The sequence below is a fragment of the Wolffia australiana genome, chromosome 1 (assembly GCF_029677425.1).
Source record: "Wolffia australiana isolate 7733 chromosome 1, ASM2967742v1".
Lineage (NCBI taxonomy): Eukaryota > Viridiplantae > Streptophyta > Magnoliopsida > Alismatales > Araceae > Wolffia > Wolffia australiana.
Window position 1 is genome coordinate 2,683,412 of NC_135835.1, and position 72,089 is coordinate 2,755,500.

The 72,089-nt window shown below is 40.4% G+C and overlaps 4 protein-coding genes across 8 annotated transcripts; 1 reads left to right on the forward strand and 3 right to left on the reverse strand.

Annotated features, from left to right (window-relative positions):
• Positions 1 to 30,835: 30,835 nt before the first annotated feature.
• Positions 30,836 to 32,049, reverse strand: LOC144701452 (large ribosomal subunit protein uL23). The gene is made up of 4 exons (XM_078573261.1): positions 31,933 to 32,049; positions 31,764 to 31,804; positions 31,223 to 31,583; positions 30,836 to 31,043 (listed from the first exon to the last, which is right to left on the reverse strand). The coding sequence occupies exons 2-4, from the start codon at positions 31,780 to 31,782 to the stop codon at positions 30,959 to 30,961; spliced, it is 465 nt and encodes a 154-aa protein (XP_078429387.1). The 5' UTR covers positions 31,783 to 31,804; positions 31,933 to 32,049; the 3' UTR covers positions 30,836 to 30,958.
• Positions 32,050 to 42,942: 10,893 nt separating this feature from the next.
• On the reverse strand, positions 42,943 to 49,638 carry LOC144701486 (SAND family protein). Of its 2 annotated transcripts, none has more exons than XM_078573298.1 (14): positions 49,131 to 49,638; positions 48,809 to 48,888; positions 48,633 to 48,704; positions 48,504 to 48,543; positions 47,710 to 47,937; positions 47,498 to 47,619; positions 46,696 to 46,828; positions 45,091 to 45,182; positions 44,824 to 44,905; positions 44,685 to 44,749; positions 43,740 to 44,036; positions 43,581 to 43,672; positions 43,244 to 43,308; positions 42,943 to 43,119 (listed from the first exon to the last, which is right to left on the reverse strand). In XM_078573298.1, the coding sequence occupies exons 1-14, from the start codon at positions 49,563 to 49,565 to the stop codon at positions 43,024 to 43,026; spliced, it is 1,899 nt and encodes a 632-aa protein (XP_078429424.1). In that variant the 5' UTR covers positions 49,566 to 49,638; the 3' UTR covers positions 42,943 to 43,023. The 2 variants fall into 2 exon arrangements, with proteins under 2 accessions (XP_078429424.1, XP_078429428.1); XM_078573302.1 differs by having other exon boundaries at positions 47,836 to 47,937; positions 49,131 to 49,637.
• A 1,324-nt stretch (positions 49,639 to 50,962) lies between these two features.
• On the reverse strand, positions 50,963 to 57,781 carry LOC144701458 (ABC transporter B family member 20-like). Of its 4 annotated transcripts, none has more exons than XM_078573281.1 (12): positions 56,911 to 57,781; positions 56,251 to 56,305; positions 55,977 to 56,152; positions 55,678 to 55,878; positions 55,235 to 55,494; positions 54,812 to 55,122; positions 54,510 to 54,730; positions 54,083 to 54,423; positions 53,678 to 54,011; positions 53,260 to 53,587; positions 52,485 to 52,726; positions 50,963 to 52,416 (listed from the first exon to the last, which is right to left on the reverse strand). In XM_078573281.1, exons 1-12 carry the CDS (start codon positions 57,292 to 57,294, stop codon positions 51,187 to 51,189), a joined length of 4,083 nt encoding a protein of 1,360 aa, XP_078429407.1. In that variant the 5' UTR covers positions 57,295 to 57,781; the 3' UTR covers positions 50,963 to 51,186. The 4 variants fall into 4 exon arrangements, with proteins under 4 accessions (XP_078429407.1, XP_078429400.1, XP_078429394.1 ...); XM_078573274.1 differs by having other exon boundaries at positions 53,260 to 53,590; positions 56,911 to 57,779; XM_078573268.1 differs by having other exon boundaries at positions 53,260 to 54,011; positions 56,911 to 57,779.
• Positions 57,782 to 60,631: 2,850 nt separating this feature from the next.
• On the forward strand, positions 60,632 to 63,827 carry PPL1 (PsbP-like protein 1). Its single transcript, XM_078573314.1, has 8 exons — positions 60,632 to 60,792; positions 60,896 to 61,013; positions 61,729 to 61,809; positions 61,918 to 62,000; positions 62,084 to 62,206; positions 62,278 to 62,349; positions 63,025 to 63,121; positions 63,625 to 63,827. Exons 1-8 carry the CDS (start codon positions 60,739 to 60,741, stop codon positions 63,726 to 63,728), a joined length of 732 nt encoding a protein of 243 aa, XP_078429440.1. The 5' UTR covers positions 60,632 to 60,738; the 3' UTR covers positions 63,729 to 63,827.
• Positions 63,828 to 72,089: the final 8,262 nt, after the last annotated feature.

Consider the following 72,089-nt stretch of genomic DNA (forward strand, 5'->3'; position numbering starts at 1 on the left):
TTTTAGTTGGCGTTGTAATTTTAATTTTCCTACAACCAAATAAATTTAAATGTATAAACTTACTCAAATATGTATAAGTGAGAGTAAGGTCGTCTCCACAGGGACTGGCCTTTAGGTGTATATTCAATAGTTGAGCTGTTAGTTAAGAAAATATAGTAATAATACTAAAGATAATAAGAATGAGAATACATAAGTATTTAGTAAGTAGAGAGAATATTAGTTTAATAAAATAAGTATAGAAGAGAGACCATCTGAGATTATATGTATATATACGTATTAGAGATACTAAGAATAATAAAGGATCGAAGAGGTTAGATATTATATTTAGGACTCTGCTACACGGGCAACCGGTTGCCCGTGTAGCAGAGTCCTTATATTTAAGATAATAGTAATATAACTAGGGAACTAGTATAGAGTACTTAATATCTGTAATAATAAGATGGAAGAATATTTGAGGAAGGATTTTGATAGGAAGAATTAGTAATTATCTAATTATAGTATACAAAGTACAAAGTATAAGTATACAAAGTGTAAGTATAATATTTCTTATATATTTAGAATAGAAGTTAGTGTACCTATTCTAGTAGCTTTTATATATTTATATATTTTTTATAGTTAATTTTAGGGTGTAGAATGGATTATTTAGTTGAACACAGTGGAGGTGTTCGACCAAATGCCCTAGACTCGGTCGAGAGAGGATTATCTATAGTTTATATAGTGTTTATATGATTTTTGATATTTTTTATATAGTTTTCGCATTCGATTTAATGAAGTAATGGGTAGATTTAGTTGAATACCCGAGAGGTGTTTGACCAAATGCCCGATTGGAGGTCGAGTACAAATAGATGTATACTATATACTTAGTTATATTATATTTTTTATAAGTATTTATATAGGTTTTGTAGAGGAAATTGAAGATAACAAGGGTATTCTGTTGAACGCCCCTCAGATGTTCGACGAAATGCTCAATAGAATCTGATAAGTGTATTTAAAGATATTTTTTTCTACGTAAAACAAGATAAACGGGATTTTAATGTCGAACGACCACGAGGTGTTTGGCAGAATGCCCGAAAGATATCAGGTAATAGGGATATGTTTATATTTTTATATTTATAATATTGGGAAGTATGAACTTAGTCAAATCAAAATATATTCCTCGAACATGCAAGGTGTTTGACAAAATGCCCAAAAAAATCCGTGAATTAAATCAGAAGTGTACTATGTGGAGAAATGTTTGGTAAAATTTTCTACAAAGATCAAAACGGATGTATAAGGGATCTATCTATGAAGATCAGATCTCACCGAATGCCCTGATTCAGAGAACATGAGTGGCGGCGTCGGTTGCCGTCGCCGAATCTCGGTTTAATGATTCCCCTGCCCTCCTCCTCTGTCTGGGTGCAACTCAATGATGCTCTGACCTTTGTGATCTTCTCGAGAGTCCTTTAAGTCGTCGAGGTGTGTCACGGCACCTCAACCAGCTCCTGGGTCACCTGCGAGAGTCCTCTATTGCCCCTTCTTTTCCTACAACGAGAGATGTGAAATTTGGGGCTCTCGACCCCTTTTAACGGCTTGGGAGAGATCCCAGATGTTGTCCATTGGAGGGGACGGCCCTAGGGATCCTCCCGGGCCATTGGATGGCCGCTGGTCCCCCATCGCCGGCCGACGGCCTGGGGTGAAATTGGACGAAAATGCCCCTGGCCATTCGATCGTCCTTGTAAAAACCCAACACCTGCGATTAAATCGCAGCCGTGGACCCCTCTCGCGGTGCACCCTAGTCACTGCCACGTCGACGCCTAGTCAGCATGCCTAATCAGCTGTTTCATCAATGACACTTTTCTAACTCGTCCATAAATGGGTCCTGCGTCCGGGTCAGCCGCTGTGGACCAATTAGAAGTCCTGAAATAAAATAATAATAATAAAACAAGACAGCTCAATCTCATCGTCCAATCTTCTTAAACAATATTGGATGGTCGAGATCCCATCCGTCTCTTTAAATAATCCCAAAAAGACAGGGGCTTTGGGCTGGGTTGACTTGAAGCCTGGTCTCTTTTTTCATTTGTTTTGTTAAAGAGCGTGTCCCGTTGGGCTGTGATTTCATTGTTGTTTATCAGCCCAACCCGATGCACGGATAGAAGATAGAGTGGGAATCTAATCCCATAGTGAAAAATTCAAAAACCTGCAACATTATATAAATTCAGGCATGAATCTATGTGCGAATCAAATACTTACCCCTTTAGTGCGCGAACGTTGCTTCGTCGTGGGCCTGAGTTTGGGCCTCCATGTATATAATGTGGTTGCCGTTGGGCTTGCCTGCTAAGTGCTGGCCCTTGCCGGCTGTGGGCTGGCTTGAACTGTGTGCTCACTGGCCTGCTGCTTGCTTGGACCCATTCGCTTGGTAGGCACCTTAGCTGACCCAATATAACTCTTTTTTTAATTTTTATTCAATATCATTCCTCTTTCTTCTTCTTCAATAATTTTATCTATTTCTTTCTTCAAATTCAATACAGACTTCACCCCTACACTTTCACACACAACATACTAAATAGAACATTAGAAAATTAAAAGGTCTTAAATGTACAGTTTTACTAACAATTTTTAGATTGTATAACATGCATATAAATGACATCAAAATGCATCATTTTTATCATTTGATCCATTTAATGCATGAAATGCAATATTTCATTAAATTGGGGAAACTACACTAGAAATGATCCCAAAATGCCCTTAAAATATGTATAATTACATGACTCATTTTGGATTTATCAGATGGCCCTTAGTAAGGGCGTAAGTGCCCTTACTAGGAGGGGTGTCTTTACATAGGACCCCCTGAATATAAAATTTAAAGAAATTTGACACAGTTTGACGACACGAACACGAAACAACACAACTGACAACGATACATAAATGGCACGATGAACACATACGCGATGAACACGAACACATGAAAGCGATAAAATAATAAACATAAGAAGCACATGCCGACAAAAATGAAAACGGTCGAATACGTGGACGTGCTATACCCGGGGTACTCGAACCTGGGTGTTAACTCTTCGCCTTGGTGTGCTGGTCGGGCTGGATGTGAACCGGCAGGCTGCCAATGATGATGATGGTGACTATGATGACATCTCCGATGGAGTAAGCTGGCGGGCTCCATCATTGTGTTTTATTTTTCAAATAAGCTTAACTTGAATTGAGGGAAAATTCCATAGGGATGATTGAGTTATCAAGATGGTATTTTTTGTTCACAATATCAGATGATATTAACTCAAGGAAGATGACATGATTATGCCCAAGTCTATGGGAGTCAATATATCAGAGATAAAGTTTTTGATGATTTACACTTGTATTGCCCCAACTAAGATGGCTATTTATGCTTTGATGAGTGACCATGCCTGAAGTCATTTCAGGAGCGTCACACAGATGATAGATTATGTTTACATAGTAAGTGAAGACAAGTAGGTTCTAAGGAAGAGTTGGTGAAGTAAGTAGGTTCTAAGTAAGTGAAGAGCTATTTTATACCTTTCGGAATATAGTGGATCATGACATCTCATGTTTTGACGACTCAATGTATCTATTGAATGAAATAAATCTAGTATTAATTAAATTACATTTGATATGTTAATGAATTAATTAATTTAGCCAATATATTGAGTTATTAGGATTTTTGGGTCGCACACAATGTTATGAATACATGGAATGACTAACTGAACTCTATGAATACATGCAATGACTAAGTGAAGACCATGCAATTACTAAGTGAATACATGAATAGTGTAGTCTAATGAGTCAATACTGCAGTCATGATTAAACTTTGAACTTGAGTTCTAAACACTCCTATGAAAATGAAAGTTGAAAAGGACATCAAAATATCTGGATCAAATAACACTATCTAATCCCACTCATTTGAGGTGTATCGCCATGAGTGTGGAGGAATTTATGACACATAATTGGTGTTCTTCAGGGGAAATAGTTTAATGAATTGATGCGCACAGAGTCCTTGAACGATATTATACCTTGTGTTAGTCAGGCTGATTCATCCCATTTTTGTGTAAGTGATTCACTTTAGATTCCTTATGGATGGAAACTATATATTGTTTATGACCTATGAATCTCTCTTCATGTGATTCCTAATTTTCCTAGCTGAGATGTAGTAACACGTTCACAAAAAGTATTGTGTCCTAAAGATGGGATAGATTCCCCTCAATATTAGAGGAAATTGACTTAAGGGAAATAATGTAGTTAGATCGTAACTAGGGTGGTAGAAGTATTTGAGGTGTTCACCAATATTTTATCATGGTATTTGTTATGCATCAGTGCTAACTATAACAACTCAATAGGATTTCACAATTAGCGATAACCTAAGTCATTCAAGAGTCTCACAAAGATATTAGATTATAGATACATGGTAACCGATGCCTATAAAGGTTCCATAAGAAAGTTGATGTGTTACTTTATATTTATAGGGCATGAGATGTAGCTTGGAACCAACAACCTAACCAATTAACCAACAACCTAACAAACCCCATGGGCCAACAACCTAACCAATCAATTGGCTTAAATAAATCCTTGATTAATTAATCCAAATGTGATGTAGATAATTAATAAGATCAAACTAACAAATTTTTTGGGCCATTACATTTATTAATTAGTCTGATACATAGCAGTTGAGGGTCACATGCACACGGTTATAGGATGCTGGTGGATATACTCTAAGTTTAGGGACTTTAGTTAAATCTTCCCATCTATAAGTCTTTTTATGAAATTTTCTCAAGGACTTCCATAAAAAGTTTCTGATACAGTACAAATATAGGGTCACTCTCATTTGATACGTGATAAGCTAAAAATAGGGGTGAATTTTATGCAATTTTAAAGCCTTGTCGTCGTCGATTTTAGCTTATACAATAAAATTAAAAAAAACTCTACTTAGAATCTGTAGTGGTAAGTACGAGTATCGTCCAAGGGAAGCTAGTAAGGAATCAATTTGATGATCTTCTTGAATAATTTGAAACTAACTGGGGTAAATTTAATCTTCAACATAGATCAAATTACCCTAATTAAAGGAGAAATGTAGAAAGGGGGGCAGAAGAGATGAGATGAGTAGAAGAAATAAGGGGCTCTAATTTGAATTAATTGATCCAATTGAAAGGATCAAATAGTTCAATTGGAGAAATTTAGAAGAAGATTTTGATTTGTTTTGATTAACTGTGTAGATTTGATAAGTCAGGGGAAAAAAACTACTCTACTGAATATTGGAATGGGAAATTCAATCTCCTAGAAAGTTAACCCTTTTATGTTGCTTTTTATAGTTTTCTTGAAATGCACTTGAATAACCAGTTAAATCTCTCAATTACTCCTCTCAATCCTAGTCAGGGCTTGTACATGCCACTCAAGCCAAGCGATTTAGGAGTTCAGACAGAAATTAAGAAGAATGATTAAGAGATTCAAATAATAACATCCAAAATACACCAAAAAAAATCAAATACAATGAAGGAAAAAGTACCAAACAAGTTGATCCAAGCTGGAGTTCCTCTCTTTCTTGCAGCTGTGATAGAGCACCATCAAGAATGAGCTCCCCCTCTCGAAATTTAGCTTTTATACTAAGGTTACGTGGTAAAAATCACCATTTTACCCCCATTTAGTAATTATTTTTTATATATCAATGTCGGCTTGATCTGAATGATACAATGATAAAGATAGAAAGAGGGGATCAAGACGAGAAAATCCATAAAAAAATCATCTCAATCAGACTTCAGGATCAAAAGTTATCAATAAATGAATTTAAACCAATTTTAGCCATTGGATTTAAATCCATTTATTTACTAATTTTCTTTTTAAACACGCAGTGATGTGTCGTTATCTCATTGGCTGAAGAATTTAAACTTTGAATGGTGGGTTTGATCTCATTACACCTTGTACCCCCGGAAAAAAAGTAAAAACAAAGAGAGAAGGTGAGAAAAATAAGCGTGGTTTATTTTGCCAGGCACCTAAGGTGTGTCCATTCAATGCGGTATCCCTTCGCAACGTGCCACATCACCATCCCTGCACGCGTGTTGTATGCGCAGCGTGGGTGGTAAACTTACCTCCCGTGGCGCCCTATCATTAAGCGCCATCGGATTCGCATCCGACGGCTGAAATGAGGCCACGTCGACTCCCGGAAAAAATCAATTGGATATTTTGCACAAAAGGCCTTTTTTAAAATACGAAATTGCCATCTGATGCTGCCCAAAAGTGATTGTGTATATGCCCCTTGCGCATTCTCTCTCCTGTGAAAAAAACTTGTTAGGAAAAGGATTTTGATGATTTAATATAATAGATATTAAATGAAATTAATTAAGTGGTCGAATATAGTAGTAATATATCGACATTTATATATTAAATAGATAAATATGTGATGTAGTATATTAGGGGTAACAATTTTATAATTAAGGTAGAAACCCAAAAAGACAAGGGAAATTGGGCCCAATACGGGTTGAAGGCTATAAATAGCCATTTGTATTGTTTTTTCAATGACTTTTTGAGTGCCTACTCTCTCTCTTTGAAAAAGCTGTGATCTCTCTCCTCAACTGATTAGTTCTTGAAAGTTGTGGCTGGTTGTGAAGAAATTCAAGGCTGGTGAATCTCATCATCTGCATGTTTGGAAATTCTGATTCTTCAAGAAATTCCTGGTCAGATTGTTCCATATTTTTATTGATTCAACAAATCATTGATAAATTTTCAGGCGCCTATTTCGTGATTTTTGAAATTGATTTGAAGGTTCTTGAAATTCATTGATTTTCAGAAGTTAGAATCTCAAATTGAAATTTAATCATTCTTAATTTGAACAATTGATTTTGATCTTGGATTTCTTGAAATCTAAATAACAAATTAATTTCGGTTTCTTGATTGTGTGAAATCAAATCTAAAATCTAATTGAAATCTTGATTGATATAGATTAAAGATTAAATCACTTTTACTACCAAATTAATTGATATAAAATTGAATTCGATTTTGAAGTTTGCTATTATTTGAAATCATATAACAAACTTTCTTTGACTTCTTGATTTTTGAATCTATTGACAGCTTTAAATCGATTTGAATTCATTGATTAATTCAAATCAGTTTTGAATTTGATTTCAAAATATTGGAATAATTTCAGGTGCCCTAATTCTGATTGGTTTTAAATAAATTTCTTGAAAATCAGTGTTGTTCAGATATAACAAATTCAATTCGAAATTTATCCATTCATCTTTTACACTCGAATTTGAATTTAAATTTTGTATTGTATGAAATCTCAATAACTATCCAAATCGATTTCTTGAATATATTAATTTAGATCTTCAAATACAATTGATATAGCTTTATTACAATTGATCAGATTTGATACAAGTGTTTGATTTAAATTGATATCATCTAATTACATTGGATCAGAATTGATATAACTGTTTGATTTGAATCTCCTAAATCACATTCGATCAGATTACTCTAATTGCTTTATTTGAATTGATGTTTGTTAATCACATTTGATTTGAGTTAAGACAATTGATCTTTTAATTTTGATTGATCTGATTGTCTACTTTGAATATTTCTGATATTAGTAAACATCAATTGATCTCATCCGACTATCTTATCACAATTGAGCAGATTTATTACCAGTTGATATTATTTTAGATTTTGACTGCATTTGATTATATCTATTGGTAGTTGACATTGATTGACATTTGATACACTGTTTGTGACTTGAAAGTGGGAAAATAGAATTCAGAAGAAAACTAGGGTTAGGAGAAAAGTTGACCTAAGGTCAACAAAGATATTGTCATCATATTACCTTTCAGGAAAGTGCACTAAGGGGAGGAAGATCACATCCACTTGAACACGTGAAGGAGGCTAGAGACGTGAGGACTTTGTCAGCACAGAGTGGACTGAGGGGGAGGCTCAGAGCACAGCTCGAAGATGAGAAGGCGCTCGATTGAGGTCAAGGGAGACGTCGGCATCGAGCAAGTGTTTTAGTGTGTGATTACTCGAGATCAGTGCGAGCGATTGTACATCGTGAACAGTTTTTCTCACTTTGCATGTGCCAAAGTGATTAATAGAGTCAGGGTGACTCCTCGGGCGAGGCGCGGCTGCAGTAAGGGCACATTAGTGCCCCGAAGCAGGGTAAAAATTTTACTGTCCTTTGAGTGAAGTACGAGAGAGTTAAACAAGGAATTCATATAAATAAAAAGGAAGTGGAACTAATTCACCCCCTCTTAGTTCAACAAAACTAAGTAATTGCAATAAAACCCTGCATACACGACCAAGAGCTGTTTTCGAGGGCATATTTGCAACTAAAATTTACGAAAAGCCCCTGGGAGAGTAAAAATTGTTTTAAGACTCATTTTCTCCTTATACATATATCCTTTTCCCCTTCAAAAATTCATTTCTCACTTAAATAAATCTCGAAAAATCCAATTAAATCTTAAATAAATCCTAGAAAATTGCAGAAAATTGCATAAAATTCTAGACGATTCAGTATTTCATTCACACAATAATTACGCTCAAAATTAACATTTTAAACCTGACATTTTCATTTAAAAATAATTATTTCAAGCGCAAATAAATCTCATAAAATTCATAAAATTAACAGGAAATTAGGGAAAAATCAGAAATCACTTGGGAACATTAAATTTATGTAAATATATGATAACAACCCCATTTTAAGCTCTTTAAATGCATAAAATTGTGCTAATATCATGAAATAAAGACCAAATTCAGGGTGTTATCAATACGCATGCAATTCAGTTTGATTTGCCCTCCCATTTATTCTCTCCCTCCTTCCAAGTGCTGCTTCTAGTAAGGCTATATGGAGAGGAAATTGTACTTCTAGAAACATTGTTTGGGAGAAATAAGGGGAATGCTTTGACGATTGTGTGGGTACTTCTAGTGGGTGGAAGCCTGAACGACTTGAATATGATCATTTGAGGAACTAAGAAATCAAAGATTGAATACATGAAATGGTTTTTCTATGTTTTTGGCTTTCATATGTGTCTTTGATTTGATATTCCAATGTATCATTGACTTCAAATCATGCCAATCAAGGCCTAAAAATTCTAGAAGTGACAGCTTCACATACTAGATAGTTACACATTCAAAGTGTGGGTCTGTGGCAGTAAAGGTTCACACCATCCTCTCACAGCCCTGGCCACTCAAACCTAGAGCAAGTAAGTCAATCAATGAGAAAACATCATAAGGGTTGAAGGTTTGAATACAATCATACCTTTAAGTTGAGCTCTAATTCACTAATAAATTCTGCAACATTAGCAATCCTGCTATCTATCATGGGGCTTGAGGGATACCAACAATGCTAAAAAATTGTCTTTCAAAATTTTTAGTTATTTGGTATTAATTAACAATATTAAATAATATTTGATGTAACATACAAGAAAATCAATTTAGAATTGTGCTATAAAATATGGGTCAATCAAATCACCTCTTGTGGAATTGATTTTGTTGGAAGAGTATGTCAAAGTCATTCATGTGTCCATATGGAATGGACCCCTCTACTTTTCAAAAAAGCCTTTATAACTGAAGTATATTCATCATTGTCCATAAATCTTTTGCCCATGACCCTATAGGCCTGTGTATCAATCTAGTTTATAGCTTTAATAGCCAAATAACATCTATTGGGAAACACTATTAATTAACTATAATTTCATATAGATTAATTAATCAAGGATAAATTTAACACGAGCAATAAGATCAATATCTAGTCTGTGGGTTGTACGGCCACACCTATGCTCTAGAAGATGCAAAATAAAAAATGAACTCTCTCATGAAACCTTTACAATCACCAGTTACTATATATGAATACTCCCTCATCCGTGTGAGACTCATGAATGACTTAGGGTATGGTTAAGTTTAGACTTTGACATTTTGGATGGAGTCCGGTCGGACCAGACCGAACGGGGACCACCGGTCCACCATTTTAGGGTGGACCAGTTGGTCGGGCCAGATTCGGTCCAATGGTCAAATCGGACAAGGACAAGATTAAAATATAAATAAATAATATAATATTTTTTATCCCCACCTCACTGACCGCGTCGCCCCCCGTGCTCTCCCTTTGGCTCCCTCGCTTCTCTCTTTCTCTATCTCACGCTTTCTCTCTCTCACACTCTCTCTCGTGCTCTCTTACTTGTTCTCTCTCATGCTCTCTCTCTCTCTTGTTCTTTGTTGCACGAGCTCTTCTCTCTTCCGTTCTCTCTCTCTCTCTCTCTTTTCTCTCCCATTCTCTCTCTCGCATGCTTTATTCTCTCTCTCTCTCTCTCTCTCGCATGCTCTCTTTTCTCTCCAACAATCTCTTTCCTCTCCAACGCTCTCTCCCGTTCTTGCTCTCTCGCACGTTCTCTCTCTCTCCCGTCCTCGCTCTCTCGTATGCTCTCTTTTCTCTCTCATTCACTCCCTCTTCTCTCTCTACTGTTATCTCTCTCTCCCATGATTTATCTCTAGCACGCTCTCTCTCCCGTTCTCGCTCTCTGGCATGCTCTCTTCTCTCTCTCCCGTTCTCTTGCACATTCCTTCTCTCTCTCTCCCACTCTGTGCATCTTCTCCTTTTCTTATCTTCTTTTACCTTCTCTTCTTCTTCCTCTTTCTCCTGATTTTCTTATTTCTAATTATGTTTCTTTAACTTCTTCAGTTTCATGTTCCTTTCTTCTTCTTTAAAACTTATTTTATTGTTCCATTATTCATCTTTCAATCTTCTTTTATTTTGCTCTTTTATTTCATTCGTATTTTTCAATTTTCAAGATGGGCTTTATAAGTGACTTTGCAATAAATTTTCCATTTGATGAGAAGTCCATACCATTTTTTCTTGACTTTATGTTCATCGACTTTGACTAGTCAACATGACTGGACCAGGACCGGCCCGGGACCGGACAAGACCAGACCAAAACTGGACCAATCGTTCGGTAATGTTTAGGTCCTTGCTAAAAGTACAGACCGGACTGAGACCGTCAAACCCTAGTTAAGTGTCAAACACTAATTTGCCATTCCAACTACGGTAATGCATAGAGGAGATAATATGAGAACATCGCCTTCAATATCTCCACTACCCTAGACGAAATATAATTCATCTTCTTTCTTGAGTCAATATTCTCTTAATACTTTGGCTGAACAATCCCATCTTGATCACTCACTATTCGCCAATGATCTTCATTATCCTGGCCAATAAATTGAATGCATCTTTGTTGACTAAGAGGGGGGGGGGGTGAATTAGTCTACTATTGTATTTACATTATCTAATTGTCTTTTTACGATTCCATATTTAAAATTGCCTCGCAACTAATTTTTTCCCCTTAACACAATGTTTTACCCTGCTTGGGAACACAAAAGTGTCCTTAATGCAGCTGCGGGAGATCATCTAGATCTCAGGACAGTCACATGATCAAGTGCCCAGTGAAAGTCGTATAAAAAACTACAATTCACTATACGTGGGATGAGCGTCACTCTTGCCTTACAATTACACGTAAGCCAAGAATAAAGAAACTGGTGATGTTTCCTCCACAGCACCACAGAGCTCTTAACGTCCACCCTCCTTGTCCTGACCCAAGCTAATCTTCTCAGCCTCGGTGACCACCTACTTGAAATAGTACAAAGCCCAATCTTTCTTAGTTGACCCTTGGTCAACACACTAACTTCTTAGGTTCACCAAGTTCAGTCCAACTATATTTCCTAACTAAATTGATAAAAAAAACTAGACTATCAACTTCAGAGGAGCAGAACGATAAGTCACTTAATATCAAGTTCAGGTTGATATTATGTAATGTAATATGGATCTAATACAGAATCTTAATAATCAATTTCAATCAAATCATAATCGTAGAATGAAATCTGTTGAAAATTAAAATTCAATTCAATACTACAAGTGAAAGCCGATAGGATCAGAGTGGTCAAATAAATCTATTAACAATCTGGATTTACTTCAATTGTCTTAATCGTATTCAATTAGTTCTGAAAGGTCAAAAGTAAGTGATCCAAGTCAAAATCAAGTCAATTTTACTGATTGATTAAATTTAGACCACAGTGTGATCAAATCAAACTAGATATACCAGATGTGTTGAGTTATGATTAAATTGATGATAACATCATATATGATCAACTGAAATCAATCATTAGAATCAAATATGACCAATTTAGAATAATGGATATAGTCAATTTTGATTTACTTAATGGGAAAAAACTATTGTTGGTCGATTACAATCAAGGATATGATTGAAGTAGATAACCAATGATTAAATTTGGATAATCAGCTCAGTTTCAAGATATTGAATCAAGAATTTAAGAACCGAATTTAAAAAATAAATTTCAACTTTCAATTAGAAGGTTTCAGGGATAAAAATAGAAAATTCAATTTCAAGTTTCAGATTAGTAATCCAAAAAAAATTCAGATACCCAATTCTGAATTACAGACTAAAGAATCAAGAATCAAATTAGAATTGTCAATTTCAGATTTCAAAATAGTAAACTCAGATTGAAGAATCAAGAACTATAAAATTAGTGATGACTAATCTGAATTACTAATGTCCAAATTTTGATTCAAGACACAGTTCTCAGATTGAAACTATTATATTCACAAAATATTATTAAAAATATCAAGAACAGTTATTATGAAACAATCTCATTAATCTATATGAATGCAGATACAAGGAGTGAATGCTGAATCAATCCATCAGAAAGCCCCAATTTCTTGAAGCTTGAAGCTTTCAATCAAGAACAGATAACAGATCCCAACATGAGCACCAAAAATTTGGGAGAGAGAGTGGGTGCCCAAAAAGTGAGTACATTTTCCAGAAAAGGTGCATTTATAGTACCTTTACCTTAATGGTCTGAAAAGGGTATTATATATATATAGATATTCTTTGATTCCAAAAAGTAAAGTAGGAGGAATGGTTAAAGGCCCTCCTTTTTTCAAAAAACCCATGAGGTCTTCGGTTCAAAACCCAAACAACCCTACATATATATTTAATATTTTAAAAATAATTTTATATTAATAAAATATATTATTATTTATAAAATCAAATAATAGTGCTCTTTTAACTACTTTAGTAGCCTGCATCAAGAAGGTTTAATTACTCATTAAATTCAAAATTTTGATGAACCATTAAAACTTACCTAATCAAAGTTTTATTATCGTGAAGATCCAACACTTTTTTCCTCAAGTCAGCCTTTTCTTATATTGAGGGTGAATAATCCAAATTACTTGTGATACCTGGAATAAGACTAGTCTGAATCTTATGATTACTGACTCATAAGTTGTAGACAAAACGTAGCCATCCACACTCTACGTCTTTGGTGTCTTAGGTCTCAGGTCTTAGGACTTAAGACTTTGGTCTTAGGTCTTAGTACCGCATACACGATTGTGATATGAATCAACTTGATTGATTTTTAGGTATAATATCATTCAAGGATTCACACAGTTTAATTTAACAAAATATATTTCTTAAGAGCACCCATTAACTATCGTTACTATCTCTACAATAATGGCCACATCATTAACCAACTTACACTAGAAGTCGGATAAAATAACAATATCCTTTCTATTCAATTTGATGTACATCTTGATAATATTTGAATATGAATATTAATTATACATGTTTATATATTAGATGATGGAGCGAGCAGTCCCACTCCATCGAAGATGTCGTCAAAGCCATTGCCCTTGTCATTGACAGCTTGTCGGTTTGTGTTAAGCATGACTGACACACTAAGGCGAAGGCGAAGACAATCCATTCAAATACCTCTGGTAAAGCTAGCCAGTATGCACGTCTGGGTATGCAGGCATTTTTATTTTACCCCGACACGTGCTTCTTGTATTCCTCGTGTTTTGTCTGCGTGTTCATCTTGTTTGTCGTGTTCATCATGTTAGTTGTGTTTTATTTGTCTTAAAAAGGGGGGGCCCATGTTCAATCGGCCTCCATATTGAACCCACCTTAAGGGGCCTGATGGCACATGCCATCCCAACCCATCGAAGGCGTCATCCGCGCCACCTTCAGCATCGTTGACTACCCGCCATCACATCCAGCCGACCGGCATGCCAAGGCGCCAACGAAGACACCTGGCGTCGACAGCCAGGGTGAATTATGCTCATTTTTTTTTCATGTTTTAATTTTTCTCGTCTTCTTCGTTAGTTGTTTTTTGTGCTTTCGGACTCATCGATTCACCTTCGTCGTCATGCGACGCATTCATTGTTTTGTATGTGTGTCTTTGTCATCATGTCGGGAGGGGGCCTTAGCCATTTGGACCCCCTCCCTTTTTCCCTTTTCTTTTTATGTTTAGTTTTCTTTATTTTTGTAATGGGGTTCCTATTATATAAGGGCCCCCTTAATGGACTTCAACTTCCCCCCCCCCCCACCCCACCCCCACCCCCCTTATGGGTCCTCGTAGGGCCCATTAACCTCCCCTTATAAAGGAAAAGGGGCGCCTTGGAGAGCCTTGATGGATATTATGTAGCCGTCAAGCCAATCACACTACCGTGTTTATTTAAGTTCATTGAATAAAATATTAGCATTCATTATTATTATGTATGATGTTTATAATGAAGTCCATGAATACGTGCAATGATGTAGTGAATTATGATGAGATCATAATACAATGATCACTAGTCTTTAAACATGTATTCTAAATATTCCTATTTTATGGATAATCAAGACGGACATCAAATTATCCTGATAGAATAGCACTAGCTGATCGTACTTATACAATAAGTATAGCTGATCATGTGGCTATTAGTGTGGCGACACTAAGGACAGATAGTGGGTGATCTTTGGAGAAAGAGTTCACTAAATTGATCCGTACGAATCCCTAAATGGTATTATACCTAAACGTCAATCAGGTTGATTCAAGTCACATTTGTATAAGTGATCCACTGACCTGAGACACCAAGGACATCTCGTGAGTGGACGACTACGTTTTAACTGTGACTTACGAGCCTCTAATCATGGGATTCAAATAAGTTATGGATCAGATGTAATAAGAAGCTTACAGAGATGATTGAGTGGTCAAGATGGGATCATCTGCCCTCGGAGATTGACTCGAGGAAGACGATGCAGAAAAATCCTTGGCCAGGGTATTGAGGATATTGGAGAAGGCATTCTCCAATGTCCTCGTTATGCATCAGTACTAATCGAATGATGAATTAGGGTTTGATGATAAACCATACCCTAAGTCGTTCGAGAGTCTCACGCGGATGATAGATTATGCATATACGGTAACCGATGATGGTAAAGCTTCCATGAGAGAGTTTGAAACTACTCAATATCTTCTAAAGCGTGAGGTGTAGCTTGGCACCCCACGGGCTGGAAACTTAACCAATCAATTGGGTTAAATCGGACCTTATTTAATTAATCTATATGTCGATATAGTTAATTAATAAGGTTGTTCAATAAATTTTATTAGGCCATTAAAGTTATTAACTAGAACGATACATGGGCCTAGAGGGTCACACGCACAAGGTCATAAGGGCATTGGTGGATATATTTTACTTTGGAGGATTTTTTGAGAAAAACCTTAAGTGAAATATAAAGAGGGAAAGGGGTCCCATTTTAAGCACCCATGTAAGCCTGATTTGAGAGCCCCTCCTTTCTTCATTCTCTACATCAACCAAGGAGAGAGTATCCAAGAAGAGTTGAAGAGGAAGAGGTGGAGATCCAAGCGTGTGGATACTTCTAGAGGCCAAACGCGTGAACGGCTTGAGAACAATCTCAAAGTGAGCATGTCAAGGTTGGAATAAGTACCCCAAAATGTACACTCAATATTTTGTTTTAAAGATTGATTGTGAATCGATCGACACGCTTCCGCATCCATGCAGCGTGTTTTCCATGGACGAACCAAGGCACAGAACCCAACAAGCCTTAGACCAGGAATTCATATCGTGAGGAGTGTTTTGTTTGTTTTCTTTGTCTCATCCTCTTGAAAGAAAGAAGAGAGAGGGAGGAACGAGGTGAGGAGGGTCCACGGAGGTTAAAGAGGACGGCCACAAGAAAACCAAGCCACCAACAGGGCTGGATGTGACTCTTGCTGACCCTCAGGGTGGCCCCTAAACCCCGCGGTGCACTGGTGGACCGTTCACTCACTAATGACATCCTTGTTTCCATGCCGCGAGCTCGCGGTGCTGCCGGGAAGATCAGGGCTCCCAATTTTGGTAACCCACTGTACGTGCGACCTGCTCACGGTGCACCCTACCCATCGACCAGTCTTTATTCTGCGATCTTCTTGGGGATTGACTTCAACCTAGGTCGAGGTGTCGATCTTGACCGTGCGAAGACTGGTTTCCGCCGTGCCTGATTGAACCACGCGGAGGTCAATTTGTCCCCAGATTGGTGGCCTGGACGGCATCATGAGGGCATTACAATGCCCGATCCATCGTGAGACTTGGTCGTGTGCCTTGACGGGAAGATTGGTTAGCCTACCGTCCTCAGATCGTTGGAGTGCTATCTGGGAACTGTCAATCAGTCACCACCCCGTTGCGCTGACTCAGGTCACGGCACTCCCTCTTGCCACGAGTGCCCGACCAAGCCAACTTTTAACCAAGTTGAGTCACCGTGGGTTGTCCAGAGAACCCATTAGACCTTGGTATTGCCCCCTACGCCAACCGTCAACGGATCTGACCGGGTTGCTTCACGCACCGCCTGCGCACCTATTGATTGTGCGCTCGTCGTGCGCTGCCATCCACGTTGAACTCTTTCGGATGACCCGTGTCTGGTCTGTCTGGGGTTCATGCCGACAGCCCTTGCACTCCTCCCCCTCCTCGCCTCCGCTCTTCTCATTGTTGCTCCTGCGATATGTTGCCAGCCGAGCCGATGATGCTTTCTGGCTTTTCTCCACAGCAACACGCTCCAGCTGCCGCCATTGATGAAGAATCTGCACATGAGCCACGGGTCGATGAGGTACGTTGTCCTCTACTAGGGAACAGCACGTCCGGGACGTGACGCCCCGAAGGTGATGAGACGGATGACAAGCAGTGACGAACGGTGACGTGACAAAATGTTTGTCACGTCACCGTCACGTCATGCGCCCGAGGATTTTCAAAAAAATCCGTCACGTACCCGTCACGCATCTACGCATCCTTGTTCCGTCACGTCACCGTCACAGTGACGGCGTCACCGTCATTGGTGACAGAAATTACAAATTTATGTGAAATAATTATAATTATTATTATTTCTTTTAATATGTTATTATTTCACTTACTATTTAACGTACATTCTCCTCTTCTTCTCTACGTTGATTTCACTTTCTTCTTCTCTGCCGTCGATGGGTCGAAGCCCCCTGGACCTTAGGTTGAAGCCTGGAACAGCAGCTGGAGATGGGGAAGGCAAAAAAGAGGAAAGAGCTTTCTGAAGAAATAGAGATGAAAATTCGACGGTGGACTACACCGATAGGCGGAGTGCAAGGAGGCAAAGATGGCAGAGTCCTTCTCTGGGCCATTGAACGACCATGGATGAATCTCCACTACAGATCTTCTCAAGAGGAACTGACAGTCCTTAGATTGAACGTTCACCGATACGCTGGCAAGATTAGTGTCTACGAGGGCGTGACACCTGAGAAGGTTGGCCAAGCATTCTCATCTCAATTTGAGTATGAAAATAATGAAATTGCTTTTTCATATTCTTTTAGTCATCGGGTTATTTCAAATCGGCTTGATCTTCATCTTAGATCCCCATTTGAGTTTTTTTTATTTTTGGGGGAAAGGGAATAGATGTAAATTTCATTTTTTTTCTTGTTGGGTCTGTCAATTTTGGAATGATTGAGACTGTCTGTCATAGGCCTTCTATGATTGATTAGTTTTAACAGAATTCTATCATGATTCATCCGATATTGGTTTAATTGAAAGTGAACCAAGTATCAGTTTCTATCGTGATTTGTACGATATTGGTTTAATCGAAAGGGAATAGATCTATCGCTATATACCTCATCATTCCCTCTTCACTCTCACACCCTCTTCATTCTCTCCACCTTACTTTCTCTCATTCCCTTTTCACTCTCACACTCTATTCACTCTCTCCTCTCTTACTGTCTTTCATTCTCTCTTCACTCTCACACCCTCTTCATTCTCTCCTGTCTTACTCTCTCTCATTCTCACGCCCTCTTCATTCTCTCCACTCTTACTTTCTCTCATTCCCTCTTCACTCTCACACTCTATTCACTCTCTCCTCTCTTACTGTCTCTCATTCTCTCTTCACTCTCACACTCTCTTCTCTCTCACCATCTCTCTTACCTCTCTTACTCTCTCTCATTCTCTCTTCACTCCCACACTCTCTTTACTCTCACCCTCTCTCTGAACTCTCTTACGCTCTCTCATTCTCTATTCACTCTCTCCTCTCTCTCCTGTCTCTCATTCTCTCTTCTCTCTCACCCTCTCTCTCTGTCTTCTCTATCACCCTCTCTCCTCTTTTACTCTTCCATTCTCACTCTCACACTCTCTTCTCTCTCACTCTCTCTCTCATTCTCTCTTCACTCTCTTCTCTCTCACCCTCTCTCTCACCCTGTCTTCTCTATCACCCTCTCTCCTCTTTTACTCTTCCATTCTCACTCTCACACTCTCTTCTCTCTCACCCTCTCTCTCCTCTTCCTCTCTCTCTCATTCTCTCTTCACTCTCTTCTCTATCACCCTCTCTCCTCTTTTACTCTTCCATTCTCACTCTCACACTCTCTTCTCTCTCACCCTCTCTCTCCTCTTCCTCTCTCTCTCATTCTCTCTCCTCTTCCTCTCTCTCTCATTCTCTCTCCACTCTCTTCTCTCTCACCCTCTTTCTCCTCTTCCTCTCTATCACCCTCTCTCCTCTTTTACTCTTCCATTCTCACTCTCACACCCTCTTCTCTTTCACCCTCTCTCTCATCTTCCTCTCTCTCTCATTCTCTCTTCACTCTCTTCTCTCTCACCCTCTCTCCTATTTTACTCTTCCATTCTCACTCTCACACCCTCTTCATTCTCTCTTTTTCCTCACTCTTCTCTCCCATACACTTTTTCTCATTCTTCTCCTTCTTCTTTTCTTTGTCCCTTATTTTTATTTCTTCTCTCTCTCTCTCTCCTTCTCATCGTTCTATTTTCTCCTTGATCTTGTTTCTCACTCTTATGTCCCACTCTCATTTTCTCATTCTTCTGTCTATCTTCTCTATCTTCTCACGCTAAGCAAAGCACCTTGAATGGTGTAGATTTTTTAGCCGACTGGAATGGCGTGTTAGAGATAAATCTTTTCAATGAAGATTTTGATATGTGCTTATCTAGTTAGTTTTTATTTTTGTGGAAAATGCTTGCAAATGCCTTATAAGTACTTGACAGTTTCATTAGACGTTTGTGAAATGTGAAAAGTTTCACCACTTTAGTCGCAATTTTTAAATCATAGATGAAGCATCCATAGCTTTGAATTATACCTTTATTAGAAATGAGGATGAAAAGTTAATGACTGTAAAACACATGGAGATTGGATGTTGAATCTTCTTTGAAAAGGTATGTTTTTTCAGATAAGCTAATAGAGGGCATGGCATCCTTAGTTCTTCGAGATAGATGGATCCCTTAATGTGAAGCATTTAGTCCTTCATTAAAAGATAACTTTATGAGTGAATAAATGAGTTCTTTCACCTGTTTCCCTAGGACATAGTCGGCAATGGGCACTCCAAGTGGCAACGTGTGCGTTGACTTAGCCGTAGAGTCCTCGGAAGAGGATATACATGAAACGGCCCTACTGGTGGTAGGGCTGTCACGTCTCAAACATAAAGGGAAGGCTGAAATACTGCGGCACTTCACCGAGGTAGGGTCATGCCTACTATGACGTGACCAAAAAGTTGACCCATTGCGCAATACGTTGAAGCGGCAAAAGGACGGGTCTACGAACATCTTCTGGAGGCATCTGGAGTGCAGCCATAGCAGAATATACATCAAGATGAAGGGGACTAATCTAGATCAATGTACAATAATTGAGGTGTACGGATAGGGTGGTGTCGTCAAGACGACGCTGGAGAAGACTAAGGAGGTTATAGCGCAGTTTGTCTATCTCACGGACTCCCCATGGGCTATAGTAGACAACGTGGGGTTCAAGATTATGTGGAAGTATGCCACGGAGATGACAGTTGACCCGCCAGGTTTGAAGGCAATAAAGGATGCAACGCGTAGGCTATATGGGACCATGAAGAGAACGCTCGTACATTTATTGGCAGATGTCCCCAGGGTCTCCCTAACGGTTGATGCGTAGACCGCCGAGAATTCCTGTGGTCTTCTCGGCATCACGGTTCACTAGGTGAACAATCGGTGGGAACTATGTGAACGTGTACTTGCTATACGCGAGCTAGTCGGCAAACACAATGGCGAGAATATGAGCACATTAGTGATCCAAGCATTGGAAGACTTCGGATTGAAGACGAAGGTCGGCACCTCCTAGTCTGGCTTCATTTTAGGCTCGTACTACCATATTGAAAGACTGAAATTTTTATCATGCAGGTTGGTTCGATCACTCTCCGACAATGCATCAAGCAATGGGCGGATGATTATGCTGCTCGCAAAGGAACTCAAGCCAATTAATGACCGTTTCACTGAGGACCGACATATCCCCTGTGCTGCCCACGTGTTGAACATCATCGTCCAGGCTGCACTACAGTCATTACGTATAACAGTGACCACACATCCTCCTAAGACAGCTAACAGCAGCGTATCAGACGCAGCATATGAAGCTGATTACGACGCTGATACAGACGACTTGGATGACATGCGAAAGGTTGCACCAAGTCATGCAGAAATGGTCAGCCATGATTGTGGCCTCATCCTGGGAGATGCGATTGCTAGTGTTTGGCAATTAGTCACGGGCATCTGAGCATCGACACAATGACGACAACATTACATGAAGACATGCAACGACATGGGGAAGAATCACAACCAACTTCTGTTAGATTGCCCGACGCGGTGGAACAGTACGCATGACATGTTGCATGCTGCATTGGAGAAGAGAGAAGTTGTGGTTTTTATGGCATTACAGATCATGTCGGTGACAGATAAGGACAACAGAATCTCACGTGAGGAGTGGGAAATGTTGGCAGACTTCCGTGACATTTTAGGGCCCTTTTATCGGATGACAAAATACGTTAGTGGCTCGAAGACTGAGAGTCATGGAAGTGATCCGCATCTTGAAGGCGCTAATGCGACATATCGAAAAGATCTTGCTAAAGTTCGATGTCTATAATTTTCACATCGGGAAGAAGGATGACTGCCACACAAATTGCGTCCATTCGCAAAGCTTGCAAGAGCATGAAGTCGAAGATGTTCAAATATGAGAGGATGATTTCGAAGAACCATGCAACGACGACAGCTGCAATTCTTGACCCTTTCAACGAGGGAGCGTCACTTGATTCTATTGGCATTTAGGAAGCACTGGCATTTGTCCGCCGACTTATGCCCCAACACAGTGAGCAAGACCTAATTTGCAGCGACCCCGAGGATGAGGACTGGCTCGTAGAACTTATTGATGGTGTAGCACCATCTAGAGAGAAGGAATGATGAGTATCAACTCCAGCCGAGGAATTGGAGGCGTATCTACAATCAACGGAGAGGAAGGACAACGAGACAACATTGGGATGGTGGGCACGTATTGGTGTACGAACCTACCCACGCCTTTCTACACTTGCGCAAGAATTTCTATCAGTATGTGAAACTTGTGCCCCAGCAGAACATTTATTCTCGGTGGGATGTGTAGTTGTCACTTTCAAGCGGGTACGTCTTAGTGCTGAAAGCATCGAGCTCTTGGTTACAGTGAAGTGTTGGTTACATGCAGAGAATGCTCACCTATGCGATGGGGATAGGGCGGATGACTTGCCTGACGACGAAGACTAGTGTAAGTATTTACTCTTAATTTATTTCTATCGATCCGATCATCTAATGTAATTTCAATGGTAATTTTTTTTGCAGCATCATCAATTTTTGTGGGGAAAATTGACACCGTAAGTTTCTTCTAGCCGATTGTGCTCCATCTTTTACTATCGTGTTCTTAACTTTGTAATGAAAAAAGAAATTAACCCTTTTTTGTGATGTAGTTGATCTTATTCACTCGCTTAGCACTCTGTATGTTTATTTCATTTCAACAAAACATATTTCTATGAAAACAGTTAACCTACGAAACCAGAAAAGGAAGGTCCACCCTCTCGCCCTAGTTTGGCGACGCATCGGAAATGGGCTCTTCTAAGGTGGAATGTCATCTATTCAACAGTAATTTTGTGATTTATTTTATCTTATTTACATTCTCTGAATTCTTTCGATTTGATGACAGCATATGTTATTAGTAGATATATTGCAGAGCTTTTATGTTCTTTCTTTCATTTATCATTGACTAGTGCACCAAGTTTCCGTCCTTGTTTGGGGATGAAGATTCCATGGATAAATGTTTTGGTCTATGTTACTTATATATCTGAAAATTTTAAGGGTAAGAACTAGATAGACAAAAAGGGGGAAGTAAATTACTTATTCTCTTTGAAATTGATATCAGGTATTATGTAGTGAACTTTGAAGTGAAATTGTTAGTTATTTGTAAAGCGACGCATGAATCAAAGAATATTCGATGGGATCAAGCATTCCTCTCTGAAATTCGATTTGATATAGTAATAAAAATTCAAAAGTGGATTTGAAATTCGATTTGAAATTCAATCAGTCTGATCAGAAATTTGATTCTGACTTGATCCATAATTGGATCAGATCGAATTTAATAATCCGGCCAATTGTTCAGATTGAATAACCCAAACTAATTATTCGTATCATGAAAAATTTCGACCATTATGGTTCTTTGTTCCAATTTTTTTTAACTTGAGGTGTCCCTTTGGAATTTGAATAGAAAATTATGTATTTTGGGTATCTGCAGAATCTCTCACCACAAATATTGAAACTGTGCATGACATAAAACACAAGTACATTCAGACCGTTTAGTCATTCTTAATGTTTTATCTCTCCTCAGAGTCCATTTTCTCTAACTCTTTGAATTGCTATCTTATTTGTCAGTCATCCGATTTATGTGTTCTTTGCCTTGTCGAAAATATCACGGTGTCTACTTTCCAAACATATATGGACCCTCTGTGAAACCTCTTTTCATCATCTGATTAACCACAATTCAAAACATGAAACCATCAGATTTGCCGTCGCTCCACCTAATTCCTTGGAGATTTGAAATTGAATTGCTGCTTTACTAAATTTGAAATTTAAGTCTTGATATATTTCTTTTTGAAGTGTGATCTGCGTTTATCAGAAAATATATAAATCTATAAGTTACTCGCTGACTGAATGAATTGTGAAAGGCATTTTGTTTTTTACCTTGAGGTGTCCCTTTGAAATTTGAATAGAAAATTATGTATTTTGGGTATCCACACAATCTGTCAACACAAATATTGAAACTGTACATCACTCAAAACGAGATCAGGTCTTCATTTTCTGCAAAGGTACGATCTCTGTTCAAAATGGAAACACCATAGAGTTTTCAAATTTTCATTCAATTAATCTCTTTCATTCTTTCAATTATGCCTTCGATTGCATAGCAAGTGGAGAAGCTGGTCCCAAACGCTACTCTTCAAGTAACAGGAGCAGTTGGTTGGAGCCTGGAGGAGAGAGGGCCTTGGTTCCAAGAAAAATGGGCTGATTTGATATTTTTACAGTTTCAAATTCCTTTTGTCATTACGTTATCTTGACCAAACTTCAAAACAGATTCCTTCTTCATAATCAGTTTCTAAATTTCGGCATTTTCTCTATCGTTATATTAATTTATTATATCTTCTCTCTATCACTGGTGAGTCACTAAATTTTTCAATACATTATTAAATTAATATATTAATATGACTTCTTGACGACTGCATCAACAGGTTAATTATTTCACATTCTTAAAAAAATTATAATTTATTCAAAATATTTTAGCTAAATTTTTAAATTCCCAACCAAGCACTTAAATCTTAAGTTACTTATATGACGTCAACAATTTTGGTATCCTAACATATTAAACCATAAGACAGTAAATACTACATTTTTCCAACAGGATATTAATTTATTAAATTATTCTACTAGGATAATTCATTATTTAAAAGTAACTAAATTTTTGAAATCTGTAAAAAGAAATTATTCAATTTTATTGGACTTTGCGTTTATAAATCCTTAATTTCTCGGTCAATAAATTAATTGATACAACAAATTTCTTACATCCCCTGACAAGTGGCAACAAATTAGTTGTCTCACTTTTCTGTGAACAAATTATTCATTATATTCTTTAATTTTTCAGTCATGAACTTAATTAATAAATTATCTACATTCAAAATTTTAGGTCAATAATTTGATTATCATAACATATTAAACCATACATCTCATATTAAACAATATAATTATTACCATCTATTTAATAATAAAATATAATTGTATTAAAATTCCATCACGGAGGTCATCCGTGACGGAATTTTTGTCACGTCACGCGTCCGGATTACCCCATCACAATCACATCACCGGTACGGGCAACCCGTCATGCGTCACCGTCACCGTCACCATCACGTCATCTGTCACGTGTCTGTCACGGTGACGCGTGACGTGACGGATGACGTTTGATGATCCATATCCTCTACCCGCTCGTTATTTTATTCCTTGCAGTATATTTTTGAATTGACTCCACTACGCTCGTTCTAGGTAGGTGAGAGAGGAAATTGAGAGAAAACTACAATAAGTGAGCGTCTTTACCGGTATTGATGAGCCCGTCCTTTACATGGGGGCCCCTACGGATTGACTCCATTTGGTGTTGTAGTCACCTTCGTCCCCTCCGACGAGGTTTGAGAGGCCACCGTCGTTGTCACTCGACGACCCCCTTCGGGGCTCAGAGCTCGGCATCTCCACTGAGTCAGGCCTGAAAGTACGACCCATAGGACACATTCATTTGCATCATAGTTACATCACCCCGTTAGGGTTATTTTATCCATCAGACGACGACGTCATCGACGTCCGACTTCACTATCTAGGTACCGAGCAATAGACTCGGTACCAACCAAACGACATCCTAGATGATGTCTGGCATCAAATTGGTATAAGAGCATCGTCTTGATACCCACACAGATGACGACACAACCATTGTCCGGCATCAGGGACCATCATGACCCCTATAAAGGGAGGATGGGCCCATCATGAGATTCTACTAGCAAAGTATATACCTTATGTTTGAGGCTCAATCGATATACATTCTAATTTTAGGATCTTCATAATCATCAGTGTCCACTTTGGCATCTGGTATATCAATAAGGTTCAATTCAGATCAAAATTTTCTTTGTCTTATCAGTTTTATTTAGAGGTAGATAGGCAATGGAAGCTGGGTTGAAGCTGCCAATAAACCATATTCACCTTTAGTCATGCTATTTTCAAGATGAGGAGCTAAGGTATTTTGACAAACATCTGTCATAGAGATAAACTTATGGTTTATCCACCAAGGGAGTAGAATATTATATGTATAAATGGTATATGTATAAATGCTATGTGTAAGGATTATTTTGACAAATGTTATATGTAAGGATAATTCTTACATTCTTTCTGTTGTGCAGGCTAACTTTCTGATGCTCTTACAATGACAGTCGCACAGAACCAATTCTTTCTTTATGGAAAAATCTGGACATTGACCCCTTGTATGAGCTTGAGGGGAAAAATAACAGAATTATATGTGTATAATGCCAGATATTTCAATCAAATAATAAGAAAAAATTATGCATATGAATATATGTGTACATGATGTTGAATAATATAATTACATAAATATTATGATCAAGGTTAAAAATGCAACCTGGGGCGATCTAGGGCGGCGGCCTTGGGCTGCTTTGGGCGGCAGCTTGGGGCGGTCTTGGGTGGTGGCCCTGGGCGGCCAAGGACGGGCAGCCTTGGCACTCCTGAGCGAGGGATAGAGAGGGGGAAGAGAGAAGAGAGATGGAGAGGAAGGGGAAGACGACAGCCGGCGACGCGAGGCGGTGACGGCGGCAGTAGGGTTGGAGTAGGGATAGGGGAGGCTGGGAAATCCTCCAAGAAGAGTTAGAAACAAACTCAATTCTTGAATAATGACTGCCCTAACTGTTTCTTGAAACAATGGCCTATACATATAGGCCTTGGAGGAAAGAGAAAATACAAGTTACTAAAAATAAAGACGAGGGACGTGGTTCGTGGCACGTTAGGAGCAGTTATTGATCTGCCTTTGGCGACGTGTCATGATGCATGAAGGGGCGTGCGTGCGTGGAGACATGCATGGAGATGGTGGCATGTCTTCGGCGGTCATGTTCACTTCAGATGACGATGGTGGCATGTCTGTAGCGGAGGCGTTGACTTCGGTTGATGGTGTCGATGCGTTGGCGTTGTCGCCGCCAGATTGTTAGTAAGAATGACAGTTCTACATTAAATTAGAATAGATATTAAATTTAAATGACACTTCATATTTTCGATAATAATTTATGTATTTATTATTGATAACACCCTAATTTCTGTCTTTATTTCATGTTATTAGCATGATTTTATGCATTTAAATAGCTTAAAATGGGGTTGTTATCATATATTTACATGAAAATAGTGTTTTCAAGTGATTTCTGATTTTTCCCTAATTTTCTGTTAATTTTATGAATTTGAAAGGATTTATTGAAGCTCGAAATAACTATTTTTGAATGAAAACATCAAATTTAATATTTAATTTCGACATTTATCAGCATGGGGATGAATGAGTGAATTTTCTAGAATTTTTTACGAATTTTTAAGATTTTTCTGAGATTTATTTGAAGAGGAAATGTATTTATTCTAAGGAAAAAAGGTATATTTATAAGAAAAAAAGTATTTATATAATTTTCAAACTTTGAAGGGCCTTTTTGCAACATTTCGTTGCAAAAGACCCTGAAAACAGCTCTCGGTCGCCAATGCAGGAGTAAAGATCAAATTTAAAATCTTCCAGGGTTCTATTGCAAATACTTTATTTATTGTTTTATTGTTTTAGAAGAAAAGCGGAGGAGAGAGAATGCGGGAAGGACAGATACACAAATACTTTAGGGCGGCGTTCACTTGCAATTTTTCATTTTATAAAGGGCTTCGTCGGGAAAAAGAGCAAGGAATCTCTCGCGTGTCGACGTGGCACTTTCATGGCCGTCGGATGAGAATCCGATGGGGCGTGAAGAGGGAGAAGCTCTGGGAGGTAAGTTCACCGCCCGTGCGGCGCATGCGACGCGCATGCACGGGCGGTGACGTGGCACATGCGGATTCATCCATGCGGTTTAAAAACCATGTGCCACGTGCAAGCTTAATCTATACAAATAATTTTCTTACCTTTCTATTTCTATTCTTTCTTTTTTCGCCAGGGGGTACGTGGCGCAGTGAGGAATCACCCGCCTGAAGAAATTGAAATGGCGCCGCCAATGAAATGGCGACACCTTAGCGTGCGGTTAGGAAAAATAAATAAATGAATAAATGAATTAATCCAATGGCTCACATTGGTTTAAATTCATTTATTCATAACTTTCGATCTAGAAGTCCGATTGTGACCATTTGTTTATGGATTTGCTCGTATTGATCCCCTCTTTCTATCTGTATGGTTGGATCATTGAGATCAATCCAGTATTGATAGATATTAATTAATTACTAATTAGGGGTAAAATGGTAATTTAATCCATTTTACCTAGGTATAAAAGCCGAATTTCGAGAGGAGGGGATCATTCTTGATGGTTCTCTATCACAGCTGCAAGACAGAGAGGAGCCCCAGCCTGGAACAACTTGTTTGGTACTTTTCCCTTTCATTGTATTTGGATTTTTGTGCATTTTGAATGAAATTAATTTAATTTCTTGTTTCTTCTTCTTGATTCTGATCTGAACTTCTAAATCTAGTTAATGGCTTGAGCGGCATGTACAAGCCCTGATTAGGATTGAGAGGAAAATTTGAGGGATTTAACTAGGCATTAAACTGCATTCCCAAAGAAAAACTCTAAAAATTAGATTTAATTCTTAGGAGATTAAATTACCCACGCTTCATTTCTGAATTATCAAACTTGCAAAAACCAACCAAACTCAAATCAATAATTCCTTCCAACCTCTCTAGTTGAACTCTTTGACCATTTTATTTGGATCAAAGAAGCCAATTTAGAGCTCCCCATTTCTTCTATTCATCTCATCTCTTCTACCCCCCTTTTTTCTAAACTTCTCATTTAATTAGGGTGATTTAATCTTCATTCAAGATCAAATTAACTTTAATTAGTGTCAAATTATTCAAGTTGATCATCAATTGAATTAACTTACTAGCTTCCCTTGGACGACACTCGTACTTATCACTATACATCTGAAGTAGAGTTTTTTATAAATTTTATTGCATAATCCAAAATTCACAACTACAAGGGCTAAAAACTCATAATTTCTACCCCTATTTTTGGCTTATCAATTATATGTTAAATATATATTTATCTTTCAAATCAAGTTGTGTGATACGTTGCCATCCGATTGCCTCGAATGGCAACCAATAAATGTTTCTGGCCAATAATTAGTTGGTCTAAACACTAAAAAAGTTTCATGATGGAATCATAAATTGCTACATCATAATGTGCTAATCATGAGGTGATGTATTCTTATTTTTTGATGCACATGGACAGGTGGCCTAGAAAAAAAGTGTGACTAAAAGTGGAATGAATGTGATTTGAAAGGAAAACACATGGTGACACCACAAAAATTAGCAGTTCAAATTACCATCAATGCTCTAAAACCATCAAAAAATTTTCGAGACATTATCTTACATTCTTAAGTAATAGGAGAAGATCCAGAGATTTTGCGCTCACAAAATGTGTCACCATATCACACATAAAATGCTATATTAAAAAACATTTTTTTCCTTTTCAATTTTTCAATGACACAAAATCTTAAAACAATGCAATGGCACCAATGATGACAAGAAAGATAGAATAAACTAAATCAATTTGTTTTTTTTAGAGATTGATCTAATTTTTGAGTTATTTTTAAGAAGAATACGATGATAAGAAGGATAATAAAAGGACTTAATTATATAATAGAATGAAATAAGGGACGAAGTTATAACAAATAAGATATGTAACAACTAAAAAAATAATTTTTAACATTTAGGATGAAATCGAGAAAGGTAGAGATGAGATATCTAAAAGAGAATATATTATTTACTACATAAGTATCGCTATTATTTATGGATGTTAGAGGTATAATGAAATATATTCATAGTATAATCAAGTAAAGTGTAAAATAGGTAATAGAATATTATTATCCGGCAAATCCGGCAAGTACATCCGCCTAGGTTCATTCGCAGCATGTAGTTACATTCACTTAGCAATTTAACCCGTTGGACGGCGCCATAGACAACGTCCAACATCAGATAGCTTCTAAAACATGTATAAATTATATCACTCCCATCTTTTTATGAACAGTCTTAGATGTCTTTACAGATTTTCCTTTTATGATTCTAAATATAACAAGAACTTTGATCCTCGTGATTCACTCCATGGTTAGTATGAACTTTATCATAATAATTTTCAGTTCACTTGAAGAAATTTCAGATTTTCCTCATCATTCTTTTGAAAATCATAAAACTCCTTATGGGAATGATTTTTCAATATCCTGGAAATGAGAATATTAGATCTCCGTATTTGGAAATGCATAAAATCTGAAAGAATAATTAGTTAGAACGATTTAATTCGAAATGTAATGTCTCAGTTTTGTGATTATTTTCTCAAGTTGTACGAACTGTGAACTACAAACTGAATTCTCATAGTAGAAGCAGCACTTCAAGAGATAATTAAATATATAATCCTGATGAAAAAGATATCCTGAAAAAGATATCCTGAAAAAGATTTCCTCATTATCCTGAAAAAGATATCCAAGAAAGGGATATCTTTTTCAAATGTGGGAGCTTTAGGACAATGTTCCTTCTTTCATGCAACCACAGTTTGAGGATTTTATTTTTGCGAGAAATTGAATAAGATAAAAATGGTGATCATAAAGATTTCTAATGCATATTTACGTTTTAAGAAGCAAGAGATTAATGAAGAGTCACGAGAGTAGGATTGGTGAAATTTGGGTTGATTGTGATGCATTCTATGAATGAATGTTGCGAAAAATATCTGAGTGAATTGCAGGACAAATCACGTTAGAATAATATTTTAAAGAATCTGAGGATTGCAGAGTGGAGCCCTGGATTATGAGAAGAGAAATAATTTTAGGAAAATGTTTGAATTGGAAGTAAATTGAAGAATTACGAAGAAAATATTGTTTACTAATCGGTATCATTTATATGATATTCATTGGAAAACATCCCAAATATTAAGGATTTCTTGTTGAATGGAGCTTGGAAAGTATCTATAATACATACTGGCATCACAATGGTATGGATTTTAAAAATATTTGTATAATGATTAATGATTTAACTAAGATTTAACCCAGACCCGATCGGAGCCAGGTCACTGATCTAACCCCGACTGATCTGATAATGGAATAATTGCTTTGCTCGCAGTCGATTACTCGTGTCATTGATATAAGATAGAAGCATTACCAAGGTTAATGGGGAATTACTCTTCACAGCTTTGTCTATGAGAAAACAGATGAAGAATGACAGTGATGCATGGATCGATCGGCTTAAAATTTTGTAATATGATGGAATTTGCAGTAAAGCGTTGAAGGAAAATAAAGTCCTAACAAGGGAATTTAGTACTAAAACGGTCAACATAAGCAACCTGACGGGCAAATTACTGTAACACGATATCGTCGTGGAAACTGAGTAAAGAGAAATATTGAAGATTATGAAAGATTAATGAAATATGGAAGATTATGGATGATTAATGAATTATGGAAGATTAAGGGCGTTCAAAATTGCGATTATGACCTCGAAATTGCACTAACTACCACAAATTTGTTTCTCGGATCAGCAGCCTTGTTCAATTGTAAAGAGACCAGGATAAACAAAAATTCTAATCAAAAGAAAACCAGAAGAGCATACTCTTAGATGATGCCGATCTTGTTGGCCACGTCCAAGGCATCGTAGTCGGGGGTAAGCCTGACATAGGCCTTCTTCGTCCCATCCGGCCTGGAAAAATCACGCATGATTGACCCACATTACACTTTGATTTAGTTTTCAAAAAAAAAACATTACGATTTGATTCCTAGCTCAGAGTGTCGACGATGACCATTCATTGATAACAAAAGGGTAATCTTTTTTCTTCAAGAAATATAACAAATAGGGTAATTAGAACTGATTCCTCCTACCTGATCAAGGTGTTGACTTTCTTGGCCTGGATGTCGTACATCTTCTTGACGGCGTTCTTGATCTTCTTCTTGTCAGCTCGGATGTCGACGATGAAGACGAGGGTGTTGTTGTCCTCGATTTTCTTCATGGCAGATTCCGTGGTGAGCGGGTACTTGAGAATCTGGAAGTGATCGAGCTTGTTCCTGGAAGGCGCGCTGATTCGGGGGTATTTGGGGTTCCGCTCCTTCTTCAGAGTCTTCGGCCTGTGGAAGGTGACGGAAGTCCTCACTTTCTTGGCCTTCTTCGGGGCGGACGTGCCGGTTTTCACGGCTTTGGCCACCTTCAAGGCCTGCGCCTTGGGATCCCCCTTCTTCGCGGCAGCTGCGAGAACATCAATCGCAAAAAACTTAGAAATTGACTTCGGAATCCGCGCGGATAAATTCGAAGTACAGAGAGAAATGACATTCGAACAAGAGGAAGTCCGATTAGAACAAAAAACACGATAAACGGGCATCGGCAAAACGATCTGATGACGACGAAATAGCAATCAGGAACTGGTACCTTTAGTTGGAGGCGCCATTTATACAGAATAGATCACAAACCTGAGATAATTAGGCGAAAAAAAGAAACAAAAGATTAGAAGAGTGTTCATATATAACAATGTCGACGGATGAAATCTATAGCAGCGTGGTGTCACAGAGAAAATCGTAGTGCGCGTAGAAAATCGTACCGAGGGGTGAACGCGCAACGGCCGGCGACTGGATTAGGGCTTCGGTCGAGCGATGAACACTCGAGTTTTATGGAGATGGAAGAACTAATATATACTCACCCGAAATCCACCATTGAGCCGGTTATTTGACGGCTAGGATTGTCGTTGGTCGAATTTTGAGCGGGCAGAAGTGGGCCGTTTTACGGCCCAGTCCACTAAATGCAGGCCTTTAACGAGCTTGCCACAGAGAGATAAAGAGAGAGCTTTGCCACATAGGCCATCTTTTCTTCTTCTTCTTATTGTTATTATTATTATTATTTATTTTTCTTTTACTTTTTTTATTATATTTTCTCATTCACGTCCTTGTTCATGGTATTCTTTTTCTTCTTCCTGTTTCTTTTGGTTTTCTTATTTCTTATTATGTTTCTTATTGGTTTTTTCCATATGAGATAATGGGTATCGATATCCAGATGTGGGTGTCGATATCTGGATACCGTTTTTGCTACGGATCTGATATACGTCCCAATATCTGGTATCAGCTGAATATTTAATATCTGTCCAATATCATATATCCACTATCTGAAATTGTCTTCATTTCTTTGGATATCGCGGGGATATAGGATTTATATTCCAACTTTTAGCATTCCCTAACCTTCCCATCTTTCCTAAACCCTCCATCTTTAATAGGCTTGTTGGATTTTTTTTATTAGCAAAAACATGGTGTCGGATACGTCCAACCTTGTGGTTATGCCCGTACACTGATCGAGTTGTGTCCTGGATGCCACCCAGAGGGGGTTTTATATATAAAGTGGATTGTTTATCAACATTTTTAGGCGTAGAGCGAGCATAAATATCCCAATTACACTCGGATCCCTCTCGTCCACGCCCATGTGTAGGAAAGGGAAAAGATACATAAGTGATACCTAGTAGGTGCTCTAAGAAGGTCACTCGTGTTGCCGTGTCTTCGGAACCCCCCACGGCGGTGATGATGCATGGAGTGTGTAGAGCTCTCCCCGCTGTCGAGAAGTGTCATCGATGAGGTGCGTCGCGGGGAAATCAATAAAGTGGGAGAGCGAGCGCTCCAGCTCCCACGCTTCATGCAAGACGCCAATAGCGGGGCAAATCTCCAGGAGATGTACGCGTGCCAGCAAGAGTATGGGGAGCCGGCGTAGTAAAGGCGATGCGTGGAGTGCACTCCAACCCGCCATCCGCAGATATCAGCATTGAGGTGCTCGGCAAGTTAGAAGATCAGGCGAGAGGATGAGTTCTCCCGCCGTCATCCCTCCATGCAATCCACCACTCTCGCGACCTCTCCTTCGACAATGTGGGATGCATGCGAAGAGCCGGCAAGCCAAGGCATTCCACGCGGTAGCATCCACGAGTTGTCGGAGGGAGTTCCTGCCAAGAAAAGAAAAATGAGGTAGGGGTATGTGTGTATACTGCGTGGTTGGCAAGAGTATTTGCTGTCTGATTTCCCTCGCGTAGCTAGTGACGGACACTAGTTGTGCGAGGGCTGCACTGCATGATGTCCTGCCAGACCATCTGAATCTGCCACTAGGAGCATTTACCTGCACGAAACATGCCAACTCATACCTGTGAGTCCGATTCTACGACAATATTGTGAAGGTTTCGTTCCTCACAAGGGAGCAAACCATCACGTATCGCCATAGCCTTGGCTACTGTATTAGTCTGAATGCCACAGAAGGACGAAAAAGCAAAAGATAATACTCCCTGTATGGTCATGGAGGATACCGCCCCCTCCAATTAGACCAGGATTCCCTTTGGTCGCACCATCCATGTTCAGCTTGAAGGTGTCGATTGGCGGTGAATGCCAACGAACAATTTTTAGTCAAATGCGGGTAGGGGCGAGGGTCACCAGATTCCCCAAGAGCAAAGGAAGTCACATGCGAGGGCTAAGCTGTGGGCACGAGGAGGTATAAGATGGTGGATGTGCCATATCCATAGCTTGACGCATGATATCCAAGGCGCGCATGGGAGTACTTACAAAAAAGAAGAATTTCGCCCTTTCCATATCTCCCATAGTAAGTAGGCTATGGTGATGTGGAGGAAAGGGCTTTGTTTAAAGCACATTGGTAAGAGATACATCTTGCCAAAACACTCTAACGGTGTGAGAATAGGAGAGGTACCAAGGAGTGGACGCCAATGATGTGTAATTTGACACCAACAGTCTAAGGCAGTCTCACTATGGAAGAAGAGGTGTTCCATAGTCTCAGCTTGCGGAGATGTGGAGGGCAACAATGGCAACGCGAACTGAGGGAGTGACCGATACCGATCATTCAATCGTCAATCGGGAGACCACGACACATGAGTCTCTAGAGGAAGAAGGAGACCTAAGTAATGATCGTCGGATGCCATATGTGACGACCCCACTACTGGATGGGGGCTTTCTCACGAAAATGCTCCCAAGAAGATCTACAGGAGTAGGATCTGTCAAGGGTAAGCATCCAAATAGCACAATCGTGAGTGGTCCCGATGGCAATACTCTAGGCCTAGGATAAAGTGTCTAAGGGGAGGCCATGCTGCTCCCAAAGGTGGCGCGTGTTGCCCGTGAGCAGTTGCGCCACTGTCAATCGGGGGCGATATGGTTCAAAGTGGGGATGGCGGGCTAAGGGTGCATCAGCGAGCCATGTATCATACCAAACATTAATCATGCCTCTACCGACATGCCAGCGTGTGACCTTGGCGACCTCTTGCAAATGTTGCTACCAAGTCCGCCATCTGTGATAGCCCTGGATATCCAACTCTATTACGGGCCCACTCGCCATATTTTGCTAAGATGAAACACCCTACTGGGGACTGCGTGGTGTGCATTCACCACACGAGCTTCTTCTGAAGTATGTCTTGGATGTCCTGAAGGCGTTTGATCCCTAGACCGCCCTCGTCCATCAGCCAACAAGCTTTCTCCTAAGAAACCCAATGGTGGCGACTCTCTCCCTCGAGGTGACCGTACCATAAGAATCGGGCGCACAATCGCTCCACAGAGCGGAGGACTATAAGAGATAGTGAATGGACCGCAAGGGTATATAGCGGAATACTCATGAGGGTGTGTCGGATAAGTTGGATGTGTCCTCCAAGGGATAGAAAACGAAGTTTTCATCCCTCGATTTTCTTTCTCAATTTGGCCAATACGGCATCAAAATAATGATGGCGAGTCCATCCGAGAAAGATAGGGCATATGAGATAATCAAAAGGGAGGCATCCTCGAGAGTATTGGGTGTACTGTTGGATAATTTGAGAGAACTTTACAGTGGTGGAAGGACCGACCATAAAGCTACTCTTTGAGGCATTGACGAGCTGGCCAGAAGCCAGCTCGTATGTAGTGAGGACACTTCATAAGTTCCTTAATGGATTTTTTAGATTCATTGAGGAAAAGGATGGCATCATCTGCAAATAGTGAGTGCGAGAGGATCGGGCATCCCCTTTTCGTAAAATATGGTTGGATGAGGCCTCAGGCGATCGTTCGTGTCAGCGATCAGCTAAAGACCTCCTCCATCAATATGAAAAGTGTGGATGAGATAGGATCACCTTGCCGTAGACCTCTCGTGGTCGTGAAGAAGCCAGTGGAGTTTCTGTCCACCAGGAGAGAAAGTGATTCCCTAATGCAGGCATCGACGAGATTGATGAATGCATCGGTGAACCCAAAGCAACGTAACACTTGGATAAGGAAATTCCATTCAACTCGATCAAAAGCATTTTCCATATCCAATTTGATGATGACATTCAAACTAGCATGATACTGTCATGGATCTGTCGCCCCTTGACAAAACCACACCGTTCAGGTGAGATAAGTCTATCAAGAAAGGTCCCTCGTTGATTTGTAATGATCTTAGATGCAACTTTATAGCATACACTACAAAGACTGATAGGGCGAAAGTCCCTAAATGAAGCTGGGTTTTCCACTTTTGGAATAAGCGCCAAGAAAGTAGATTTCCAATTTCGTGGTATAACTTTGTGTGCAAATACCTCCTTGATAGCAAGCACCAAGTCTGTGCCTACGCTATCCCAGCATGTTATATAGAATTCCGTTGAGAATCCATCTAGTCCTAGAGCCTTGTTCCTACCCAAGGCTTGTTGGATGTATAATGGACTGTCATCTGTTCCGTCCACTCTTTTTATCCGTCATCATCTAAGGCAATGGACGGATAACAGACTGACTTAAGTTCAGTCATCAGTAATCCATCATAGATGAGGAGGATGACCGATGATGTTTATGATGATGGAATTGTGGAAGAATATAGAAAGAACAAAAATAAAAATAAAATATGAAAATAAAAATGACAAGATGGGGATGGCAACTATTGGATGAAGCCGACAATGACCATCCACGATGTGGATGCCAATCGACGATGGTGGGAAAGGTGATCGTCGATGATGTCAAAAAAGACCACTGCCAACGAGGGTAAGACAACTATTTATGTTGTTGTTGACAACAACCATAGATGATTGGGATGACCATCAACACATACAATGACTGCCACCGACATGGATGGCTAGTGCGGATAATGGGGATGATGACAGTCTAAGACGCAGACAATGATCACCGCTTATAGGACAACTAGCACAGATGACGAGGATAATGATTGTCGATAACATGAATGATGGCACTGAGGATGCAAATGACAACCTTTGACAATATGGATGATGATAGTCAATGAGGGGGATGGAGTTGTGACTTTGATGGGGAGGATAATTGGTGATGACATGAATAAGAACCATTGACGATTGGGAAGAGGATTGATGATGACGACCATCAATGATGGGGAATACAATGATGGGGACGAGGAGCAACTATGATGGTGAAAATAGTGATGACTATGATGATGAGACAACCACTACACACGATGGGAACTATGACCATAGACATAGGGGATGACACCTAAAAATGATGGGATGACTAACAATGAAGGACCATTGTCAACACATCTCTCTCACTATCTCTTGCGTGCTGTCTCTCCCTTGCTCTATTTGGGGATTGTCCAACCAATATCCATCCGATATCCGGTATCAGACAACTGATATTCAATATCCGGCAAAAAAAATGGGACAGTGACGGATATCAGATATCTGACGATATTCTTCCTTTAAGAGTAGACGGATATCAAAGACAGATATCGGATGGGTGAGGACGATCCGGATATCGGATTCCAAATTTTGATATCTGGATATCAAAACTGGTATCCGGATATCGATACCCTATATCCTCAGGAAAAATTAATATCGATCAAAGTTATAGACGGTTTATGTTTAAGGCAAATGTTTTTTTTCTATATTCTAAGTTTTTTAATATATACCTTTCAACCTTTTTGTTTTCTTCCATATGGGATAACAAGATTCGGAGTTTAACATTGAACTCCGAATCCTATTGTCCCATATGGAAGAAACAGAAATTTTGAGCTGTATATATAGAATGAGGTAGGAAACATATTAAATAATTTAATAATCTTTTATAAATAATTATTACATTATTACCTTATTTAGGATGAAATAAATAGATAAATTTAATATGTTATTATCTCGTTCAATAAATACAGCTCAAGTTGTCTGTTTTCTTCCATCTGGGACAACAGGATTCGGAGTTTACACTCCGAATCCTGTTATCCCATATGGAAGGAAACAAAAAGATTGAGAGATATATATTAAACATGCTACTTTCTAAATTAAAAGGTTTACTGTTCACCAGCTGGCCCACATATATCCTTTACATTTTGTCGCACAATGACAATGAAATAATGTTTTTAAACAACCTTTCTAAGTTGGATATCGAAATCCGATATCCACGTCCAATATTCGATATCGTCATCCTCCCCGTGAGACGGAGGCGGATGACGACATCGAGACGGATACCGATAACAGATATTGTTACTGTAGCAACCTATATCCAATAACTGGATATCAGAAAAAATGGATACAGAAAATTTGATTTCGGTATGCAGTACACCATCCGTCCCGATACCGTAATCCGATACTGGTATCGAGACGAGCGATCACTAGCTCTATTGCTTGCTCGATGTCTCTTTGTTCTCTCCCTATCTTTACTGACCTCTCTCTCTTGTTGTTTCACTCTCTCCACATATCTCTCACTCTCCATCACTCGCTCTTCTTCTCTCTCTCCCTCTCTTGTTCTCTCTATGTCTCCACACACTATGTCGCTCGCTTGCTCTCTCTCGCTCTCTTGTTCTCTCTATGTCTTGCGCACTATGTTGCTCGCATGATCTCTCTCTCTTGTACTATTTCTCACTTTCTCTATCTCTCTCTCTCTGGCTTGCATGCTCTCTCCCTCACACATACAATCTTTCTCACTTTCTCTCTTGCTTTCTCTTTTTCTCTTTCACTCTCTCTCTCTCATGCATAATCTTTCTCACTCTCTCTCTTGCTCTTTCTCTCTCTCTTTCTCTATCTTTCCCTTGATTGGTATCTCTAGCCCTATTTGAGTATTTAGTATATTTTTTCATCCATCCCCCACCATTTGTTTCCTATTTCACCATGGACAAATGATGTAACAGGCCTGATGATGGAGTTGTGGCAATGATGAAATTTGGACGGATGACAACTTGGCCGAAAGTAAATGATGTGGATAGATGATTGGACAAATGTCCATTCAGTCACGTTCCACCCATCTGAAAGTGTCAATCGTCTTAAGTCCAACAAGCCTAATATATACTTCCTCTCTTTCCTTCCACAACTTCCTCGCTAGAACTAGCAGATGCAACAACTGTCAAGCTTGACCATGGAGTTGAAGGTGATGTCACCAAACCCCCCCTTCGGCAGGGTTGAAGCTTTCCGCCTTCTTCCCTGGTTCGTCGGAGAAGAAGGCAAACCTCCGCAGATATTCCCCCAAGTGCTACGAGCAGAATTCTACCAATCTCATCAATCCATTTTCTGATTTTTTGCATTTTCTTGATTATGAAACAGTTCAATCTTAAAAGTCACGAGAGGAATCATCACTCAAGTTTGCATCTTCTTTGAGAGTTTCTGAAAATCCTAGCAGAAGAATAACCCTAGATCATCATCTTAGCTAGGAAGATGAAGTTGAGGAGATGATCAGCTGCACACTGCCAAAGAAGGATCTTCTACAGAAAGGGAAGTTGTTGTAGTTTGTGATTCAAGCCAACCCTCTCCTTGATAAGCTCCTCGTGGCGGGCTTGATGGAAATATATGTGACCGGCAAGCCAATCACACATTCCACATCTCGTTCCATGTTCATTAATAGAACATATTCATTATAGTGCACGTGTGATACGTATAATGAAGTCCATGAATACATGATCGGACTTAGTGAATTATGATGAGATCGTAATACTGAGATCACTAGTCTTTAAGCATGTGTTCTAAACATTCCTATTCTAAGGATACACGAGAAGGACATCGAAGTATCCGGATAGAATAGCACTATCTAGCCTCACTCATATGATGAGTATGGTCGGTCCCGTAGCCATTAGTGTGGCGACACTAAGGATAGATAGCGGGTGCTCTTTAGTGGAAAGAGTTCACTGAATTGATCTGTACGAATCGCTGAAAGGTATTATACCGAACTGTCAATCAGGTTGATTCACGTCATGGTTGTGTAAGTGGTCCTTGGACCTGAGACGCCAAAGACGTCTTGTGGACGGACGATTATACTTTAGCGATGGCCAACGAGTCTCTAATCATGGGATTCTAAATGGTCTTAGTTCGGGTGCATCAAGAAGTTCACGAAGGCGATTGAGTGGTCAAGATGGAATCGTCCACCCTCAGTATAAGAGGTGACAGCTCAAGGAAGATGATGCGGTAAAGTCCTTGGCCAAGGCAGTGAAATATCGGAGAAGAGTTCTCCGATGATTTTTGAATGCATCAGTACTAACTCGGATGATCGATTAGGGTTTGACAGTTGACCATACCCTAAGTCGTCCAAGGAGCGTCAAGTGGATGAGGGATTATACATACACGATAACTGATGACGAATAGGTTCCATGAGTGAGTCGATACACACTCCTTTGTATCTTCTAGGACACGAGGTGTAGCTTGGCACCCCACGTGTCAGAGTCTCGACCTATCGATTGGGTTAAATCAATCCGACGTTAATTAATCTATATGATGATATAGTTAATTAATTTGGAAGGCCAATAAAGGTTATTGGGCCGCTCGAGTCATTAACTAGACTGATACATGGGCCTAGAGGGTCACACACAAATGGTCTTTTGGACGTTGGAAGATATACTTAAGTTTTGGGGGTTTTTATGAAAAATACCCACTTAGTATAAATAGGGGAGGCCCTGAACTAAATTCACCCAGGCCAGAATTGTTCAGGGGTCTTTCCCCTTCTTCTCCACTCTCCCCACACCCCTCTCTATCCCTGATGTGATTGGGACGATGTAACAACGTCGATGGAGAAATAACAGGGGTCATCAACGAGAAGGAGGAGATACGACGTGCCGAGGACCGCGTGGATACGTCTAGAGGCTACACACTCGCTTCGAGATCGAAGAAATCACGTATGACATTCGTGCAAAGGTACTTCGTTTAATGTTTTTGGGTGATGCCGTTCGATTCGCAAAAGTTTTCCGCTGCGCATCATTTTGTTCTGTTCATCCAGATATAGGCCTCTAGAACCCAACATGGCTCTCTTCCCAGATGGCATAATCCTCCATCATTGCTGTCCTCCCAGCCCCACCCAAAGCCTACTACAGAGATTGCCGCTTAGTTAGGGTAGACAATAAAATACATGCTGGTTGTGTATCTCCTTAACAACAATCTACCTCCGCTATTCGTGTATACTCTTCCCCAAAATGTGTTGGGTTCTATCACCATGATTGGCATTAAACTTGAATCGAATAGTAATATATTTTTAAAATTGATGTTGAAATCACCTTTTGCGCAGATTCGACCCATGACTACTCAAATCCACGAGTGAGACATGAGTTTTTCATGAGTCTAGCCTCTATATTATCAACACTAATGTCATACTCTTTGTTATGGGCCTTGTTATTGATCCACTATCGTCGATTTACTATTATAATTGGATCAAGAGGGGAGGGTAGCCAAGGAGAGAAGCGAGAGAAAAGGGAGTCTACTGTTCACCTAGCAGAGACTCTTGGAACAGCTGGAGTCATAAGTCCCCAAGTTAGAGTACATTGGGGGATCATCAAGCACATCCAACAATGATCAAGAGGGGTCTAGTTGTTGCATAGCTCAGATCGGAGCAACGTGCCATTAGACATTCATTTGTATATTCATGTGGGTTGAAAGGCGATGTGGGAAGGAGGTTCTAAAAGAAATTAGACATAATCTTTCAGAAGTTCCATATATGAAGGTCACTTGAAGAGTTCTAGCTTGGATCAATTTCATTTAAAGTTTTATCTTATTTATACTGAGGGAGCATGTGTCATAAAGCTCATAAAATTTAAGTATCTTTTCATAACCAAAGGACTATTTAGACATGCCCCTCCAACCCCATGTATTAGTATAGTTAATAAATTCTATGGCTTAGTGACCTTTAGTGGTCAATATAAATAATTATTTATGTCAACATATACATTAATTAATAAAAAAATAATTTAACCTAATCCATTGGTTGAGTTTTCTATTCGTGGAGCACCAAGCTACACCTTGTGCTCTAAAAGATACCAATGATTATTATGAGTCTCTCATGTGACCTAATTATTTTCTATCATCTGCTTGATGATCGTAGGATGATTTAGAGTACAATCATAAGTCAAACTCTAGTCATGCATTTGAGTCAGTACTAATGCATTGAGAAATAATTGTAGAATTCTTCTTCGACATTCCAGTACCCAGGTCAAGGACTTCATTTCATCATCTTCCTCAAGCTATCTCCTCTTATATTGCAGGTCGACAATCCCATTTTGACCACTTAAACATCTTCATGATTTTCTTACTATGCATAAGCTAAGATTAAGATGACTTAGAATTATATGAATATGTATTCATAGGTCATAGTCAAAGGGCAATAGTCTGTCCCTAGTATATCTTCAGGAAAATACTATTCGAGGAATCAAACAGATCAATTTAACGAACTTACACAACCATGATGCAGATCAACCTAATTATTATTTTGGTATTGTACTATTTAGGATTCCTGTGGATAACTACAATGATCTATTTCTCCTAAAGAGTACCAATTTGTGTCTCCACACTAATGACTACAAGATTAGCTACACTGATCTCATGATTGAGACTCAATAGTACTACTATATCTAAATATTCTAATGTCCTTCTAAAGTATCCATAGAGTAAGAAAATATTTAACATACATGTTTAAAGATTGGTGATCTCAGTATTAAGATCCTAAGTCACATAGTTGAATATCATATTAGTACACTTCACTACACAAGCAACATTGAAATATAATGTTTGATTGGTTCGTCGACAGCATATTTCTATAAAAAAACTCTTGGAGTCTTGTGAATTTTGGATCAGTCATCTTGAGAAGACCAAGTTGTGTTAACCTGCTACATATTCTGACATCTAAATGTTTTTATCTTATCTCTTACACTTTTGGCATAAAACTAAAAATGTCCATGATGCTTATTAGGGTCTGAATTTTGGGAAGAATTCAAGAAGGAATATGTTAACATATGTTCCAATTTTTGGCTGCAAGTGGTTGGGTTTTTGGCTGCAATATGCCAAAGGAAGATGCCATTTTTTGGCTGCAATATAGATTTTTGCTTACTCTTTGTCTACTTGTCTTAAATACACTTCAATCTGGGGATTGAAGTTGAAAATTTTAATAAGTGCTCACGGATCATAAATCTTGACAGGAAATTCATGATGTATTTAGATTTTTATTTTTCTGGTAGAAACACATCAAAATATGGATGCGAGATAAAAATATTTTCATCAAATTTTAATGGCGGTAATTTTTTAATTTAATTAAAATTTAACTTACATAAGCTAAAAATCGTGTACATGAATGTTCAATAACTACCCGTTCCCCTAAAACATGAAGCAAAATTGCAATAATGTCGTTTCCTTGAAAATCTCGGTCTCATGTTGCCAAGAATAACGCGGATATGATGAAAAAAAAGGATACTGATTATGATTGTTAGAATATGAAACGATGAACAAGATTTTTGATAATTTTAAGGCAAAGAATCACCAGGAGAAAGGGCTGGCACCGAGCAAAAAGATATCGTTCTCCAAGTCCCTGATCCAGTGGCACACCCTATCGCATGTCTTAATGGCCAAGGCCTGAAATAGTCAATAAAACATAAATCAAAGATTAATAAACAAGTTTGTTAATTTCTTAACGAAAGCAAATAAAAGTTTGAGCAAGTATGAAAATTATAAGATACAATGATCCAAAATATTGGACCTTATCTGCCAGCGGATCGAAGGCAGCGTACAGCTCAAACTCCTGGGTGATCCAACACAGCATAACTGCAAGATTACGAGGACAAATTCGGGTAAAATTACATGGATTAAAAGAAGGATGAAAGAAAATTATAGTTGACCCAGAATATACTATGAATTCTAAAGCAAGCAATATAAGAGGCCAAAATGGAATTGCATTGTACTAATTCAAGTATCCAAACGCCAATAAAATACATTTGAGAAAACATTCCACGAAATAAAAAAATATTAGAATGTCTTTGAGGAAATAAAAAATGCAACAGTTTTTCAAAAAAACCATATCACAGGGCACTTCATACCATAATTTTCATCCCGCCGAAATTGTTTCTTATGTGATGCGGTTCCTTTGTCATGCATAGACACATATAGTCTTTGATAAGCTCTATATAAGCTGCAGAAAAAGATCAACTCATAATCTCTGCTAAGTTAAATTTCAGGAGTGAAAGACATCTAGTTACCGTTTTTGGTGACTGCGACTGGTGAGAGGGGGTGAAAATTCTGAAGAGATATATTGATCCATATAAATGCTTTTGTAAATGAAGTGCCAAAGTCCACATGGACCGCCCGTAGCAGTGCCTCGTGACCCATGAGATACAGATGTCGTTCTGTCCTGCTGTCTCAGCTCAGAGGAGGATGCTCCAGGATGAGATGACAAAGCCGGGGGCAAGTCCTCAACGTGAAGACCCCCATTTAGCAAGGACTGTTGAGCTTCATAGAGGACATTAGATGCCACTAACACCGATTCAATCCGAATCCTGAAAATAAAGTTTATTGAATGAATTGATATTGATGTTTCCTGAACGATATAGTAAACATTTTGATGTTGGTTCGTATCCGGGAAGGAAGACAAGGAGAATCCAAATAGAAGTGGTTGGGATTGGCAGGGACGAACCACCTGGAGATGCAGCAAGGTAGAGAAAGGATCACGACGGATGGGGATTATAGTGAGAGAACCAGTTCACTTGAACTTCTGCACTGTCCTCCACTCCTCCTAAAGGGAGAAGTACATCTATATAAAGGGAAAAATACCCACCCCCCCTAGTGGGTGAAAAGATGGAAATGGCTTAGTGCCCAGAAGACTAAGACACCCTAGATACGAAAGGATCGTATCATTATGATTCTAATAGGATCCTTGATGGGATCCGATAGCAAAAGTTGAATGTAATGCGGAAAAGATCCTTGGTTTAGGACCTATGAAGAGGGAGAGACGAGAATGGAGGGGTTGTGGATCATAGATTCAAAGGTGAAATGTTTCACCAGGCCAAAAAATGAAACATAGTGATGCGTGGATGTATGGATGGAACCCATATGACTAAACAGAAAAATATCGGTTAGTTAAATATGCTTTTGTGGATAATTCCATGTGAAATATTGACGATATTCTTGAGGAAAAGGTGTTCTACCTGCATTCTTTGAGGTGATAGAATGCTTCTGAACTCGTAGTTAGGAGTATTAAGTAAGTATCCGCCTGTAAAAAGAATAAAGGCCGATAAGAATTACAACAGAACACACAAGTAACTAAGTCTTAGTACCATTGCTTACATCGACAAAGTATATGTAAGCGTAAAGGAACGCCATTGGATTATATCGCGGCAAACAAATTGGAGAGAAGGACTCAGAAGTCCTGCAGAACAAAGAGAAATGTGAAACACGCAAGATAAGGGAGACTCGGGATCTACAAAAGCAACGGAAGACATAGGCTTTAATTCATAACATTGCATAAAGTGACCACGCAACATGTAAAATAATGAGAAGTTCATACTTTTGTTTGAATTAACATAACATAATAAAGAGATGTCATGAACTTGCCTAAATGAATCAGACGACAGTATGAAATTGGATAGCAGGAGCACATCATCAGGGTGAAGAGATGCTTTTTGAGCTCCTGCAAGACTGATCACCTGTATTTATTATCAATCTGGAAATTAATCTCCATCTAACAAGCTAGCTTCAAAAATTGACATTAATAAAAACCAACGTAAAATATAGGAAACCAATGGAAATGCCAAGCATATATCAATCGTGCTTATCTAAAATAATTCTACCTCTCCAGACTAATTGACACGATCCTATATCGCCAAAGGTATCTTCGACATTTTTGCATGTCAGGGGCATTTATGTCATTTAATATTGTAGATTAGCTTGCTTCTGTTCTCTATAAATACATGTAGCGCTCCTAAAGGGTGGGCAGTAAAGAATCAAGGTAAGACTGGCCGCCTGGCTGACTGTCTCGAACCTTTCGATCTCTGTCTCCTTCTCTCAACCACCTACCCCCCCAATTGTCTCACTAGATCCTCAGGCTGCTCCCCTCCAATCCGATCCCTACCCCCTGACAATCACTTCTCTTAGATTCTTTAACAATCCCGGTCCCTGCCATCATCAATCCTTCACTGCGTCTTCAGGCAGCTCGTCCCTGGTCGATCCCTGCCTACTCTGTTTGACCTCTCCTCCAATCATTCCCATTCTGCTCTCCAAACTGGGAACATCTCTACTGTATATCCCTTCCCTGAAACAAACCTAGATCAAGCCTAGTATCACTAATCAGCCGTACTCCTAAACCTGCCAGTATATATCTTGTTTATTGCAAGATTTATCCCTGTCATTCTTTAAATAAATTGGACTGAAATATTATTGAAGTAAGAACTTGATAGCAACTAGTAAAATTTTTGAGTTCTAGATAAAGGTAATTAACATCTGCAAAGCTTGGTTTAGTCGATGAGTGCAAGCTAAAACATGTTAGGAACCTATTTCTGCTTTGTCATAGATACTTTCACTGTTACAGATACCGGCTTTTGGACTTCTATAAAAATAAGAGAAAATACTAAAAGATTATTTGGACTCATTTATGGTCGGCTCATTGAGTCTAGGGAAAAATCTGAACGACACATTTTAATATTTTAAAGTGTGATCTGCCATGAGGAAAAGGCAGAGGGGAAATTTTTTAATGGTCCTTAATTTACTCTTAACTATTGAACAAAAACAAGACTCATAAATTTGAGCTGATTTCAAATAGACGTAAAGACCTATCTCAATCAATCATAAAAGAGAAAATCAAGAGAAGCGGGGGGCAAAGCGTTGACAGTGCTCTGGGGAATATGGCGCCACAGAAATGACGTGATCTTTTGGGGGGGGGGGGGGGGCCTCTACGGATGGTCCAGCCCCCGAGGTGGAAGGACTTCTGGCAGCTTGGTTCCCCTGAGTCGGGAAAAGAGAGGGGAGAGGATAAATCCCTTAGTAATAGAGCCTTACGGCTTTAGGCATGTAATCGGAGGGTGGTTACCGACCCTTTTCGGGTGACCGTCTTTTTTGTTATTCAAAAAAAATAAAGGAGAAAATCAAGAAAAACCAAAGTAACTCAAATGTATAATTATTAAACTTCTAAGAGTAATTATTCAAGGAGCCTTGATGATGCACCTGGTGTTTGCACATTAGTATCGCAAACAGGACTCCAGAATCAGCAACGTCTTGGAGAATAGCTCCAGCCGCCTGCCTTGCAGAATACGAAAGGGGAAGGCACGTATAAGCATGGAGAAATGTTGCAGGGTTCCTGAAATTAAAAAATTGTACTCAATTGGTCACGACGCAATGTCCAGATAACTAAACATGAATGAGCACCTAAGGATGAGAAATCCTGAGTGCAGACAGGCAGGTTAAAATAACTATTATTATATAAATGCATTAATTAATGACTGCCAGAAGCCATTTTATTCGCAAAAACAAAAGCCTGACTGGCAGTGTAAAAATTGTTCTGCTGACTGACGTATTGGGAGCTTGAACCCTGAAATTTTCTTAATCCTAGGCAAAAGAATCTCTACATAGGGAACCAAAAATCAGAGGATTTTGAGGTCTAAAACAGTAAGTGATGTCAAATCAAAAGAGGCAAAATGATTTAACGATGCACTGTTAGTATGCCGGTACTTTGGAAACATAACATACTTTTCCTGTGATAGCAAAAACCTAAAGATTTCACAGATCGACCATTGTCCATATGCTTTCAGCTTTACTTTCATAATGCCTCTAAAGGGATGACGACTCAAAACAAACAAGGAAATGTATGAAGAGCAGATAAAACTAAGACTCTCATGACCATACAAGTATTAAAAGAACCGGGAGGGTGATGGATACCGCAGGTGATGTTAAAAATTTAGGAAAATGGTGGATGCTGCAGTTATATTCAGGTACGTACCATATTTCAAAAAACAATTCAGATACCTACCAACCGAATGCCCCGATAAGCGATGAGAATACTTCGTCAGTTCCCCCAAGAAGGGGAGTCATGTCAAACTTTGGGTTCTTTTCGAAACATCTATTAACAGACTTTGTTAAGATAACAAGCATCTGCAAAAAGACAAATAAATACAAAAATACATTTTAATGATTGGGACCAACGTAATGATATGTTCACAAAGTGAAAGTTACGAATTTTACTCTTGAATAATGTCCTTCACATGAAAATACGGAGTTGTCAAAACGTCCATCACCCGTAGATATTCCCAAAATGATAAACCTTTGCGCGGAAAAAAGTTCTATTATAAAAAAAATAAAATCACATACCTGGCCATATATGAGCTCCAGCTGGTCTCTTAACGCTGCATCTGCCTCTTCTGTACAGCTTATGCACACCAAATAAATTGGACCTTTAACAAGAAAAACTACCTGACATGAAATAAATACGCAATCAAAAATTGTTTGACGCTACGATTCAGATTTTGCAGTTAAAATTCGGAAATAAGTAATCTGAGAAGCAAAACAAGTTTATTTATTGAATAACTTCAATAGGACAAGGCGATTAATCATGAAATCCTAACTAGTCACACAATTCAGAATTAATTTCACTGGAAGAAAGATCATATCAGGGTTTGGAACGTAAGATAGATTTATAAAGGAAAAACACATAGGTTTCATCTCGTCAACTAGGACCCAGAGCAACAAAAATGAAACGGGCGCAAGCAAAATTTTTAATTTGAACCGTGAAAATTGAAATTCTAAATAAAAGAGTATTGCTTCATGATTCGATGACATATCGGTGACATTTCCTAGGAAATCTACGAGTATATATACTTTGCCTTGGTTTTTAACTACGCTAATTCATTCCATCAACTTTGCAAATGCAACAAACTGAAAATAGTTTTTTGAAGTAAAACCAATCGAGAAGTTAAATAACACGAGGTTGAAAAAGAAGTCCACATCCTAATTGAGCAGAATCAGTCACAATCTCATACCTGATGGTTCCCAGCCCGAACTAACTGGACAGAATCTCCGCTGAGAAGAAGAGAAAAGTAAAATTCAGTAAGATAAGAAGATAAAATAATCCAATCAGACGAAGTCCATCGGCATCAGAGTCCGTTTACCTGTCCTCCACGAAGGATATTATTGCTTGCAACGTAGCGGAAAATCCAGCAAGCTTATGTTCATCGCCATATCTGTAAAACACGTATACCATTTCATAAATTAAGAGTTCCCACTCGATGGCACTAACAAAGTAACACAAAAACGACACGATTAGCACTTGGCCATTCAAAGGAACCTGGAGTATATAGGCTTTCCAGAATTGCTCAAAACAAAGAAGTGTTTTTTCCGCTTTCTCCATGACATGGACGCGTCATCCTGCAAACCATCACCACCATCAACTTCCTTAATTGCAACGCAAGAGCAGAAGCAACATATATTCTACAGCATTAACACTTGGAACGATTTCTTCGCGTACAATGAAACGAAATTCTCTTGGCAGAAGATAGTAACGATCAAAGTAAGAAATCCAATTCGAATTGCATGGTATAAAGTTTGCAGCTACCGTTCTACAGAACTGTAATTTTGCTGAAAATGAAAAAAAAACCCGCGAGAATCACCTCCCCAGGATGTTTCTTGCCCCGTCCCCACGCAATAGCATCAACAGGGTTTCCCTGCCCAAGAGAACCATGCTCGACATCTTCAATCTCTTCATTTACGCTTGATCCAACACTACTGCCTCTCTCCCCAGCGTACCCACTGCTACTCGGACTGGGAAGCTCCTCTCTGCCTCTCTCAGAGCCTTCCCTCCAGGCAAGATCGTCACCAAAAGAACCGCCCAAAACATCTTCCGAACTAGTCAGCTTATCCTCCTCAGCAACAGAAACCTCGCGCACGGATCCATTGATCGATTCTTCTGCATGCGCTTCAAGAACAACTGCTTCATCCAAAGTCATAGCGCGTACTCCTTCCTCCACTTCTGTGATCTCCATTGAAGGGGCGATTCGGCCTGCAACATCGCCTACCGATTGAGATGGAGAAGGATCGGAGTCCATCCGATTTGAACAAGCGAGCGAAACGATCTATCCAACGGAGCGACTGTTCTTCGTCTATCTCCGTCCCCTTTTCTTTCTCTTTGTAGCAAACTCGTTGACAGGTAGCTGGAGATGTTTAATGGGCTGGGCCGTTAAATAAACTTTAGAAACTTTAGAAAAATGGAGAAAAACTTTAGAAAAATCGTCATCCAGCCCATTATCGGCTCTCTCAAATAAACGTTAGAAAAAATAAAGAAAAATGGAGCCTGCGGTTCATCCCAGATAAACTAGAAGTTCTAGGGAATGGCACCGTGACGGATGACGTGACGGTGACGGTGACGAAATTAGGGGCCCCTGACGGTGACGGATGACGAATTGGGCGTGACAGTGACGTGATGGATTTTTAGGAATGACAAAAAACTTAAAAATCGTTAGATTTAAGCTTTTCGATGGCAGGGATTTTGCCACGTGGTATCGGTAACTCGATTTCTTGGCATTGTGCAGAAAAGTCCCTGCATTAATTCACGCACCCAAAAGGATGCCGTCCAAAGATAATTGGAGATATGCCCCTCCAATTCTCTCTCCTTCTCATGGTTTTTTCCCGCCACACGTGATGGTGAAGCCGTCCGGTGACGGGGACGTGACGGGGACGCCGCAAACCATGATGGTGACACAAACTTGACGGATTTTTTTGAAATCCTAGGACGTGTGACACAAACGCCACGGATCGTCATCCGTCCGGTCACGTCCGGGGCATCACGTCCCAGACATGTCGTTCCCTAACTAGAACTGGTACAGAATATCACGGATCAGCTGGAGACGTTCTACATGACAATTCAATCAATGATCTCTCGTGATTTAAGGAAGTTGATGACCCAGTTCTCGGTGTCGTTGATGAATTCAGTGCCCATGGAGGTATAGTGCACAGTCATCCAGGACGGGGACGAAGGACAAGACGGGACAAAGATTGTCCAGTCCTACATCCCAATTCTTAGAAGTTTATCCAAATCGTCCCGTCCAGAGTTCATTCCATCCTTAATATTTTTGTCCACGTCCCGTCCCATCAGAAACTGTCCTGTCCAAGACATTCTCGTCCCATCCCACGTCTCGGATGAAGCAGTACATGAGGGCACTCATAATTTGACACGTGAGGCGGCGAATGTTGAATTCCAGCTGGAGCTCTCAGGCGGATACATAACTCTCGTGGGAAGCAGAAACCGTCTTTGTCCACCGTTCACTGCCCCGAATGATTCTTCGTCCCGTCAATCGTCCGAACTCAGGGACAGGACAATTTTTTCAACCACCAATGAAATTTCTGTCCTGTCCGCGTTCGTGCACTTTACTCGGAGGGTGGTGATGAGGCAATGCTGTGCCTCCTGGTTTTTTGCCATTTAAGATGACCAAAGTCTGGATAAAGATGACCCAAAAGAATCAACATGGTTATCAATAAGGTCAAAAATTAAAGAAGCCTGCGGCCTACAAACTAAAGATCCATCTACCCCTTCACTGCCCTCCTCCCAAACTAAGGCCAGCCGCAGCAACAGAGAGAGTTAGAGAGAGAGATAGTGATAGATATACAGATAGAGAGAGAGAGATAGAGATAGATAGAGAGAGAGAGAGAGAGAGAGAGATGGGGGATGGGCTAGAGGAAGCGGTGGGGACCGAGGCCCTTGACGAAGTGAGGCTGCATGAGGCGGGCATAGAGGCCATTCCTCTGGAGGAGAGCATCATGAGTGCCCTGCTCAAGGATTCGGCCTCCGTTGAGAACAACAATGTTGTCCACGTGCTTCATCATGGCTGGCCGGTGCGCCACCAGCACCGTGGTCCGGTTGCCCATGACCAGCGTGTCCAGTGCCTCCTGAACCACCCGGCTTGACTCCGACTCCACCGCCGAGCTCGCCTCATCCACCAACAAGATCGGCGCATTCTTCAGCACCACCCTCGCAATTGCTATCCTCTGCTTCTGCCCCTGGCTCAGGTTCACCTCCCTCATTCCCATGTGTGTCTCGTACCCGTGCGGCAGCCCACTGATGAAGTGGTGCGCATTGGCGATTCTCGCCGCCTCCTTCATCTCTGCCTCCGTCGCGTTGTGCCGCGCATACACAATGTTCTCCCGCACCGTGGTCGAGAAGATCACCGGGTCCTGCTGCACCAGCCCAAGATGGTTGCGCAGCCACCGGACGTTGTAGTCCCGAAGATCTCGGCCATCCAAGCTCACCCGGCCTGCAACAGGGTCGTAGAACCGTTCGATCAGGGAGATGATGGTGCTCTTCCCCGACCCGAGCACGCCAACCACAGCCACAGTCTGCCCGGCGCCAACCCGCAGGCTGAAGTCACTCAGCACCATGACCTCTGGCCGGCTTGGGTAGTAGAAGTCCACATTGACAAACTCAAGCCGGCCGTGAACGTGCCCCGGCTTCAGCCCCTGTCCATCGTCTGGGTCAATCCGCGGTACCCGGTCAATAATCTCGAACACTGATCTCAGCGCGTCGCGCCGCTTCAGAATGTACGGCGCCAGCCCGAAAGGCTCCACCAGGGCAAACGTTGCAAAGGAGAAGACCATGTAGGCCTTCAGCCCCGGGCCAGCTTCCACACGGCCCATCTTCACGGCCCTGCCTGTGTACCATAGCAGAGCTGCGTTGCATGCGAAGAGCAGGAACTGGGAGAGCCCAAAGCCCAGGCCTGTTACCGAGCCATGCACGAAGCTCTTCCCGAAGATCCGCCCCAGCTGCAACCGGTACAACTCCATCACCTCGTTCCCTGCACAGAAGGCTACCACCGTGTATATGTTCCTCACCGCGTCCTCCAGCACCAAGGACGCCTTTCTGTGCATGTCCTGAATCCCCCTCGAGAACCCTGCCAGCCACAGTTTCTGCATAACGCAAATCCCCACGTTAGAAAAACAAAACTTACCCGTGCATATAATATATATACGAGGACCTGGGCCATGGCGGAGATGGAGAGGATGGGGAGTGTGGCTAAGGCAACGAGGGCCAGACGCCATTCCAGGAGCAGGCCCACGAGAAGGGCGACAATAACAGCAGAGGCATCTTGGATGAAGATTGATAGACGGTTGCTAAAGGCGGCGCGGACGAAGGTTGCGTCGTTCGCCAGCCGAATGGATAGGTTGTCTGGGCTGTTCTCCTCCTCGTCGAACCACCCCACTTCATTCCTTAGTATTGCTGGCAAAACAAACAAGGATAACGTCAGATGGCGGGGTGATCATATTCAAATTCATACCACTGTGCTAGAAGCTATAGCTGATATCATAGGCACTATTTTTCTCTAAAATTTGTCTTGGTGCAATGTTGCCTTCAATATTCCCCCTCAAAGCCTGTACCAAGGATTTGAGCCCTCAACCTGGGCTCTGATTCCATGTTAATATTCAAGCTCCTATTACTATGTTAAAAGCAATTGCTGAAAGCAAAGGCGTTACACCAATGATTCAAGCCCTCAACCTGGACTCTGATTCCACGTTAATATTCAAGCGCCTAATACTATGTTAAAAGCAATAGCTGATAGCAAAGGCACCACACCAATGATTCGAGCCCTCAACCTGGGCCCTGATTGCATGTTAATTTTTAAGCGCCTATTACTATGTTAAAAGCAATAGCTGATAGCAAAGGCGCTACTTTTCTCTTGAACTTTCATGGCAGGGTGTTGAATTCAATAAAAGGTGATGAAAGGATTCGCCTACGAAAGAGTGCGTGTTCACCTGAAAACATCATCCTCCGTATCCGCTCCGTCATCTTCTCGCCCATGATGCCAAAGTAAAAGTGCTGCAAGACGTTGGCAAGGAGGGTGACGAAGCCCATGCCACTGATGACCAAGCACCATTTGTTCACTTCATGCTTCTCTGCAGCCTCACTGAGCCCATAATAGGCGATGACCACCAGAGAGATCACGTAGGCCAGAAGTGGGTTAAAGGATCCGAAGATGGCAGCGCCCATGCTGCCCAGAAGGGCATACAGCCACTCGGCCAAGCTGAGCTCAACCAGCCTCCAGAACGACGGTGATGCAGGGCGATGGGAGTCTCTCTTCTCCTGCTGTTCAATGGCCACCTCGTCAAACTGGCTGAACGTCTTCGAGTGTGATCGCTCATTCTTAGGGTTAGAGGATAGAAGTGGCGATACCGGGGATTCTGGGCTGGAGCCGTTTGACTTTTGGCGTCTCAGTGCATGGACATCAATTCTGGGGAGTGCTGGCATCCTCATCTCAACGCTGTCCTGCCTTCTAATCGAAGGAATTTTCACATGTCCGTTTCCCTGTAGTTCCTCTGATACCTCCCTCTCGCCTTCCGAAGCTTCCAACACGTTAGAGCCCTGATCAGAATGGCGCACGGAATGAACGGCATGGGTTCTCTGGAGAGAGGGCGATTTCATCATCCTCGGAGGAGAAGATTCCTGCGGGGAATAATCTATGTCGACATCCAATGCTAATAAATCCTTCCGGCTTCTCGTAGATGACCTGAAAGAAATATAATATTAATTTTAATGTAGTTAAGATAATATGCTGACAGAGAAAAAAAAATTGAATACCTCTTGGGAAGCTTTGCTGCTTCCTCACACCTAAGAAGCTCTGCATAAAGACGGTCTGATGCTAGGAGCTCATCATGGGTACCCATCTCCACAAGTCGACCCTCCTCCATTACCGCTATATAGTCAGCATTCCTTATCAGAGATAGCTGGCGAGCAATAATTATAGTTGATCGACCCAGCATAAGGATATCCAACGCCTCCTGGACAGCTTTCTCTGCTTCATAGTCTAGACCCCCAGTAACTTCATCGAGGAGAAGGATAGAAGGATTTGAAAGAACAGCTCGAGAAATAGAAAGCTTTATTTTCTGCTCTTCCGACAGTGATAAGCCAGCTCGGCCCACCTGAAATCCCATAAAATTTCCTAAGTTCATGAAGCAAAGTGACGAAAGAAAAGCACTCGTCGATAAGAACAAAATCTAAAGTTCACCTGCGTATTGTATCCCTTCTCCAGGGAGCAGATGAAGGTATGGACATGCGCTGTTTTAGCAGCCTCCTCGATCTGATCTTGAGTAGCGGACCTTCCGTAAGCGATGTTGTCTCTGATACTCAAACTCAGTAAAGCAGGCTCCTGCGTCACAAGACCTATCTGACTTCTTAGCCATTCCAATTTCAATGTTTTTATGTTCTCCCCATCCAATAAAACCTCTCCTGCGTATAATTAAGAAAAATATATTAATATGCATTAATAAAGCGAAATGAAAAGATAAGTGATAGAGTCCTCTAGCATACCCAAAGTAGGATCATAGAAGCGTTCCATAAGTGGAATGATGCTACTCTTTCCCGAGCCATTCCTACCCACAAGGGCTACTGTTTTTCTAGCAGGCACATTCAAGAAGAAGCCGCTTAAGATGGGGATATCAGGACGGGAGAGGTAGCTAAAGTACACGTTACGGAATTCAATATTTCCTTGAACAGATTCCAAGATGCTTCCTTCATGGTTGACAGAGGAACTCGAGCGACTTATCATCTCAAAGAGCCTGTAAGCTGCGATCCTTCCCTGCTCAAATGAGTAGAAGTTCGTGGCTGCCTGATTCAACCCACTAAAAAAATAAAAGAAATACACTCAGCTAAATATGAAGAATAATTAGAGATTGATAGCAAACATTTTTTAGAAGGGAAAAATGAAAGGTGGTAAGGTTTAGTATTACTCACAGTCCGCTTAAAATGATAGCAAATAAAGCCGCGATGATCTTGCCACCGTCGGTTTTGTCATTTGCAACTAGAAACCTTCCTACCCAGAGTTGCAATGCACAGGAACAAATAGCAAGCCCATAGGTAAATCCAAGCCCAAGACCTTGGGCAAGACTAATCAGTATGCCATATCTTAACGTTGCTTGAAGTGATGAGGCGTAGGAATATTTTGCCAGAGTCTCATTTGCAAATGCATACAAGGTTCTGACATAGGATATTGCCTATGTGATAAAAAAATTACAATGAGAAATTACTATAAATGCAGAGTTTTCAATGTTAAATATAGACGAATGAGATCTAGACCTACGCCATTGATTATAGACTAGGAAAAAATATTCTATTTTGAATAATACTAGGAAAACGGATTCTGCCCTACAATGTAATACATGTATCAAGGACAGTACCTGCTCAGCGATGCTTGCAGCTTCTGCATATGCATCTTGAATGTTTTCTGCAAGCCTGTGCAAAAATACGTTCGAAATTCCTCCAGCAGCAACAATGAGGGGGCCGGTTACGACAGTCAAAAGTGCAATCTGCCAGCAGTTAATCAGTCCGATGGCTAGACCACCGAAAAATGTCGCCATGTTATGGATATAGTTTCCAACCTGTTACAGTGAGAGAATACCATTGATCATTCTTATGTCACGTAGACACAGACCCAAAAGGCAATTTCAGCACGACAAAACTTACATAAGAAACTCACTTTCTCACTAAGGGCAGACTGGATGAGCAAGACATCACTCAACACTTGGCTCACAATATCACCGTTGTTCCCATATGTGTCAAAAAAGCTCATGTCCTGGTTAAGCAACACTTGGACGTACTTTGACCGGATCACCGCAGTTTGTCTTTCTCCAGTAAGTATCCAACATGAAACCTCTACCAAAGATATCAAAGTAGTGTTCATCAGTAGAGTGCATCGAGCGAAAATCTCACTTCAATGAAGTGAAACGATATTTTTGGTCATTTTCCCTTACCAATCCAGCCGGCAACGAACACACCCGAGGCAATGTAAATAATGTACAGTGCATGCTGCAAAAGATTTAGTAGGATAGATTAACCAAGAGTACCCGCATGTCGATCAAACTTGAAGGGATTATGATCCCAAAGGAGCAAACAAGAAAAACAAAACTTGATTTTAACCGACCAATTATTCCTTATGAACAGACCAGTGATCATGCTCGGCGAGTTTATATTGCGCACAGGGAAAACTTACAACCAACAAAGAGGTGGCCATGTACATCTTCAAAAAGGCAATGGCATGATTAACTTAAATGAGAACGCAATTCAGTAATCTAGAAAGAAGTTTCCCTCGTTCACAAACTATTTAATGCAAATTCATGGAAGGCCAATGCACATTTATTTGGGTATCGCATATTTTTCATTCAAGATTATCGAAATATATCAACTGAGATAAAAGGACAATCCGTTCCGACATCACAGTATCAAATCCAGTACACATCTCATGCGACGCAGAAAACACAGGAGTTCATAACGTCATTATTAGGGTTAGATACCAAAAAGATAATGAAGTGCAGACAACTTTTAACACTTGATGAACTAGTACATTCAGGAGAGAAGAAAAAAAACTACGGAGAAAAGCTATGCCAAGAGTGCCAGATGCTTAGCCAACGTACCGTATTGAGCTCACGAAACAATTCTGGGTCCTGCGGATTCATAAGCGACTCCTTCCGACCTAGAAGATTAATCACTCTACCGAAAAAATGAAGATAAATGACAAGAGCTGTCCCATGGGCCGCCGCGGCCACCGATCCAACAAGCATCAAAACCCAGTCCCAACGGTCAGCGTAGGCGAACAACTTCGAGAAGGGCACAGTAGCTGGAGGCGGCTCTACTTCGTCGACATCGTCAATCTGTTCAGCTCCTCCTGCCGTTTGAATCTCTTCGTTCACGTCCTGATACGGTGAGGGAGACTCTGGCGGCTCAGAAACCTCCGAAACCGGCGTTAATGGCTGAATATGCGGAGGCGACCACCCAAACAAACCCCTCGAAACCATCATTTTTCCCACCAGAAACCCTAGAACAACGAAACCCTAGAGGAACCCGTCCTTGCTTTCACCGCCTCTTCCTTGAACCGATCGAAAGATTCCACCTTGCGAGGGGAGAACTCCTACAGACGGCCAGAATCGGCGGTTCCGGAGGAATCGAATCGGATCGAACCACCGGAAACAAGCATCGGGCAGCTTCGGCGGTCCAATACCCTCGAATCCTCTTCGCCACTTCTCCCTGGATCAGCAAACCGCGGCGCGGTTCTCGTCAACACTGGCGAGCTTGCGCCCCGGCCGCCATCATTGCGCAGAGCCCTTTTTGCCCCTTCCAAGCCCCAATTAACCTGCCTTACCTGACGATTTCAGTCATCTTTATCATCTGTCTCTGGCGTACGAAACCTCAGCCGCTTGACGGAAGACCAAGACGAGTTAATCGACCGCCGGCTTTGACCCCAGCGCTGTAGAACTCTCTAGTCTCCACCTGCGGGACCAGCTCCAATTACTTCCATGGCGAAAACGAGGACGATCGCAGATCGAACAATCGACGGTAATGGATTGCGCAATCCGTCAATCTAATCAACGAACACCGCGGCAACACGCTAGGTCTCCCGCTAACTTCGCCATTGATCTTCCTCTTAGAACTCTGACTGCAGTTTATTTATTAGCGAGACTAGGTTAGCGGTCGTTTTAATTGACTGTTAGGGGAGGAATTTTGGTGGGGCCCGCCTTTTGAATTTTGAATTTTTTTTTTTAATGCTGATTAGATGCGACTACGTGGCCCTCATCTAACCGTCCAGTGGTTAACCTTCTTAAAGATGGTTAAGTCTCAGGGGATGGTCCCGCCTTTGAATTTTTCAAATGTTTGGGGGGCATAAATTGTCAAAAAAATTGTGTGTGATTACATGGTCTTCGTCTTCCCGTTGACTCCATACTTTGAATATGACCTCGTCGTCGTAGTGTCTCAACTTGCAAGGGCCGAATTTACAGTTAGACGAGGGGCATCAATCTTTCTGTGGGTTGGGATGGTGGTGGAGGTGGACTGTGACCGATGACGAAACAGATGGGAAAGGCTATAAACCTAGATGATCACGTCATTTATGACTGATGACGGTACGGGACTGAAAGAAAACATAGACCTTGGTGTGATGCCCCCAGTCTAACTATAAATAAGGCCCTTGCGAGATTAGCCGTGTGACAATTAGTCATTGGAATGAATCCCATATGGAATTGCTGCATGTCGTCATGGTCTAGCAAAGTGGTGATTTGATGAGGGAAGATAAGGCACGACGACCGATTGACCAAGCAAGAAGACGAGAGGGGAGGGAGTAGAGGCAGATTACAATGGATGACGAAACAAAAGGGGAGGGTTATAATACTGTGCTATGACAGATGATGATAAGGGATCTGATAGAAAAGACTATCATGCATAGTGCAAGTTCGGCCCTCGTGAGTTTAACTATGTGATAATTAGTTGGTGGAAAGAATCCCTGGGGGCCTTGGTACCACATCATTATAAAGCGGGCTGAGAGGGAAAGTGGAACGAATCAGATGACAGGACTAGACGATGATGGTACAATTGTAAGGGATTGAGAGAAAAGGCCAACCTGCATCATGCAAATTCAGCCCTTGAGAGTAGGGTTTTATGGTCCCGATTCAGTCTGGGTTTTTAAGAAAGACCCAAAACTTACCTAAACTTCGGTCTGGTTCCAGTCCGTTCTTATTAGGCCCCGTTTGGTCGGACCGGTCCCATTCTGGTCTGGTTGACTAGTCAATGTCAAAGCCAAAGTAGAATTTTTTTGTTCATAATAATGATAATACCATCTTGATCAAGTGGGTGCCCACATATGATCAAAAAACGGAGTCTAGGATGAGCTCAATGGAAACCTCTTAGTTGTCTTGGATTTTGTAGTTTTGGAATTTTATAAAAAGTTAAATAAATGTTAAATAGTATACTTTCGGTTCTGGTCAAGTTTGACCCTAGAACCTAGACCAGTTTGACAAACCAGTCCACACTTGTAGGACCCACAGGTTCTTGTTGCCACATCATAGTAGGCGGGCAATGAGTGAAAGTGGACGGAAACAGATGATGAAACTGATGGAAGAAGGTTATAAACCTAGACGATGACGGTACGAAGGACTGACGATAGTAAGGGAAGGAAAAGAGAGACGGAGATCATCCCCAATTTAACTACAAATTCAGCCCTTGCGAGTTTAGCCGGGTGACAATTAATTGGTGGAAGGAAGAGGGGGACCTTGGTTATAGTGCAGGGACGCGGACGGGACAGTATTTTTGTCCCAGGATGAAAAATCATCCCGTCCAAGGGAATGTACGAAAATTGGGGCGGACATTCATCCCGGGGACGAACGGACGAGACGGTTTTCGTATCACCGGACAGTGAGTGAAAGCGGACGGGACGGTTTTTGTATCATCCACGTCCCGGACGATCCGGAACTATAACCTCGGTGCCACATCGTCATAGGGGGGCAGTGAGTGAAAGTGAACTGAAATAAATGATGAAACATATGGGGGAAGGTTATAAACCTATACGATGACGGAACAAATGAGTGATGATAGTTTTAGTGCCGGGTCGCGGATGAGATGGTTTTTTCGTCCCAAGACAAAAAAATCCTCCCGTCCGCGAGGATACACAAAAACCGGGACGGAAATTCATCGTGGGACGAACGGACAGGACGGTTTTCAACCAGTCGGACGTAAAAACTGTCCCGTATGGAGGTCTCGGACGATGGACGGTAAGGGATGGACGAAAATCTGTTGGATTAGCTTCCGACGGTTGAGGTCTTGCCACGTGGCATCGCTATATCAATTCCTTGACATTTTGCATCAAAGTCCTTGCTTCCTTTCCCGTGCCCAAACTGACGCTGCCCAAAAGTAATTGTACAGATGTCCCTCCGCTTTGTCTCTCTCCTCCATATTTCCCTAAAAAAATAAGAAAAATCCTTATTAATTCAATCAGACCTTGGAACTATTTTTATTGGATATTTTCTCCGGGACGAGGGACGGGACGATTTTTCTTGGAAAGGGACGAAACTGGCAACGTTGGGAGGCAAACGAGACGGTTTTTTCGTCCCCCATCACTGATTCCAGACGTTGGACGGGACGATCTTTGTCCCGTCTTGTCCATCATCCACGTCCCGGACAATCCGGAGCGATAACGAAAGTAAGGGAAGGAAAAGAGAGACGGAGATTGTCCCCAATTCAACTACAAATTCAGCCTTGAGAGTTTAGCCCCAATTTAACTACAATGGGGAGCCCACGTGGCATTGGTGCCACGTAGGATGAGGGGGGCAGTGGAGTGGTTGGATGAGGCGGGATAAGGCGCGGCGACGACCAGTCGACCAAGGAAGAGGACAGCCCCACAAAGCTATGCAGCGAACTGGCTCATCTCTCCGCTGATCGAAGAGGGTAGTCGGTCTTCGCCAACGAGCAGCAAGAAGATGTCAGTTCATCGCCCACCGCTGTTGAACGGCTCCACTCCGATCTCTTCGCAGGTGTTCTTCTCTTCTGTTCTTGCCCTGCTCCCGAATCGCCAGTTTTTTTTTTGTTTTTTTTTGTGCCTAATTTCGTTCTCTGGATGGTTTTACTGTGAATTAGGGTTTTGGACCGGCCAAATTGGCTCTGCGAGGTCCTGTTGTCCTCCCCGGGAGCGGCAGGAAGCAGCAATGCCTGCCGTTTCAGGTCAGGGCTGAGGCATCTGAATCGTCCCAGCAGGGTGAGTTGAATGTAGAGAATGAATCGAGGATGGAGAGATGCCCTTGATTCGGAAAATGAAAAATGCGCTTTCCAATGTTTAACTTTTGGGTTTCTTCCGTTTTCTGTAGCTCGAGGGAGTACAGAAAAAGGGAATGATATATACCAGCTTTTCTTTTAGTGTGGTTGATTTGCGTCTGATGAACGCTGACTCATACTCTTGGCAGTTTTCCGGAATTTGATCACTTTAAGAAAACGAGGGAAAGCGGGGAATCTATTCTACTCGTTCATAACTGTTTTTCCCCAGTGATTGCCTCTGCCGCTGAACTGTTTCAGTAATATGATGTTTCTTTTCTTCTTGGTTGATCTTGATGCACCACTGCTTAAAAAAACCTCATTTAGCAGTAAACTCTGGGAATGAAGAACTCCCTTCGGTTCAGGAAATAATTTGGAAGATTCCAGTGTGGAAAACTTATGGGATCGTAGAATATCCTTGATTGGGAACAACATTGTCCAATGTACCAAGTGATTTTACTTCCAATGTCTTTGTCAGACCCATGTGAGAAACATTTTCAATAAAGCTCGACAAGATCAATAATCGTCATCGATATGATTACCCAATTATATTTCCACGGGTAGGAAAATAACTTAGAGCGAAAACTACCACGTGACTAAAGTGCATCCTTCCATTGAAGAAAATTGCTGCGAGGGTAAATTTTTAACATATTGCTTCACAGATAAAGCTGGAAGGCGACAGGTGATTGCTATAGCATCAGCGGCGGCTTATAATATTCTGTCACAGACCAATTCCTCTGTTTGTAAGCATTTTTGGATTTATATGCTATTCATGATTCCACGAGAAACATATCACTCTCTCTCGCTAATTTCATCAACATACCGTTAGTGAAATCACTTGGTGTGTTCAGTTGCAATAGAAGCCAAGAAAGGTTATCAAGCGGTCTTAGACAAAAAGGACGGTTATGAGTTCCTATACCCGTTTGGATGGCAGGTGGGGTATAATTCGTCCTGCGCAGATTTTATGAAATTTATTTTTTAAATAATGGTTTAATTGATGCTGGCCTTCTGACTCAGGAAGTAGTCGTTGAGGGGCAAGATAAGGTGTTCAAAGACGTCATAGAGCCTTTGGAGAGTGTAAGCGTCAACATGGTTGTCACCGGCAAAGAAGATGTAAAAGAGCTCGGCTCTCCACAGGAGGTAATTATACTTCTCCCCTCTGTTAATCACGTTAAGTCGATGAATTGCATAAAATTTAAACGTTGACCCAGGTTGCCGAGGCCCTTGTGAGAAAAGTTCTCGCCCCATCAAATCAGAAAACAAAAGTAATCGGAGCATCTGAGGTTTGCAACTTAACCCCCTCTGATCAATCCGTCTTGTTTTCACTGAAATCTTTACAACATGGGGAAATTATCTCTCTTCTGTTAGGATTCTCTCTATCTCGCTTTCTCTCTTTAAGCCACTCTTACACTTGCTTTACGTTACTCTTACTCTCTCTTTACATCTCCTTCTCTCTCGAAGCACTCTTTCTCTTTATCTCTCTTTCTTTCTGTGAGACACCCTTAATCTCTCTCTCTCTCTTTCTCTCTTTAAGGCACCCTCTCTCTCTGTTTCTGTCTCTTTCTCTCAAAAGCACTCATACTCTCTGTCCAAGTCTTGAAGGCGCTCTTTCTCTCTCTAGAGTTCCCTTTCTTTCTACCTCTCTTTCTCTTACTGATGCACCTACTCTCTTTTTTTTCCGCTCGTTCTCTAAGGCGCCCCCTACTGAGTGATTCTCTCTCTATCTCTTTTTCTCTCTAAGACCCTTGAACTTTATTTCTCTCTCGATTTAAGCCATCCTTTTCTGTATTTATCTCTCTCAAAGACATCCTTTCTTCCTCTCTCTATTTCTCCCTCTAAGGCATCCTTAGCCTCTCTCTCTCTTTTTTTCTCTCTACGGCGCCATTACTTTTTCAGTTTGTTGTTTGTCCCTAGATTCTTTTTCCTATTTTGATTTGACTGTAATCTAACACAAACAGCATCAAGTCGAGGGTAAAAACTACTACAGCTTTGAGTTCGTCGCCCAGGCTCCAAACTTCACGAGACATGCTCTTGGAGTGATCACCATTGGAAACGGTAATATTGCAAAAACGGTTTGAACCAAGTATATGAAGTTTCCATGGTGTGGTTCATTTTTTAGAACAGCAGTTTAGGCATTGTGAAGAGCATCCAGCCCACACACTGCACATACCCTCAGGCAGAGTGGTTATGCAATTCTGGGCCGGATCTTTTTCATTCTTTCTCACTTGTTCTCTACTATTTTTCTCACTCATATATCTCTCTTCCTCTTTCGTTTCTCATCTCTCTCTCATTGCACATCTCTCTTATACCTCTTGTTTCTCATCTCATGCGGGTAGTTTTGAGTGGCTCCCGGTTCAGATTTCTTCCCAGAACCACTCCACTCACTGCACAAGAGTTTTGGGGTGGTTGGAAATTTGCCCACATGGGGCCAATATCTGTGCAGAACTGCGGGGCCATCCCTAATCTTTAGCCTGCTTCTGAAAAGTGGAATAACCAGTCAAACCATGATGAATTTTTTTTATTTTTGAGGGGTCCAATCCTCATGATTTCATCGGCAGGAAAATTTTACACCTTGACGACGGGGGCCAACGAGAGGAGATGGGGAAAGATGAAGGAGAAGTTGCAGGGTGTCATCGATTCATTCAAAATTTTCTCTGTCTGAGCTCCTCTCGGCTTATCATGTCTTGCAGACTGATCGTTGGGTTCCCCGACTTACTCTATCCGCTGGAAAGCGCGTGATATGCAAATAATTCATTCTTTACCCACATGTTAAGGATTTGAATTCAATTTGATCCAAATGACAAAATTTCCCTAAAAGCCAACGGGATAGAAGCACAAAAGGTAAGCTTTTATTCCAGTAAATGCCGATGATTTTATTTGATTGGATGTTATCGACCAGATGGATTTTCTCAATCGCAGAACTTGTGATCGAGCATTGTTCAGTCGGATTGAATCTCCAACTCAGCTGATCCAATTCGATCAACAAGGTTATTCAACTATTGGTTGACCGATATGATCCACCCATTATGATGAATGTGGTGATGGTCCAATAGGGTGATACCATGTTACAATTTGAAAAAATTGAATTAAAACTAATCCTGTGAGCAATGCCAAGAATACCCTAACTTAGGAGCAATGCTAATCATGCTTGTATTGCCAGTTAATCATCTGAAGTAATTTTTTCCCTATTATTCGTAATATTAAATCATTGGGCATAACAAGACTAACTTGTCATTCGATGAAAATCAAGAAAACGACTTATTGATTATTTATTGTGCATATTATACATTATTCATTCAAGGGTATCTTGGACATATTTGTAGCAGTATTCAAACGATGAGAAATTATATTGACTATCCTACCAAGACATTTGCCATGTCTTGGCTGGATATCCCACTCTCTTTAACAATCAGATATTGCAGTGGCTCTTTCCAGATATTATGAATCTTATTTAAGGGATCCAACATTGGACATTTTCAGCTTTGCCTTCGTTGCATGGTTCTTTTGCTCGAAGGCTTGCACCTTCTCATGAGTCAACAATAGGTATTTTGATTCCTCTTCAATTGCCAAAAATCCCCATTCAGAGATTAAAATAGCCCATCCAATACTGGCAAAACATTAGAAGACATAGAGGTCGATGTATCGAGCATCTCAATGGCTTCATGGAAGGGCATCGGCGTTGAATAAAAATCCTTTAGCAGTAATTTCTTTGTATGTAATTGTACATTTACCTTTCATCATGTTTGACATGTGAGTGGCCATTTAATTGACTCCTTCAATATGTTGAGGATTTTAACTTAAGGGAGCCTAAAATATGTATTCAACCAAGCTCAAGAATCCACCAAGAGTATAGGGATGAGAATAAACAAAGCCCACTAACTGACTGGAGAAAAATAAGTTTAATTTAATAGGATGATCAATGTTCACAATAGAGGTGAATAACTGAAGGAACAAATATAAGATAAGAACCACACAAGGAGACATGTCTTCAACAAGCTTCTTCTTGAAGATGCTATGCTGATCCTCAGCTATGCTATGCTAATAGCTTTGAGTTTCAAAACTTCTGTACATCTCAAGTGGGGGGTGAGCACCTTTTTATAGCACTACATGAAAAGTTTTGGAGAGTCTCTTCTCTAAAGAGTTACACAACATAATAGAAGAAGCATCTCGGAGAAGCAGCTTGTTGAAGGTGTGCCTCCACATGTAATTCCTCTCTTCCAGTTTGTTCCTTTTGTGATCCATCTTAACTGATGTGAACGTGAGAATACATAGTTGAGCCTGCTCGTACGAAAGTCATTATAAATAGATATTTTGTAGGTATTTTGAAATCATGAACAGGGAGGATGATATTTTGGTCTTGTTTTGTTCTTGTTTTTTGTGTATTGATATTGTTGGCAGATGCTAGCATTTCTTTGTCGCTACGTAAGTGTGTGGATCATTCCTTGTTGATCCTTGTCTTCTTTGTAAGGATGTTCTCTTTGTTTGATTCCTCTAAAAGGGGTCATGTCTTGATAACTTTGCTCATTGAGTCAGTTGTGGCCTCACTGCTTTTCATGCATATGTCTCCACCTGCACCTACCACAATGATGAAGCGAGGGATAAATGATGCCTAGTGCTATGAATGAAAACGTAAAATATAAAGCAAAATGGTACGTGATTGTCTGAAAATATATGTATAGGTGTTGATATAAATTTTATATTTTAGAAAATACTCCTAATATCAACCATTTGAACTGGAGTAACTCGGGCCATTGAAAGGAGATAAACAGACCAACCATTATCACCTTGGGGGTAAAAACTGCCACTTGAGCTTCAGGCAATAAAGCAGGCTTGTGCTAAGTTCTACTCAGCCTGTATTGTTGTCCCCCTTTAAATAGTTTGAGCAACATTGACATTAAAGAGGGTTACTTAGAACTTCCTTGGAAATTGGGGCATCTTTGTGGTTCTATTTGTTTTTAGGAACTTTTAGGTTAATTTGAAACTTCAGAGATATAGTTGGAGTCCAGCACTTTGGACTTATTTTTGCATTAATGGTTTAATTGAGAGAAATGCATTTGGTTTTATTTTATTAGTCCTTGATTATTTTAGTTGCCTTGGGCTGCTGATTATGCGTTGGACTCATTATATTTTTCTATTTCCCTCTGCTTGATTTCATCTATTTGACAGACCATTTTGGCTCCTCCCAGCTTCCAATTCACGTTTTGGGCTCTTTAATTTGTTGCCAAAATTTCCTAATCAAAGAGTCTTTTGGAACAAACCTTCGACCTGGATTACACTTGATACAGATCCTACTTTGAAAGATGAGTAAAGTGTAGAGAATCACCATTTGCTGATTGGAGTGATAAGAGATGATGAAGGTCGATGAGAGGAAGAAGTAGAAGAGGGTAGACGTAGGAGAATGAGAAGTGAGAGGAGGAGAAGAAGAACGGAGAAAATGTATTACTAAAAACCAAACAGAAACAAGTTCAACAAATTCAGCTTTATAGGCATTCTGTAGGTATAGGTACGGATATAACTAGCCGTTGTAATGGCTAGTTGGGATCGTCGTGGCCGTTCATCGTGTTTGATTCTTGTCCGTTGTGTCCTGAATGGCCCGTTCCCGAGTTGTTGATTCCTGGTCCTCAATACCCCCCGGCAAGCTGAGCGGCGGTTGCGAAACGCTGAGCATGGTTGTGAGGAAGGAGAAGTGAGCTTGAGGGAGAGGTTTGGTGAGAGCGTTCGCAAGCTGTCCGTGGGTTCTGTAATGATTCAACTTAGGCCAAATTTGTTAAATTATTCTTCATTTTCTAGTACCATAAATGGATGTTACTATCACATAAATATTCTGTTCAGCCTCATTCATTTATAATGATCAATGGGAAAACATTTCACAAGTATTTAATTTTCTTTCATATCTAAGTAAATAGAATTCCTGGAACCATTCAATTGAATAAGCATCCATGTAAAAAATTTCATGACTCATCCCTTGAATATATAATCATTCATAGACAGACCATCTGATGTGGTATAATTCATACATTTCACCTCTTGAAATATTTATAGCATATTTAAAAAGGAGAACACAATTATAATAAAATTTTATGATTTCAGTTCATTTTCTCTGTTGATTTCTGAGTCTGTCTCTTTCTTTGTCTCTCTGTCTAATTTTTTATCAAAGTTTATTTCTAAAGTCTAATCCAGACTTTGAGCCTCAGTTTCGATTTGAAGTTTTTTTATGGATATTATGTCGAGTGAAGTTTTTTTATGTAAAATGTGGGTAAGGTGAATGATAAGATATCTCGGTCAGCTGATACATCTGATTTTGCCAATTATTTGTAAACTGCTCGTGAGATTTGACGCCATGTTTTACCATTATCGAAAACTGTCATCATATCGTCTTCGAATTTGAAAATCCTGTTATTCTCCAAAATGAATTAAACTGGTCTTTCGCCCCCTCCCACGTCTCAAAACCCTCTTTAAGCACTTGGTTTTCATGCTTTAGAAACTCATACTCATGTGAACTGATTTCACCGTAACAGGCATCTTATTTTTCCTTGACCAATTTTGAGGATGCAAACTCTGAAATGATCGCTACTTTGCTTGGTTTTTTGAGTTATTTCCGCCAGTACTTGCCTGCTTCAGGGTTGTTTTCCGGGGTGGGAAACCGTATGTTTAAATTAAGACAATCCATAAATCAGTCTATATGCTTCACCATATGATCTTCACTTTTGGGCTTAAGCTTTTTCTTCATTGATTTTGATAAAGAGGATGACGTCGAAAATAAATATGAGCCCACATATTTATCTCTGCAGTACGACTACCAGGTCTCGATCTTCTTGTCTGACTTCTGCTACGAAACATTCCAAAAAAGCACACTTCTTTTTAAAGCTTTAATGAATTCTAGATCGATGTGCGTGTACTTGTGCATAATGTTAAAAGTTTTTTTTGATACAAAGTCATATCTGGGAATCTGAACATTTTTTTGCCTTTTGATACAAAACTCTACGTGGCGTTCTTTGTATTCTCCATAATGATAAGAGCAATTACTGAATTTGCCTCGGAGGTATATTATAAGGTGCATACAGATGTAATATTTTGTCAGTTAATTGTCATATATTTCATTTATTCTGCTTCTTTATCTACCCGGAGGAGGACAAATCTACCTTTCTACGTAAGAGTAGTCATATATTTCATAACTTTCAATTGAAGTGTCTGCTTTAACATTCCTCAATTATAATTGCACTTAAAACTTTGACGGATCTTAGTTTGGTATCGGCTGAATGATTTGAGAAATTTACATTTGAAATTGTAATTTAGAATGCATAGAAAACCTCTCTCGCATGCTTCTGGTTCCTTTGAGAGCTTTTCATCATCCTAGGGGAGTGTTGGCCACATCCAAAAGAAGAGAAAGCGAAAGAATGAATGTGCCACACTGATACACTTCACAGAGGTGGTGCCAAAGGTTTTCACATGCAATCTATGTGTGACTCATACTTGGGGTCGTGCTGTGACAATAGAACAAAAAAAGTATAGTTGTAGTACTGTCCTATGGTGACATTCGCTAAATGTGCACCGCAAAGAGTACAACGAATTGAAGGGACAAGAAGGGAGCTCTTCTAACCAACTATTGGTTGCAAACATCTTTGACCGACAAGGTACTGAATAATTGTACATGACTGGTCGCATGTCAACGACGACAAAAGAAGAGCTTGTCTGTTTCATCTGTCACTCAACCTCACCATGGAACATTGTATGTAAAAGATACTTCAGTGTACTACTTCGATACATCGCACAGGAGGAGATATCCATTCCGTTGACATTGAGCTTTACATTGAGTTTGTTGGAAGGCTGTGAAGGAAAAAGCTTTCAAGCTTTACATTGAGTTTAATAGCAGTATTCGTGACCGATTGTAGTGGGGTGATAGAGTGACCATCACTCTAGATTGTTAGACTTCTGCAAATCAAATGTCATTTATAGGTCTCACTGTCCATTGGGTAGATATAGAGTGGGAAATGTGAGAATGAGTCCTCGCTATACGCCAGTTGGAGGGCTCGCACACTGGGGATTGATCGCAATTGTGTTGGAGATTCTTGCAGAATTTAAGTTGAGCATGAAGGTATGCGCAATCACGACATACAATGCTTCGAATAATTCAACAATGATGACGACATTAGAATGGGATTTGCGCCCAGTGAACCCCCGTTTTACTGCAAAGAGATATGTCTTATGTATTGCGCATGTGATCAACTTAGTTATGCAGGCCGGGTTGAAGGCGCTCCATGTCGTTGACGATGAGCTTGAGTCAAGTTTCATTGATGAAGTAGACCTCATAAACCTTGATAATGTGTTGGATGTAGAGGAGTCAGATCCTCATGTAATTTCCCTAGGGGATGTTGTTCAATGTCTAAGAGAGGTGGTCATCGCTATACGAGGATCGTCGAGGAAAGAGGCAAGTACTTTTCCTACTGTAGACAGTTAAATATGTCAAACACGAGGAGGATCCTGATATAATGCTCCACAAGGTGGAGCTCCACCTTCAAAATGCATCGCGGTTGCATTGAGAAGAAAATTGTTATTGATATGATGATGTCAACCGCTCTTCGAAAACATTCTTTACTTGATTCAAAATGGGACCTAGTCGAAAATTTTATCAACTTACTCAGACCCCTCCAGCAAGGTACCTTTGTTACTAGTCGGAGCAAGGCAACGACGACAAATGACGGTATAATCATTATTAAGGGATTGATGAGGCATCTTGAGCGAATTAGAGTGGGAGTAACAAACTCTTCCATGCTTCTAGTCAGACATGTTGTGTCCCCTAGGCAAAGGAATGCCTTATCTAATGTTACTACGCTGTGTCCGTAGTGACACGAAATGAGGCTTTCACTATCGCCTTTGTACTTGACCCGTTTATGAAGCTTCGCTTGATTGATCCACAAGCTAAGAATGAGGTACTATCTACCGTCCACAATATCATGGAGTCGCATTCAGAATTCAGAAATATTGGGAGTCTGGCCACTGAACCATCTGCTTTATCAATGATGAGTGATTTCATACAAATAGAGCTTGAAGAATTACTAGATCCGTCTTAGCTACCACAAAGAGTTGATCCAATTGAAGAGCTCGATGTATATGCGACGGCCCCACCAGCATTCGGTATGGAGGTGTTGCATTGATGGAAAACGACGGGTATTATATAATTTTCATTTTTTATATTCCAAATATCGTGCTTTCCTTATTGAATATCTGATTACTTTTACCCCCATAACAGGTCAGCTTTCTTACCCTGCGTTAGCACTGGTGGCGAAGGAATTCCTAGCAGTCCAAGCGACGAGTGCCGCGTGTGAGTGTCTATTATCAGAAGGTCGCAATATAATTAACTATAAGCGATCGAGGCTCACGTCAGAGAGCGTTGAAGTCCTGATGATGTTGAAGTCATGGTACAACAACAATGATTTGAGAGCATAAGAGGACAAATACAGTGATGAAGATGATGGTCCATTTGACATTCGTGTGAATGCACCCATCGATTAGACTTAGTCATTGTTCCTTGACTAATGTATCGAACTATCAGTTTAGTTACAAATTGAAAACTCTATTATTGCTCCTTGCCTTGGTGAACAAAAATCATGATGATGTGATGGCAAATTATTTCATTTTTTCGTCACGCAGATTAGTGGTCCAACACATGATACTGACAATAAAAATGGACGAAGACCACGAGCTAGAAGCGATGCCGAGAGCACTCCTCTAGAATTTCTGTTGAAAAATAATCCTCCATCCAATGTCAAGAGCTCTATAATTACTTTGCCTTGGATGATTTTTCACTCAACTTTCTTGCATATTTGGAACCATCTTCTTTGAATTTAACTGAGTAGTGGCCCTCGTATTTATTTTACATTTTTAGTAATGCTTTTTCTAGTAGCACGGCGTTGATCTCGGTCAGAGCACCAATCTCAGACAATGTCGCAATCCGGTAAGGGTAGCATAAATTGTCTGCTGAAGTATCTTTTAAAGTATCTCCTGAAGTATCTTGGATTGATCCATTGTCACTAAAACTGTCTGAAATTTTGTGGTCATAAAATTTCATTATATTCATAAGTGCAATACCATGCAGTTTGACCATGGGTCAATGGATGGAAAGCCCATGATTGGATGTAGATTACTTTGAGATGGATGCCTTTCCTGCCACGTCATCTTCAGAAGCGGTTGAGCGGGGGCATTGGACTCATGCTGCTCCTGTCGCACAAGGTCAGATCCCAAAGCCCTTGCCTCCCGTTGGCACGCAGAGAAAGCCATTTAAAAGCAGATTTGATATTATGGCTGGTGCATAGCAGGTGAGTTTTTGTCAATTTACTTATTTTCCCATGGTAGAAATTTTCTTTTGTATTTCAAAAAAAAAATCTTTTTTAAATTAGGTTGGTTTTTGCAGAATCAGGAAAGCCGGACAAGGGCTGGACCTTTGGGGGTACAACCTCATTATAACCATGAAAAGGTAATCATAATAACAACCCTCATTTGGCTGGTGCATCATTGTTTTTATTTGCCTGATGTCTGACTCCGGTTGAATCACAGGGTCAACCTGCTTTAAAGACACCACTCCCAGGCCCATCCATTGGTATGCTACTCTTTTGTGGTGATAAACCATTCAAAATCATTTCTCATACTCAATAGCATAACTTTTTGTGAAAAGAAGCATTAAAAGTTATGCATAATTATATGATTTCAATGCTTGCCTGAAGAAATATGAATATTGACACTTCAAAAATGTACTTTTTTTTCACAATGACGAAAATTGACATTTCTAACATCTACTTTTGTTTTCACAATGATTAGGAAAATGATTATAATGAGAGCCCATAAACATCTTTCCATTTTATTATTTGTAGAAATATGATGATTTTAACATTGCGTGTGACATTTGTGCGTAAAAGACACTACGAGGTTTTACACATAATCTCCACTGTCACTAATGACAATTATGAGAGAACAATGCGCCATCATCTTCCTAGGTATTCATTTGTGCCAGGATAATGATGATGAA

Coding starts and splice junctions, on each gene's coding strand:
- LOC144701452 (XM_078573261.1), bottom strand. Junction 31,044..31,222: donor AAAGTCAACACCTTGATCAG/GTAGGAGGAATC, acceptor TGATTTTTCCAG/GCCGGATGGGACGAAGAAGG.
- LOC144701486 (XM_078573298.1), bottom strand. CDS start 49,565: ATGGACTCCGATCCTTCTCCATCTCAATCGGTAGGCGATGTTGCAGGC. Junction 44,750..44,823: donor CTTACATATACTTTGTCGAT/GTAAGCAATGGT, acceptor TTCTTTTTACAG/GCGGATACTTACTTAATACT. Junction 44,037..44,684: donor TATCACCTCAAAGAATGCAG/GTAGAACACCTT, acceptor CTTTATTTTCAG/GATTCGGATTGAATCGGTGT.
- LOC144701458 (XM_078573268.1), bottom strand. CDS start 57,294: ATGATGGTTTCGAGGGGTTTGTTTGGGTGGTCGCCTCCGCATATTCAG. Junction 55,879..55,976: donor AGTCTGCCCTTAGTGAGAAA/GTGAGTTTCTTA, acceptor TCACTGTAACAG/GTTGGAAACTATATCCATAA. Junction 54,424..54,509: donor AGAAGGGATACAATACGCAG/GTGAACTTTAGA, acceptor ATGGGATTTCAG/GTGGGCCGAGCTGGCTTATC.
- PPL1 (XM_078573314.1), top strand. CDS start 60,739: ATGTCAGTTCATCGCCCACCGCTGTTGAACGGCTCCACTCCGATCTCT. Junction 60,793..60,895: donor CCACTCCGATCTCTTCGCAG/GTGTTCTTCTCT, acceptor ACTGTGAATTAG/GGTTTTGGACCGGCCAAATT. Junction 61,810..61,917: donor ACAGACCAATTCCTCTGTTT/GTAAGCATTTTT, acceptor TGGTGTGTTCAG/TTGCAATAGAAGCCAAGAAA.